This window comes from Narcine bancroftii, unplaced genomic scaffold (genome assembly GCF_036971445.1).
Source record: "Narcine bancroftii isolate sNarBan1 unplaced genomic scaffold, sNarBan1.hap1 Scaffold_559, whole genome shotgun sequence".
NCBI classification, from domain to species: domain Eukaryota; kingdom Metazoa; phylum Chordata; class Chondrichthyes; order Torpediniformes; family Narcinidae; genus Narcine; species Narcine bancroftii.
In genome coordinates, this window is record NW_027212094.1 from 1 (window position 1) to 55,106 (window position 55,106).

General features: G+C 53.4%; 2 protein-coding genes across 3 annotated transcripts; both read right to left on the bottom strand.

Moving 5' to 3' along the window:
* Positions 1-965: 965 nt before the first annotated feature.
* LOC138750991 (histone-lysine N-methyltransferase 2B-like) lies at positions 966-26,889 on the bottom strand (the record flags this gene model as incomplete). The annotated part of the gene is made up of 13 exons (XM_069913084.1): positions 26,520-26,889; positions 15,059-15,137; positions 13,365-14,449; positions 12,686-12,844; positions 11,977-12,133; positions 10,742-11,042; positions 7,359-7,411; positions 6,017-6,325; positions 3,558-3,634; positions 3,194-3,421; positions 2,044-2,246; positions 1,119-1,282; positions 966-1,058 (listed from the first exon to the last, which is right to left on the bottom strand). Coding segments are annotated over exons 1-13 (3,109 nt in total), but the record flags the coding sequence as incomplete, so codon positions are not given.
* Positions 26,890-31,323: 4,434 nt separating this feature from the next.
* LOC138750992 (zinc finger and BTB domain-containing protein 16-like) lies at positions 31,324-49,444 on the bottom strand. Of its 2 annotated transcripts, none has more exons than XM_069913085.1 (6): positions 49,184-49,444; positions 39,898-40,094; positions 39,355-39,449; positions 38,176-38,337; positions 36,943-37,101; positions 31,324-32,070 (listed from the first exon to the last, which is right to left on the bottom strand). In XM_069913085.1, the coding sequence occupies exons 1-6, from the start codon at positions 49,406-49,408 to the stop codon at positions 31,841-31,843; spliced, it is 1,068 nt and encodes a 355-aa protein (XP_069769186.1). In that variant the 5' UTR covers positions 49,409-49,444; the 3' UTR covers positions 31,324-31,840. The 2 variants fall into 2 exon arrangements, with proteins under 2 accessions (XP_069769186.1, XP_069769187.1); XM_069913086.1 differs by lacking the exon at positions 49,184-49,444 and adding an exon at positions 42,733-42,940.
* Between the last annotated feature and the right edge of the window lie 5,662 nt (positions 49,445-55,106).

The window sequence follows — 55,106 nt, forward strand, 5'->3', positions numbered from 1 at the left end:
TGCATTGTCAGACTCCTGAGTGAACCTAACGCTGGGAAGTTCCCCCAACCTTGACTCAAAGCTAAGACCCAGCTCTATTCAAAAGAGGGCAGAGAAGATTTACTGGGATATTGCCCGGACTCCAGGAAACTGAGTTACAGGGAAAGGTTCAACAGGTTCTTGCTTTATTCCCTGGAGCATCGGAGAATGAGGGGAGATTTGATCGAGGTGTACAAAATGATGATGGGTCAGACAGAATAAATGTAGGCTGGTTTCCCACTGAGGGGAGGTACACCAACCAGAGGGCATGGGTTAAGGGTGAAAGGGAGAGATGTAGGGGAAACATTCTGATGGAACATGCAGAGAGTGGTGGGGGGGTGTGGAACAAGCTGATGGGGTGAACGCAGGCTCAAACTTGACATTAAAGAAGAATCTGGATAGGTTCGTGGATGGGGTATGGAGGGAATATAGGTGCAGGTCAGTGGGACGAGGCAGAATAATAGGTTCTACATGGACTAGAAGGGCCTGCTTCTGTGCTGAAGTGAAGTAAGCGAATGCTTTGGAGTGGGTGAAGAGGCAATTTACAAGAATGTTGCCTGGATTGATGAAGGTGAACAGAGTGTAGGGAAGATTTACTAGGGTGCAGGCCCTGGGTTACAGGGAAATGTTAAACAGGTTTGGACTTTATTCCCTGGAGCGTAGAAAATGAGGGGAGATTTGATATTTAAGAGAGACAACGTAGTCGGCTTTTCCCACTGAGGGTCGGTGAGATACAAACTGGAGGTTGTGGGTTAAGGGTGAAAAGTTTGGGGGAACTTCTTCACGCAGAGAGGGGTGGGGATGTGGAGGTGGCTCAATTTTAACATTTCAGAAACATTTGGTCGGGTACGTGGATGGGAGGGGGTGTGGACTAGGTGGTACGAGGTAAATAATAGTACAGTACAGACTACAAGGGCCTGTTCCTGGGCTGTGATGTTCCAACCGACCTCCAAATCCCCCGGCAATGGGTGAGAAGCATTCCCACTTCTCTTGTCCAGCCCCCGTTACAACAGGGACACCAATCCTTCCTTGTTGATCGCCTGGAGATGGGACATCTGTCAACAGGGTCCTGAATGAACCTCACCCACATAAAACAATACTGCCTTTGCTCCATCCTGACGGAGCACTCTGTAACTCTGCGCTGCATCTGACCTGCCGTGCTGTGCACCGGACTAAGGCATTGCTAGGCGATAAACCTGAACCACGCTTGGGCAAAATCACACCAAGATGTGCGCCGTGGGCCCCGAGCTCAGGGGCCGCCGCCCTGGCAGGAGGGAGTGGGACTTACCTCATGGTGCCCCTGACTTGCACAGAGGAGGCAGAGGACACGGGGAAGGGTGGGCACGGAGGATAGGACGCTGAGGCCGCCCATCAGCCAGACGTTCTCAATGCTGCAGTCCTCCCTATGGAAGGTGGGGGGAGGGGTAGGGAAAGTTAGCCTCTCGAGTTGCAAGCGGACAAATGACAACACAACAGTGATGACGGTGGGCATGCATGCAGGATACACAGAAAAAGCCTGTCATGTATAGTGTTGGGATGTTCGGCGACGGAATGGGTCGTGCACGCGAGTAACATCCGAGAATGGGTCTCGCGTACATTTGGAATACAGTGCAATGCAACACAACACAACACAGAAGGGGTCCTATGTATACATGAACACCAACGCAGTGGGGAATAGGTCCTGTGTACACGTCCCTGCGCTCTGTGACTCACATAACACAGCGGGGAATGGGTCCTGTGTATTTTTGAATCTTGCCATGCAGTAGCTAACACGCCCCTGTGTATATTTGAACATTGCAACGCCATGAAGAATGGAACCTGTGTATATTTCAAACCTGTGATGCAGGGGGGAATGGGTCCTGTTTATATTTGAACACGAATGCAATGGAGAATGGGTCCTCTGTGTGCACATATGAACACTAACACAACAGGGAAGAGTCCTGTGTACATTTGAACTGTGTAACACAGTGGGGAATGGGTACTGTGTATATTTGAACACTGACACATCGGGCATGTCCCAAGTACATTTGAAAACAATGTGGCTTGGAATAGAGCCTGTGAACAACTGCAGCCCCTGCCAAGTGCAGGCTGACCTTGAAGTCAACGCGGATCCGGTGCACGCCATCCGGGGGTCCCTTGTGCCTGCTGCCACCGGTACCGTTGATGAAGGGACTCAGCGGGCTCAGAGCCGTCTGCTCCTGCTTGCTCAAAAGGCACGCTGCCGGCTCCTGGGGAGTGGGAGGGAGGGAGGGAGAAAGAGAGAGAGAGAGAGAGAGAGAGAGAGAGAGAGAGAGAGAGAGAGAGAGAGAGAGAGGAGAGAGAGAGAGAGAGAGAGAACGCGTCAGCTCGGATGTATGCAAACATTGTGTGGGGGATGAGATACACCCACTGAGAATGGGGAGGTCGTCAGCGGGGCCTCGGATCCTCACATACACCTTTCATTCCCCACCACTCTGACATCTCCCACTGCCTCAGGGTGATCTGCCAACATATTACAGAACCCGGTCCCTACCCTTTCCTGGTCACTTTCTCAATCCTGTAGGTCAGAAGGGATACCAGCTACAGAACAGCCACCTCCAGGTTCTAATGGCAGCTTCTTTCCTGCTGTTATCAGGCTCTTGAACAGACCCTGTGCTGAGAAAAGATGATGCTGCCATGCTATTAATTGCACCATTTTGTCTCCCTGAACTGCGGCCCGCGGCCAGTGCCGCGCGGCACGCCGCGCCCCACGCCACGCGCGCCCCGCGTCACACCGCGCCCCGCGTCACACCGCGCCCCGCGTCACGCCGCGCCCCCCGCCCGCAACACCGCGCCCCGCGCAACACCGCGCCCCGCGTAACACCGCGCCCCGCGTAACACCGCGCCCCGTGTAACACCGCGCCCCGCGTAACACCGCGCCCCGCGCCCCATGTCGGTCACACCGCGCCACGCGCCCCGTGTCACACCGCGCCCCCGCGCCCTGGTCACACCGCGCCCTGCGCCCCGTGTCCTGGTCACACCGCGCCCTGCGCCCCGTGTCCTGGTCACACCGCGCCCTGCGCCCCGTGTCCTGGTCACACCGCGCCCTGCGCCCCGTGTCCTGGTCACACCGCGCCCTACGCCCCGTGTCCTGGTCACACCGCGCCCTGCGCCCCGTGTCGGTCACACCGCGCCCTGCGCCCCGTGTCGGTCACACCGCGACCCTGCGCCCCGTGTCGGTCACCACCGCGCCCTGCGCCCCGTGTCGGTCACACCACGCCCTGCGCCCCGTGTCGGTCACATCGCGCCCTGTACTCTGTGACTGTAACACAACCCCGTAGACTACCACGAACAGTTCCTGGTCTCTGAATCCCACACCAGGAGCGCCGTGCACTGTTCCGTCTCCATATCCCATACCGGGAGCACCATGCGTGGATCCCAGTATCTGCATCTCACACCAGGAACGCCCGTGCACAGTTCCCAGTCTCCGTATCCCATACCGGGAGCACCTCACTGTGAGCTGCTCCTGCCCTGCATAACGCTGACCACTCGTGAAGCAGTAGTTCCTGCCTCCCACTCACCTTCTCGCGGCATTTCCGGGACTTCAAGTGCAAGGGCTTCAGTCGACCTTGGTCGTCAATGATGGACTGTAGGTCATCTAGCAGGAGGCATAAAGATTGGCAGAGGTCAATTTCCTCTACTCCACCCCACACCCCCTCCAGAACCAACCCCTTGACTCAGGCCTGGAGACCCTGCCCCTCTTCAGACACTGCATTGCCTCCACAACCAGGAGTGAAACATAGGATGAAGCTTGGACACCCCTCCTAATTATTGCCCTTGCCCCCTCCCCACCATAACTTCCTCAGGCACTGTGGACCTGGACCACAAGGTAGATGACTCCCCCTCCACTACCCCAAGGATGGACTCTGCTCTCCCCAATTTCTGAGACCCCCCTCACCAACTCAGACATCGTCTCCCAACCTGACCCTATCCAACGTCCTCTCCCTGTCTTTCCTGACCTCCCCTCCTCTCCACCTTCCTCCTACCCTACACTCCAACCCCTCCCACCACCACACTAACCCGCCTCACCTCCAACTCCCCCCTGCCCACACTCCCATCCCACTTCCCCAGTCCCTTACCATCCCCCACTCCAACCTCCCCACAACCCTCCCCCACCTCCTATCCCCTCCACCACCACCTCCCCTTCCCATCATCTTCTGCAATCTCTCACCACTCTCAAATCCCACCTCCCCCTACCCCACCTACAGTCCCCCTCCCAAAGAACATTACAGCACATTAACAGGCTACCTCAGTCCTCCTAGTCTGTGCTGAACCATTTTTTTTGCCTCGTCCCACTGACCTGCACCCAGTCCATGGGCCTCCATACCCCTCCCATCCATGTACCTGTCCAAATTCTTCTTAAATGCTAAATTTGAGCTCACATTCACCACCTCAGGTCGTTCCACACCCCCACCCCTCTCTGTGTGAAGAAGTTCCCCCTAAACTTTTCCCCTTTCACTCTTAACCCATGTCCTCTGGTTTGTATCTCACCCACCCTCAGTGGAAAAAGCCAAATTACATTTACTCTGTCCCTCCCCCTCATCATTTTAAATATCAAATCTCCCCTCATTCTTCTACGCTCCAGGGAATAAAGTCTGAACCTGTTTAACCTTTCCCTGTAACCCGGTTCCTGACGTCTGGGCAACATCCTAGTAAATCTTCTCTAACCTCGTTCTATCTTATTGAGATCTTTCCTGTAGTTCGGTGACCAAAACTGCACACAATTTTCCAAATTTGGCCTCACCAATGTCTTATACAACTTTACCTAACATCCCAAATCCTGGACTCAATACTTTGATTTATGAAGTCCAATGTACCAAAAGCTCTCTTTACAACCCTGTCTACCTGTGACGCCACTTTCAGGAAATTTTTTATCTATATTCCCAGATCCCTCTGTTCTACTGCACTCCTCAGTGCCCGACCATTTACCGTGTTTGTCCTTTCTTGGTTTATCCAAAATGCAACACCTCGCACTTGTCTGCATTAAATTCCATTTGCCATTTTTCAACCCAATTTACCAGCTGCTCCAAATCCCTCTGCAAGCTTTGAAAACTTTCGCTGCCCGCAACCCCTCCAATCTTAGTGTTGTCTGCAAACTTACTGATCCAATTATCAACCAGATCAATATAGATGACAAACAACAATGGTCCAGGCACCGATCTCTGAGGCACTCCACTTGTCATGGGCTCCAGTGTGAGAAGCCTTGTCCACCACTACTCTCTAGCTCCTCCCATCCAGACATTGTCAAATCCAGTTCACTACTTCACCGTGAATACTGAGCATCTGAACCTTCCTGTCTCACCTCCCATGCAGGATCTTGTCCATGTAGACAACATCCACAGTCTTTCCTTCGTCGTTTCCTGGTAACCTCCTCGAAAAGCTCTATGAAATTGGTTAAACACGACCTATCACATGCTAACTATCCCAAATCAGTCCCTGGCTATCCAAATAATTGTACATCTGACCTTTTAGAACATCTTCCAATAATTTACCTCCTACTGACGTACGGTTCACTGGCCTATAATTTTCAGGGTTACTTTTGTACGATTTCTACACAGGGGACCCTCAAGGTCCGAGGATCTTGTCATTCCCTGGGGATTTATTCACATTTGCTTTAAGACAGCGAACACATCCTCCTCCTCTTTAATCTGTGTTGGTTTCATGACCATCACTGCTCGTTTTCTTCACCTCCCACAACTCTGTGATGAAAAAAAATTTAAGATCTCCCCCGTCTCTTTTGTCTCCACCCAAAGCCGACCACTGATCTTCAAGAGGACCAATTTTTGTCCCTTACTGTCCTTTTGCTCTTAATAAACCTGTAGAAACCCTTAGGATTCCCCTGTGCCAACCCCCTCACCCTAGCTCAACCTTACCCTTCACCCTTCTCACCACCCTCCAATCCCACCTCCCTCTACGCCTCCCACAGATCTCCCCCACCTCAACCCAAATCCCCACCCATCCTCCCTCCACGCCAGCTCACCCTTCAGGCTTCCGGGGTTGTGCTTGGCCTCCTGGTCAGACCCCGACAAGTCGGACTCCTCAAACAGGGCATAGCAGGACCACTGACGGGCTGTACGGCGGATGGACTTGCGCTGAAGCTGGGCCTCGGGGGTGAGGGCGGGGGGAGGGGTCTCTCCATTGCGCGGGGCTCCATCATGGACTGCTGCCCCCAGCACGTACTCGAAGGCAGAGTAGCCCCGGGAATCGGGGAGCCATTCCTCGTCGTCCTTGCCCATGACAGGTCGAGTGTCCAATGTGGGCACCAGGGGGAGGCGGCTCCTCTTCCTCACTGTGGTGGGGAAGAGAGGGAGGGGGCAGTCAGGACTGGCAAAGGAACCCCGTCAACCAACTATCCCCGGCAATAGGACCCCAGCAACCAGCTTATCATCTGGCAACAGGACACCGGCAACCAGCCCGTCACCCGGCAACATATCCCTGGAGACTCACCCATTATCCAGCAACCAACCTGTTACCTGGCCATGGGACCACGTCAACCAGCCCGTCACATGGCAACAGGCCCCTGGCAACCAGCATGTCACATGGCAATGGGTCCTTGGCAACCAGCCCGTCACATGGCAATGGGTCCTTGGCAACCATCCTATCACCCCTGGCAACCAGCCTGTCAACCAGCAATGGGTCCCTGGCAACAGCCTGTCACCCAGAAACGGGTCTCTAGCAACAGCCCGTCACCCGGCAATGGGATCGCACAAATCGGCTTGTCACCCAGCAATGAGACCACGCCAACATGGCAATGGGTGCCCAGCAACCAACAACAAATCCCCAGCAACCCGCTGGTTCCCAGCGACCAGACCCACAGGAACCCAGCCCATCACCCTCCAACAGGACCCTGACAAACCAGGCTGTCACCCAGCAGCCAGACCTCATTTCACTTGACAACATGAACCCCACCAACTGAAATCTGGCAACAGGACCACAAGCAATCGAAACCCCCTATGACTCCCATACGACCACATTAACAGAGCTTCACTCTCTGACTGACCACGGGAGTGTGTAAGGGGATGGTGCGGAGGGCGTTTCACTCTGTGTCTGACCCCGGGTGTGTGCGATGAGATGTTGTGAAGGGAGCTTCACTCTGTGACTGACCCCGGGGGTGTGTGATGAGACGGTGCGGAGGGAGCTTCACTCTGTGTCTGACCCCAGGAGTGTGTGACGAGACAGTGTGGAAGGAGCTTCACTCTGTCTGACCCCAGGCGTGTGAGATGGGATGATGTGGAGGGAGCTTCACTCTGTGTCTGACCCCGGAACTGTGTGATGGCACAGGGCAGATGGAGCTTCACCCAGGTCCCTGATGTAGCTCGTACCATTTGCCAACCGTTCCTGCCTCCGCCGCTCGATCTTGTCACATTTCCGCCACCTGTAACAGCAGAGAAAAGATCACAGCCTCTCAGCCCATCTGGGTCCTGCAGGTTCACCAAACAATCTCCCGACACGCATGATAGATGGCAGACTGCAGCTTCCCTGGGAATATGAACATATTATTCATCCTATTCACCATCCCACCTCACCCCCCCACCCTTTCAGATTCCCCTCCCATTTATAACTCGGAAACAGGGGGTGGGGAGCAAGCTGGGTCCATATTCAAACAGTCACCTGTGTTAGGCACCTGACCACAAGAGGTTTCAGAGTCCAGGGGGTGAACACAGCCCATTGAGGAGAAGCTGCTGGAGACCGGCTCACAGGAACCACATGTGGGAACTGGGATTCAAGAGGTGGCTGAGGGCAAGGGGATCCCGAAGGGGTCTCGAGCACTGAAGGGCTTCCTGATCACGTCTGAGGTTTGGATCTGGGGCTCGGGCAGCAACGGATCGGAGTCCACGCGGCTGCAGAGGCTGCAGGAGGTGAATCCACATACATTCGGTAACTCTGAAGGGGTTTCACTTTCCCTCGTACAGTAAGGGGCACCATGCATAATCTTTCACTGTTCCAGCAAGCAGAAGGTGATTCGGTATAATATTACACTACTATTTTGTCACATGACAATAGCGTCTGCTCTGATCTCAAGGAGACAGGAAGCTCCTTTCTGGTCACGAGAACAACCTGCAGTCCCCCTGGAGGACAACAGGTGTCAGCAGAGATTAATTCAGAGCACCACAGCTTCCAAGCCATCTTCCACTCTCTCTCCCCACAGCCCCATGTCTATCCCCACATTGATCGCACTGCCCCGCTCTCTCCCCACATCCCAGTATCAGTCCCCACACTGATCCAACTGCCTCACTCTCTCCCCAGCCCTGTGTTAATCCCCAAGATAATGCCATTGCCTCTCTCCCCACACCCCTGTATCAGTCCTCAAACTAATCCCCCTTCCCGGTTTCTCCCCACAGCCCTGTATCAGTCCCCACACTGATCCCATTGCCCCACTCTCTCCCCAAATCACCCTGCATCAGTCCCCACACTGATTTCACTGCCCCGCTCTCTCCCCACATCCCCCTGTATCAGTCCCCACACTGATCCTACTGCCTCACTCTCTCCCCAGCCCTGTGTTAATTCCCAAGATAATGCCATTGCCTCTCTCCCCACACCTGCATCAGTCCAACACTGATCCCACTGCCCGCTCACCCCCCACAGCTCTGAGTCCCCAAATAAATCCCACTATCCCTCTCTCCCCACACCTGTATATCAGTCCCCAAATTAATCCCACTGCGCCGCTCTCTCCCGACACCCCTGTATTAATCCCCAAACTAATCCTCCGTCCCGGTTTCTCCCCACAACCCTGTATCATTGCCCACACTGATCCCACTGCGCTTCTTTCTCCCCACATCCCCCTGTATCAGACTTCACACTGATCCCACTGCCCCGCTCTGTCCCCAGAGCCCTGTATCCGTTCCCACACTAATCTCACTGCCCCTCTCCCAACAGCCCTTTATCAGCCCCCACACTGATCCCACTGACTCAATCTCCCTCCACAGCCCTGCATCAGTCCACACACTGATCGCACTGCCCCGCTCTCTCCCTACAGCCATGTATCAGTCCCACACTGATCCCACTGCCCCATTCTCTCCCCACATCCCCCTGTATCAGTCCCCACACTGATCCCATTGCTCCTCAGCCCTGTATCAGTCTCCTCACTGATCCCACTGCCCCGCTCTCTCCCCACACCCTTGTATATGTTACCACACTGATCCCACTGGCCACACTCTCCCCACACCCTTGTATCAGTCCCCACACTGTTTGCACTGCCCTGCTCTCTCCCCACATCCCCGTATCAAACCTCAAACTGATCCCACTGCCCCGCTCTCTCTCCACATCCCCCTGTATCAGTCCCCACACTGATCCCATTGCTCCACAGCCCTGTATCAGTCCCCTCCGTGATCCCACTGCCCCGCTCTCTCCCCAGACTTGTATCTGTCCCCAAAATAATCCTATGGCCCTGCTCCCTCCTCACATGCCCATATCATTCCCCAAACATTTCACAAGAAGCAATATTGACAGAGCTGGACTTTTCTATTAGGAGCGAGAGGATGAGAAAAGAGTTTATAGAGGTGCATAACATTATGAGGGGCTTATATTGGGTGGACACCTCTTCAAAACCTTTTCCCTGTGGCAACAGCAAATAGCAGAGGACATATGATGACGGAAAGTTTAGGGGAGGCATCAGAGAGTGGTGGGTGCCTGGAATTTATTGCCCGGGGTGAGGGGGGGGGGGTGCGGGTGGTGATGGCGGAGGCTGGAACAATAGGGGACAGTCAAAAGACTCTTCGGCAGGCACAAGAGAAATAGAGGGTTATAAGTGTGAGGGATGGACCATGTTTAATTTTTTTCACCTTTGAACTTGGAGATACAGCTCGGTTACAGCCCTCCTTCCAGCACAGGACCATGCGCTGCCCGAATACACCCCGCGGTGGGGGGGGGGAGAACCGGAGCACCCAGAGGAAACCCACGCTGTGGATTTGAACCTGGATCACTGGACCATCGTGTGGACTGCACCACCAGTGGATTTGAAGAACAAGTACAACGGACTTTGTTGCAATTAAAAATAAAATTAAATATACATTAGATTGGCCTTCACAAATCAAAATACTGGGTTCAGGAGCTGGGATGTTCTGGAAAAGTTCTACGAGACATTGGTGAGGCCAAATTTGGAGAATTGTGTGCAGGTTTGGTCACTGAACTGCAGGAAAGATCTCAATAAGATAGAAAGAGTGTAGAGATTTACAGGGATGTTGCCCGGACTTCAGGAACCAAGATACAGGGAAAGGTTAAACAGGTTCGGACTTTATTCCCTGGAGCGTAGAAGAATGAGGGGAGATTTGATATTTAAAATGATGAGGGGAGAGGCAGAGTAAATGTCGGTCGGCTTTTCCCCTCAGAGGGTCGATGAGTTACAAACCAAAGGACATAGGTTATGGGTGAAAGGGGAAAAGTTTAGCAGGAACTTCTTCACACAGAGGGGTGGGGGTGAGCTGTGGTGGTGAATGGAGGTGTTTATGGGGGGGGAGGGGTATGAAGGGCTATGAACTGGGTGCAGGTCAGTGGGACAAGGCAAAAAAAAATGATTCGGCACAGACTAGAAGGGCTGAAGGTCCTGTTTCTAGGCTGTTGCATTCTGAGTAATCCTCATGCAGGGAAGGATTATTGGGAGTAAGGATCACACTGTGGCATGAATGGCTTGCTCTGGGCTGGGTGGGGCTGGGGAGCAACCACTGGGTTGTCAGGTGGGGGGAGAGGGAACGGGGTCTTTACTCACACGCAGCACTGCTTCTTGGTGTTGCGGCCCCCAAATTTGGGCTTGTCCAGGCAGTTGATGCACTGGCCGCAGTCCGACAGGTTGCGGCAGCCCTTGCAGCTGCCACAGCGGTTCCCCCGACGCTTGGGCTGACCTGCCCCAACCCCGCCGACCGCCGGCGGGTTCAACTGCCCCTCCGCCCCCACCCCCTCCTCCTCAGCCGCTAACCCCTCCACTGGTGCAGGGCTCTCCGGCGGCCTTGCAGCGGGAGGGGGAATGGAGGTTGGGGAGGGGCTTGGGGGCTCAGAGGACGAGGAATCGGCTGTGTGGGGGGAAGGGAAGAGAAGGAGAGAGGGGCACATTAGTCACAAGGCTTTAACAACCAATGCAGTAATTCTCAACGCATCCTCTCTCTGAACCCCACATCACCATACAGAGATATGGAGATCAGGAACTGTGTACGGTGCCCACAGTGTGGCATACAGAGACCGGGAACTATGCATGGTGCTCCCGGTGTGGGATACGGAGACCGGTAACTATGCACGGTGCTCCCGGTGTGGGAAACAGAGACCGGGAACTGTGCACGGTGCTCCCGGTGTGGGATACAGAGACCGGGAACTGTGCACGGTGCTCCCGGTGTGGGATACGGAGTCTGGGAAATGTGCACGGTGCTCCCGGTGTGGGAAACAGAGACCGGGAACTGTGCACGGTGCTCCCAGTGTGGGATACAGAGACCGGGAACTGTGCACGGTGCTCCCGGTGTGGGATACGGAGACCGGTAACTGTGCACGGTGCTCCCGGTGTGGTATACGGAGATCGGGAACTGTGCACGGTGCTCCTGGTGTGGGATACGGAGACCAGGAACTGTGCACGGTGCTCCCGGTGTGGGATTATGGAGACCGGGAACTGTGCACGGTGCTTCCGGTGTGGGATTATGGAGACCGGGAACTGTGCACGGTGCTTCCGGTGTGGGATACGGAGACCGGGAACTGTGCACGGTGCTCCCGGTGTGGGATACGGAGACCGGGAACTGTGCACGGTGCTCCCGGTGTGGGATACGGAGACCTGGAACTGTGCACGGTGCTCCCGGTGTGGGATACGGAGACCGGGAACTGTGCACGGTGCTCCCGGTGTGGGATACGGAGACCGGGAACTGTGCACGGTGCTCCCAGTGTGGGATACGGAGACCAGGAACTGTGCACGGCACTCCCAGTGTGGTCTGACCCCGGAAGATGGTTACAAATGCCCCCTCTTACCGTCCATCAGCCCTGTGGCAATGCCTTCCCTCTCATGCAGGGGAAGGGCGCTGAGACGAGGAACATCCGCAGGGACCATGGCTCGAGGCTTTCCCAGCACCACCGCCGCCCTCCTGCACACATGCTTGATCCTTGGCCCCTGGGGAGGCAACGGGGTCTGTTGGGGGGGGGGGGGAGAGAACAAATGGCACACAGCTAAATGAAACCTCTCCGCTGCTTCACCCCACAGTCGCAGTCTCATCAGCCATGCCCGTGGGGTAGTACATCTCCGAGGAAGGGAAATCGAGGGTACTTCCTTTACAGCAGCCATCAGGTTCCTTATGGAACACCCCCACCCACCAGATGAAGCCTATTCTACGGTGACTACACCACTGTATGTGCACGCTGCATTGCTGGGACTGCTCACAGGGCGAGTGCCCTCGCTGGGCATTTGTGACCCACCGTGGGAAACCTCAACAGTACATACTGTTCTCTGAGGATAGGGGGAGCTGGATCAGATGGGGAGGGGGTGCTATGGTGGAGAAGGCAGGGTTGGCGGACCGAGGGGGCAGAGCGGGAGGGTGTCAAGGGCTTAGCTCAAGCACATCCTCCCCCCTCAGGGGCAGTGAGGGGTGGAATGAGGGGAGGGGGTAGGCGGCGTGCCCCGGATGAGGGGGTGGGGCAGACCAATGGGGTCCAGCCTCCCTCCCTTTCCCCCTCCCTCACTCACCTCCGCCTCCACTCTGGCCCTCTTCTCTTCTGGCATTGGAGACTCCAGCTTCCGCTTGGCTGATTCCTCGTCCCCATCACTCTGCACCTCCCTTCCCTGTGGAGAGGGTGAGGGCTCCTTCACCGGAGACTTTGGCTCTACACCTGTCTGACCGGCAAGCTGGGGGTGAGGGGGAGGTGGGAAGAGAGAGGGCGGGAGAGGGGAAAGGGCAGCGAGAGGGGGTGGCGAAAACCAGCGGGAGAGTCCACAGGGTGCGGGGGGGAAGCAGACATGCCATGAATGTCACTGTGATACCTCCTCCCTCCCTCCTCTCTCCACCCCTTCCCTCGCCACCATTCCTTCCCTCTGCCCCACCCCTCTCGAACCCTCCCATCTCAGTTGCATGCCCCGGCCCCACCTCCCCACCTCCAATCCTTCCCTTTCCTCTCTTGCCCCCTTCCTTTCCAATCCCCATGCTCCTGCACCCCCCCAGGTTTCCTCCACCCCCTCCCCCAACTCCACTACCGTTCCCCACATACTCCATCTCCGCCCCAAAGCCCCACTCCAAGGCCAGTTTTGACCCCTCTCTTGCTATCCTCCCAGCCCAACCACACATTTCCCCCCCCCCACCATTCCCACTGCCAGCCCCCCACCTCCTTCGCCCCCTCCCCTCCGCCCCCCCCCCCCACCGCCCCCTCACCTGCTGGGACTTCCAGTACTTCTGTTGGTCGATCTTGATCAACTGCACCTTGGCCGCCTTGAGCAGATTCACCATCCGCTCGTCCATGGCTGACATGCAGAGGGTGGGCCGACACTGAGGCACAGCATCAGGGGTCTCCAGCTTCGCCTCCTCCCCCTCCTCCACCACCTCCCGCTTCACGTCTGCAGCTTCCGTCTGTGTCTGTCTGTCCCTAGACACCGGAAGCGGGGAGGAGGGAGAAAGCTGGGGACTGGTGCAGGGTTCCGGACATTCCGGGTATTCTGCTCCCTCCTCTCCTTTCTCTGCCTTGACAGTGGGACACGGGGGGGTCAGTGGGGAGGGGGGCTCCGGGAGAGGAGGGGAGGGTGGGGGCGACTCCCTCTGTTCTGGTATGTCAGGGGGAGAGGAAGGGGGGGCGGGGAGCGGGGAGGGGCTGTTGGCTTCCGGGGGGGCGGGAGAAGGAGGGAGGGGAGATGGAGGTGTCTGTGGTGGAGGAGAGGGGGGGCGAGGCGGGCGGGTGAGGGGTGGTTGGTCGTCGACGAAGCGGCGAGGGGTCCGGATGAGGCGGGAGGAGCGGGCGCTCACCACAGGCATGATGAACTGGCGGATGTTCTTCAGGAACTTTGCCTTCGGGCCTGGCTCAGGGGTCCGGTCGATGCAGGGGGAGGCTGGGGGGGCAGCAGAGAGGCGAGGCCGACCCCGGAGGGATCGGGGCTGCTCCCCCCGTTTCCCTGGGGGCCTCCCACGACGGACCCCGACCCTGGGAGGGACTGAGACGGCGGGCCTACCCCTGCCCCGGCCGAATGGGGGTCTCCGGGACCCTCGCAGCTGGCGGGCCTTGGCCTTGAGGAGGAGGCCCTTCCTCCTGACGGCGGAGGGTCCCGGAATCAGGCGACGGGAAGGGTGGGGGACGGGCGGTCTGCCGGCCCCTCGGGGCTTGGGAGGGCGGGGGGAAGGGGTGGGTACGGACTTGCGAGGGCCTGGTGGCCGGCCGGGACGAGGGCGGTGAGGGGCAGGGGTCTGGGGCAAGGGGGGCGGAGGTGGGGTCCGATGTGGGAGGTGGGCGCCAGAGTTCAGTGTTCTATCTGTGAAGGGAGAGAGAAGGGAGGGGGGAGGGAGAGAGGGGGAGGTGGGTAGAGGGCGGGAGGGGAGGGAGAGAAGGTGGGAGGGGAAGTTTTAGACTCCAGTTTCAGGCTCCCCGACCCTGAAGGGGTAAAGACCGTGACCGTCTACCTTATCCACTCCCCTTGCGGGTTTATAAACTCTATCAGGCACCCCCCCAACCTCTGACACTCCAGGAAGAAGTCCCAGCCTCTTCCTTTAACCCAAGACCATCCCCCTCAAGTCCCACAATGCCCCAATGAATCTTTTGTACCCCCACTTCCCCCTCAATGACAACCTTCTTACAGCCGGACGACCGGAACAGCCCATGATACTCTGTGCCAGCCGCGACAGCTCAGACTCTGCCAGGTAGAACTGATCGAAGAGCAGGGAAACACGCCCTTCTGCCTGACTCCCCATGCTGTCCCAGTTGTCCCTTTCAGAGCTCTCTTTGCACAGTCCTGATAGGACGCATAGGGCGTAGAAGCCCCAAACCAAGGCACCAGCGCGAGTCGCAGTGGCGGCTTCCCCCACCCTCCCTGTCTTCTCCCACTCACCCCCGCTGCACCAGCCAAGCGAGGGGTCGAACTCACGTTTCTGGGATCGGAGGGCGAGGCGCAGGGGGCTGGTCAGGGCGTCATCGTCCGACGTGAAGCCGGTGAACTCTTCGCTCTGAAGTGCAGAGAGAACGTGTAGTTACAACCTCCTGAACCTTTCTGCTCAGCTTCTACCCTCCCCCCCACCCCCCCGTCTTCAAGGTTCCTCTTCTCCCCAGCCCCTACTTCCTTCTTCCCTCTTCTCCCTGCCCTTCCTTCCTCCTCTTCCCCTTTCTTCTCCCCATTACCCCATCCCTCCTCATTTCCCTTCCCCCTCTCCATTTCCCTTCCCTGCTCCATTTGTAAGCAGAAGTCACGCTGTTTTTTTGGGATATATTAATAATTATTTCATGCTGGAAAAGCCTGTCGTGGTTTTTTGCTGTTGTTTAACCATTAATACAAATATTCTGTTGATACCACTGAACTGTTGAAAGCCATTGTTCTGGTAGCCGAAAAACGTCCAGTCCCCAACTTTTCGGATATGGGGAAAAATGCCCTGTACGACATCAGAAAGTGGGTGGTCGAAAAAATAAACGGGTGGACTATTTTCTGAGTGGGGAGAAAATTGAAAAATTGCAAAGGGAGCTGGGAGCCCTTGTGCAGGATGGCCTGAAGGTGAACTTGCAGGTTGAGACAGGGGTGAAGAAGGCAAATGTGATGCTGGTGTTCGTTGCAAGAGGAATTGAATACAAGAGCAGGGATGTGATGCTGAGGTTTTATGCGGTCCTTGTGGATCTCATGGGGAGAATTGTGAGCAGTTTTGGGCTCCTCATTGAAGAAAGGACGTGCTGACGTTGGAGAGGGTTCAGCGGAGGTTCACAAAGACGATTCCGGGAATGAAAGGGTTATCATATGAGAAGTGTTTAACGGCCCTTGGCCTGAACTCGGTGGAATTTAGGAGAATGGGGAGGGGGGGATCTCATTGAATCATTTTGAATGTTGAAAGGCATGGACAGAGTCGATGTAGAAAGGTTGTTCCCCATGGTGGGAGGCTCCAGGACAAGAGGGTACAACTTCAGGACAGAAGGGCGTCTGCTCAGAACCGAGTCACAGAGGAATTTCTTCAGCCGGAGGGTGGTGAATCTGAGGAATTTGTTGCCACGGGTGGTTCTGGAGGCTGGGTCATTGGGTGTATTTAAGGCAGAGATTGATTGGTTCTTGATTAGCCGGGGCGTCAAGGGTTATGGAGAGACGGCCAGGCTGAGTGGAGAGAATGGATCAGCTCTTGACTGAAAGGTCGGACAATGGGAGAATGGATCAGCTCGAGACTGAAAGGCTGGGCAGTGGGAGAATGGATCACCTCGTGACTGAAAGGCCGGGCTGAGTGGGGAGAATGGATCAGCTCGTGACTGAAAGGCCGGGCTGAGTGGGGAGAATGGATCAGCTCGTGACTGAAAGGCCGGGCTGAGTGGGGAGAATGGATCAGCTCGTGACTGAAAGGCCGGGCTGAGTGGGGAGAATGGATCAGCTCGTGACTGAAAGGCCGGGCTGAGTGGGGAGAATGGATCAGCTCGTGACTGAAACGCCGGGCAGATTGGGGAGAATGGATCAGCTCGTGACTGAAAGACCAGGCAGATTGGGAAGAATGGATCAGCTCGTGACTGAAAGGCTGAGCAGTGGGGAGAATGGATCAGCTCGTGACTGAAAGGCCGGGCAGATTGGGGAGAATGGATCAGCTCATGACTGAAAGGCTGGGCAGTGGGGAGAATGGATCAGCTCATGACTGAAAGGCCGGGCAGATTGGGGAGAATGGATCAGCTCGTGACTGAAAGGGCAGGCCAAAGGTAGGCCAAGGGACTAACTTTGGGAGGTCACCTGCTCAGCAGGGGAGAATTGGGCAAAAGGGCCCCTTTTGTGTGCTATGGAGCTCATTGATTCCAACCTGAGACCACATCCCCCCGCTGACCCAGATGCACGATATCTGCATTAACCTGAACATGAGGGAGAGAGTCCAGCAGAGACTGACACACTCCAGGGTTTATGTACGAGAAGCACTTGATGGCTCTGAGCCTGAACTCGCTGGGATTCAGAGAAAGCTGGGGAGTGGTGGGAAATATCTCATCGAATTTCAGCTGTTCAAATTTGTGGGGAGAATGCAGTGGGAGGACTCTGAGCAGTGAACTGAGCGATGTTTTTGGAAGCCGTAGGGTGTGTTCTCCTTCATTACAGACCCCAAGGGGCGGTAACCAGCGAGGGGCTCAGTGGCCAAGGAACCTGCACGGGCTGCTGTTGAGTGACTCAAGGGAACCAGGGATTCGATAGGGCACCAAGTGCAAGAAGGGGCTCCCAAAGGAGCCTCAAGCGCCGAAGGGCTTCCTGAGCGCATCGGAAATTTGGATCCGGAGCCTGAGTGGCTGACGGGTCGAACAGGGGTCCATGCAAATGCAGAGGCTGTGGGAGGCAAATCCACGGACCCTCAGCATCTCTGAAGGGGCTCTCTCTGTCATACTCTAAGGGGCGCCAGGCAACACTAATGGCAAATCTTTGCCGTATAGCAGGCAGAAGGCAATTTTGTATAATATTAAATGTTCTGTACTATTACGTGACGATAAAGGAAGCTCGAATCGACGGTGGGGTCGTGTTGAAGAGCCATGAGCCAATGTTACGGCCCTCCAAGACCTTGGCTGGGTCTGGTTTGGAATATTGGATTCGGTTCTGGTCGCCTCAATACAGGAAGAATTTAGATATTATAGAGAGTGTCCAGGGAAGATTTACAGGGACGCTGCCCGGGTTGGAGTGCATGTTCACAAGGAAAGGTTGAGTGAACGTGGTCTTTTCTCCTTGGAGCAATGGAGGATGAGGGGAGAGCTGAGAGAGGTGGACAAGATGACGAGAGGCATTTATCGTGTGGATGGCCAGAGGCTCCCCCCCCCCACCCGACCCAGGGCTGAAATGGCCAACGTGAGGGGGCATAGTTTTAAGATGCTTGGGAGTAAGTCTGGGGTGTGGGGGGTGCATGGAATGTACTGCTGGAGGCAGGGACAATAGGGTCTTTAGATTGGTACATAGAACTGAGAGAAATGGAGGATTATGCATACAGGAAATTCTAGGCAGTTGTTAGTGTAAGTTACTGGGTCGGCACAACACTGTGGGCCAAAAGGCCTGAAACTGTGCTGTGGATTTCTATTATAACTTCAATTGGACATACAGTACAGTAACAGGCCCTTTTGGCCCTCAAACCCGTGCCGCCCATTTGTCCTACAATTCCCAGGTCGTTTTGAACGGTGGGAGGAAACCCCATGCAGACAAGGGGAGAACGTGCAAACTCCTGACAGACAGTGTTGCGCCAACTGCTATGTTAACCCTGCTTTCCTCTCTGTTCTCAGCACTGCACTGCTGTAAGAACTGTGCAAAATTCAATGCCCTTTTTATTTCAGCCCACTCCCTCCCACCACAGACTTGTGGAGGGGGGGGGGGGGGGAATTGTTTGATGTCATTAAGTTTACCACCCGTTTTACACAGAGATGCAGAAGGCCATTCAGCCTTTCAAGCCTGCACCACCGTTCTGCACGATCGGGGCTGATTAAAGGACTCTCCTGCTGGTCTACCCGTAAGGAGCCACATGCAATTTCCCTTTTGAATCTTTCAAATAAAACAACCTCAACAACGCTGGCTGGGAGCTCCACAACAAGGGGGAGAGGGAGCGCGCACAAAGAGGGAGATCGGTTCCATTGCGGTGATGGAGCTGTGGCAGAGACGCAAAGTGGATGGGTACTGTAGGGTGGGGAGAAGAGGGAGTTTCCGTGCTTCAACTCCAAAGGAACAGGGAGCAGAGAACACCTCCGCCACCGGCCAAGAGTCTGGAGTCTGCTAGTGTTTGAAGCTGCCTGCTGGAATGGGCCCTGGGATTAGATAACCAGGGAGAGAGAGAGAGAGAGAACAAAGGACAGAGGTTTTACTCACCTGAGGCAGGGTGGGACCAGATTGACGCGCGCACACACCTATTGGAGCGCGGAAACAGGCTGAACCAGTCCGGGCTTTGTGTAGGTCACCTCCCACCTCTCTCTGTCACTCCACTGGCAGGTGTAACACATCATGCCCGACCCACCCACCTTCAACACAACAGTGCTACAGTGCTCGCCAGTGGGAGTCAAGGCCTCCTTCCTCCACAATCACTGCGAGAAGCCTCCACCCAGAACTCACAGCACAGATCCAAAGGCCATTCAGCCCACTGGGCCTGTGCTGGCTGCAAGAATGCACTCATCCCATTTCCCAAGGGTTTGTAGCACAGGAGCAGGCCCTTCAGCCCAACATCCTCCATGCTATCCACAAAAGCTGGAGGCTTTTGCCAGACGAGTTGCATCGGGCCAGCACAGTTAGTGCAGCGGTAAGCACACGCCATTACAGTGCCAACGATCTGGATGGGGTTTGAATCTGACACTGTAAGGAGTTTGTACATTCTCCCCGTGTCTGTGTGGATTTTCCCCAGGGGCTCCCACCATTCGCAATGTATCAGGGGTGTGTGTCAATTGGGTGGCATTGACCTGTTATCGTGCCGTATGTCTAATTTTTTTTTTAAAATCACATCCCTGTTTGATGCAGAGGGGCCAATGCACAGGACAGGAAGGGTTGTAAACTCAGCCAGCGTCATCACAGGCACCAGACCTCAGTCCATCGAGGACATCGACACGAGGCAGTGCCTCAAGACAACAGCCTCTCTCCTCACGAACCCCCACCACCCAGGCCAAGCCCTCTTCACTCTGCAACCATTGGGAAGGAGGTCCTGAAGGCAGACACCCAGCAGTTCAAAACCAGCTTCTTCCCCTCCGCCATCAGATTCCTGAATGGACAACGAACCCCAGACACTTTCTTCTCTTCTTTTACAGGAATTATTTGCAAAACAGCGAATTTACAGAATTAGAAAGGATAGCGATTTTTGCCACTGCAATGCTGCCACAAAACAACACATTTTGAGAAACAGGTCATGACAATAAACCTGATTCTGAATCTCCCTCAAACCCACGGATCTGTTCGAACAGTGCAACTCTCTCCCTTTCCCACCTCCTCGTCCCACAGCCCCACCCACCTCTGTGTGAAGAAATTGCCCCCTTTCAATCTCCTCACTTAAACCCTCCAGCTTTAGACTCACCAACCTCATGGTTTTATAAACCTCTATCAGGTCCCCCCTCAGCCTACTTGTATCCCCACTCTCAGGGAACAATGTCCCTGTACCCCGGGGTCTCTCTGTTCTCCAACACCCTTCACTGCCCCGTCTACCTGTGTCCCCACTCTCAGGGAATGATGTCCCTCTACCTCGGGGTCTCTCTGATCTCCAACACCCTTCCCTGCCCCTTCTCCCTGTGTCCCCACTCTCAGGGAATGATGTCCCTGTACCCCAGGGTCTCTCTGTTCTCCAACACCCTTCATCACCCCGTCTACCTGTGTAAACAGAGGTTTATAAAACCACGAGGAGCATTGAGAATTTGAAGATCGAAGTATGTGCTGTCAGATACTCCATCAAACATCTACAAAAAACAACACTGGCCAGTTCCATCACAGCCTGGTCTGGGAAGTGGGGTGCACGTGAAGGTAGTGAACACTGCTAGGTCCCGACCTCTTATCCATCGCAGACACCAACTGCCTCAATAAGGCTGCCAATGTCATGAAGGAGGCCCATCAGCCCGGTCACAACCTCTTCTCACTGCTACCCTCGGGCATAAAGTCCAGGTTCAAGAACAGCTTCTTTCCAATAGCTCTTCAACCTCCCTTTGTTCCACTAACCAGGGACTGCTCCCACATCACACTTCCTACACGATCTCAGTCACTTTGCTGTCATGGTTGCATTGCAGCTAGCACAGACACGGAAGAGCCCGGAGTGGAGGCACAAAGGTGCTCCGTAGGGTCCGATTGCAGATGGTTCCGTACAGGCTATAAACGGCCTGTTAAAGGAGCTAACTTTTTTTTATAAATCCTGCGCCCACGGAGGTCTGTACTCAAGATGGCGGTGCCTGTTCTGGACAGTGGACCGCAAAGGGTTGCAGACTCCAGGGAGCAGCAGACCAGTGGAGGGCCCCAGTAATGGGGAGAACACCCTCCCACCCCCATTGAAAAGGAGACTCCCCCACAGGGAAAGTGACCATGGTACAGGGCTAGCGAGGGGCTCAGCGACTGAAGGACCCACACAGGCTTCGGGCGACTTGCGGTTGATGGAGCCACATGGGCTGCTGGAGATAGGCTTATGGGAAGTAGGTATTGGAAATGAAATTCGAGAGGGCCTCGCGCGCTGAAGGGCTTCCTGATCTGTGTCGGAGGTTCAGCTCGGGATCTCAGACGTGCGATGGGTCGAACAGAAGTCTGTGCGGCCACAGAGGATGCGGGAGAACTGGAGGCGAATCCACGGACATTCAGAACATAGAAAATTACAGCACACTTTAGGTCCTTCAGCCCTCGATGTTATGCCATCCCACATCACCTCCCTGCTCTTATATCCTATTCCTCTTGAAATAAATGCCAGCATTTTATTCGGCAGCAAAGATGACACTGGCGTTCATTTCAAGAAGAGCAGGGATGTGATGTTGAGGCTTTATTGGCCCCGGTGAGACCTCACCTGGGATATTGTGGACAGTTTTGGGCTCCTCGTTTATGAAAGGATGTTGGAGAGGATGATTCCGGGAATGAAAGGGATATCATACGAGGAGCGTTTGGCGGCTCTTGGCCCGAAGTCATTGGAATTTAGGAGAATCAGAGGGGAAGGGAGAGGGGATCACAGTGAAACATTTTGAATGTTGAAGGTGTGGACAGAGTCGATGCAGAAAGGTTTTTTCCCACGGTGGGAGAGTCCAGGACAAGTGGGCACAACTTCAGGATTGAAGGGCGTCCGCTTAGAACAGGGACGCAGAGGATTTTCTTCAGTCGGAGTGTGGTAAATCTGTGGAATTTGTTGCCATCGGTGGTTGTAGAGGCCGGGTCATTGGATGTATTTAAAGGAGAGATTGAAAGGTTCTTGATTAGCCAGGGTATCAAAGGTTTTGGGGAGAACATCAAGCAGTGGGGCTGAGTAGGAGAATGGATCAGCTCATGATTAAATGGGGGGGCAGACTCGATGGGCTGAATGGTCTATTTCTGCTTCTGCGTCTTGTTGCCTTTTGTAAACAGTGACCCTCCTTTATCTGCGGGGGATGTTCTAAAACCCCCAGCGGATGACCAAACACTATGTTTTTGCCAAAACCCACACAAACACACCTGTGACAAAGTTAAATTTATAAATCAGACACAACAAGAGATTAACAACAATAACTAATAATAGAACAATTATAACAATATACAATATAAAAAGTTATGTGAATGTGGTCTCTCTCTCTCCCTCCATTTAATATTTTTGGACTGTGGGTAACTGAAACCGCGGGTGGGGGTGTGGAACACTCCCCATAAAAAGAAAACTAAACCCTCCCTGGAATGCATTGTTGGGGATGGGGTAGTGGGGGTGACTGGTAGAATTGGAACATTTAAAAGACTCTCAGACAGGCACATGGATGCAAGAAAACTGGAGGGTTATGAGTAGGGAAGGATTCGTTTTTGGTGTAGGTTTACGTAGGTGGGCCAAACGGCCTGCACTGCACTATGGAGTGAAACCCCAAAGTTTGCAGATGCTATGAAAACAGAAATGTTGGGGGTACTCCGTTCTCACAGCATCTGCAGGAGGTAAAGATATATCCACTGACTTTTTGGCCGAATCTTTACCTCCTGCACGACCTGCCATGTTCCTCCAGCATTTTCGCCACATTTATTGTACTGATCTGTCCTGATGTAGATGTCCTCGATGGTGCCTTTAATTCCTGATGTCAACATCTCTGAGGATTTGTCCTGGGGCCTCCATGTTGATGCAATCAGGAAGAAGGCATGCGGAGCTTGAGGAGATTCAGTAGTTCACCGAAGACTCATGCAAATTTCCAGAGGTGGACCGTGGAGAGCGTTCTGGCTGATTGCATCACTGTCTGGTACAGAGGTGCCAATGCACAGAACAGTAAAGTCTCCAGGGGGTTGTGAACTTGGCCTGCAACATTACCGGCACCAGACTTCACTCCACCGAGGACGATGTCTTAAGAAAGTAGCCTCTATCCTCAAGGACCCCCACCACCCAGGCCATGCCCCCTTCGCTCTGCTGCAACCGGGAAGGAGGTCCAGGAGCCTGAAGACAAGCACCCAGCGGCACAAGGATGGTTTCTTCCACCCGCCACCAGATTCCTGAATGATCAATGAACCACAGACGCTGCCTCACTTTTTCCTCTTTTTTTTTTTAAAAAGACGCACAGCACAGTAACAGGCCACAAGCCCAATTTACCTACAACCATGGTATGATTTGAAGAGTGGGAGGAAACGGAGCCCCTTATGGACAGTGCCGGTTTTGAGCCTGGGTCGCTGGCGCTGTAACAGTGTCACGCTAACCGCATCGCCCCTTAAAAGGGGGCAGAACTATTTTTTATTATAATTTTTTTTAAAAAAACACAATGCTGGAGAATCTCAGCAGGTCAAACCGTGTCCTTTCTATAAAGAACACAAACCAGTGCCCCATTCCCCTGGTTATGTATCTTTGAGATATAAAAGACACAGTTTGACCTTTTAAGTTTCTCCAATGATGTGTTTTTGCTTCAACCAGTGACTTAAGACTTGCCTGTTTTACTTCTTATTTATTATAAAAATATTCTGTTGACATAATGAGCTTATAGTAATTTTTGCACCTTGTTCTCCGCCTTACAGCTTCCACAAAAATAATTGTTTCCTGACGCTAACAGAGCGCTCCAGGGATGTGGCTGGATTTCGGCCCGACTCCTCAGTGTTGATCCAGCAGTCAATGGGAGCCTCTCCCATTTACCCAAGTCCACCCCATCTCTCCTCAAACCGATCATGTGCCTCCGAGCCCCCTCCCTCCCTCCGAGCCCCCTCCCTCCCTCCCTCCGAGCCCCCTCCCTCCCTCCCTCCGAGCCCCCTCCCTCCCTCCCTCCGAGCCCCCTCCCTCCCTCCCTCCGAGCCCCCTCCCTCCCTCCGAGCCCCCTCCCTCCCTCCCTCCGAGCCCCCTCCCTCCCTCCCTCCGAGCCCCCTCCCTCCCTCCGAGCCCCCTCCCTCCCTCCCTCCGAGCCCCCTCCCTCCCTCCCTCCGAGCCCCCTCCCTCCCTCCCTCCGAGCCCCCTCCCTCCCTCCCTCCGAGCCCCCTCCCTCCCTCCCTCCGAGCCCCCTCCCTCCCTCCGAGCCCCCTCCCTCCCTCCGAGCCCCCTCCCTCCCTCCGAGCCCCCTCCCTCCCTCCGAGCCCCCTCCCTCCCTCCGAGCCCCCTCCCTCCCTCCGAGCCCCCTCCCTCCCTCCGAGCCCCCTCCCTCCCTCCGAGCCCCCTCCCTCCCTCCGAGCCCCCTCCCTCCCTCCGAGCCCCCTCCCTCCCTCCGAGCCCACTCCCTCCCAACCAATATGATGACAATAAATCTGGGGGGGGGGGGGTCAGCGGGCGGGAACGCCCGCTGACCCCCCCCACAATGTTCCTTGATTTCTTGCGCCTCATTACTCCAGCACCCCTCCATCCCCTCCGAGACCATAGACACTGTGTGGATGGTCAGCCAGAGAGGCCCAGCTCCCCCAACGTCAGCAGAAAATGCCTCGTTTGTAGGAGTGCCCGTACTTTCCGTGACCTCCTCCATCTCTCATCAAGGCAACTTGTGGTGAAACCTTGCTTGACCCATCTCGTGCACAGCACGCAAGGCATTGCTTTGACAAATCCAAGGTAGTCATCTGTAATTGTTTGCCTATTAAATACATTCCAATCTCACCCCTGTTGCATCATTTCCCCCTTAGATTCTCCCCCACACCAACCCAAGTACTGGTCACGGACCTGCAACGTAGCAGGGCTGCATTCGGTGCAGCGCTGAGGCAGGGATGCATTTATTGCGATGAAAAGAGAGCAAGACAGGAGATTACATGGTGCATTTATTGCAATGAAAACAGTGCAGGCAATAAGAGGGTGGATTTAATGTGAAGGTCCAGGGCAATCACATACTTATTGCACAGAAACTGCAGGGCTAATAAAATACTGCATTTAATGCAATGTAAACTGCAGGGCAAGCTGTAAAACGATACACATGCTGCAATAAAAAGTGTGGGATAAACTGGTGCATGTATTGCAATGAAAGTGCAGGTCCACGGTGCATATAATGCAACGAGAACAATGCAGGGTGGGCTATTAAATTGTTCATGTATTGCAGTGACAGTGCAGGGCAGCCATGCATTATATGGAACGAGAACAGTGTAGGATAGGCTATTAAATGGTGCATGTATTGCAACAAGGTGCCAGGCAGCTGTGCATTTAATGCAACAAGAACCATGCAAGATGGGCTATTAAATTGTGCATGTACTGCAGTGAGAGAGCGGGGCAGCCGTGCATTTAATGCCATGAGAAGAGTGCAGAGTGGGCTATGAAATAGTGCATGCATTGCGGTGAGAATGCGGAGCAGGTGTGCATTTAATGCGATGACAAACATGCAGGGTGGGCTATGAAATGGTACATGTAATGCAGTCAGAGTGCAGGGTGGCCGTGCATTTAATGCCATGAGAACCGTGAAGGGTGGGCTATGCAATGCTGCATGTATTGCAGTAAGAATGCGGGGCAGCCGTGCCTTTAATGCCATGAGAACCGTGCAGGGTGGGCTATGCAATGCTGCATATATTGCCATGAGAGTGCGGGGCAGCCTGCATTTAATACAATGAGAACCATGCAGGGTGGGCTGTGCACTGGTGCATGTATTGCCATGAAAGTGCAGAGCAATTGTGAATTTAATGCAATGAAAATCGTGTAGGGTGGGCTCTGAAACCGTGCATTTATTGCAGTGAGAGTGCGGGGACATGCATTTAATGCTATGAGAACCGTGCAGGGTGGGCTATGCAATGGTGTATGTATTACACTGAGAGGGCAGGGGTGGCCGTGCATTTAATGCCATGAGAACCATGCAAGGTGGGCTATGAAATGGTCCATGTATTGCAGTGAGAGTGCGGAGCGGCCGTGCATTTAATGCCATGAGAACCTTGCAGGGTAGGCTCTGAAATTGTGCATGTATTGTAGTGAGTGTGTGGGGCAGGCGTGCATTTAATGCCATGAGAACCGTGCAAGGTGGGCTCTGAAATGGTGCATGTATTGCAGTGAGAGTGCGGAGCGGCCGTGCATTTACTGGACCGGAGCCGTGCAGAGCGGCCCGGTGAGGCCGCGTCGGCCCCCGCTGCAGGCCGCAACTCCAGTGTAGGGCGGACAATGCAGCGCCGCGGCCTCCCCTTCCCCCCCCCCCAACCCCTCCCCCCCAACCCCTCCCCGCCCGGAGCCAGGCCGCCCGCCTGCTCGCCTTCCCCTCTCTCTCTCTCTCTCTCCTCTCTCACTCTCTCGCGCGCGCGCGTCCAGGACAAAGGGCGCGCGCCCCGGGGGGGTCCGCTCGCGCGCGCTCCCCCTCCCGCCCTCCCGCCGGGGCCCAGCGCCGCCGCCGCCGCTCACCTCGCTGCCGCTCCCGCCGAATAATTGGTCGAAGCGGCCGAGGCCGAGCTCCAGGCGCCCGGCCGCCGCCCACGCCGCGTCCTCGGCCTCGGCGCCGGCCTGCCCGGGGCTGCCGGGCCGCCTGCGCCTCCTCCTCGCCGCCCAGCGTCTTCTCTCGCACGGCCTGGCCGGAAAGCGGCACCGGCCCGCAGCCTGCGCCATCTTAAACGCCCGACGAACGAGCCGCTTGAGGTAGATGAGGGGGGGGGGTGGTGGTGGGGAGGCGCCGCTGCCATCTGCGCATGCTCTCGCCGCCTGGCACGACGGGACTTGTAGTTCGGAATTGTGCAGCACGGCGCATGCGTCGGAAGCGCAGCCCGCCCAGGGTGGGCGTCCTCACCGAGAGTCTATGCAGGCTTGCCGGCTGTGGTCGCCCAGGCGAATATCGCCGGCATAGCGCATGCTCAGTGGCTCGCCGGGATCGGAGGGTGTTGACGCCACGGCAAAAATAATCGCGGCATTGCGCATGCCTCCAACCGAGATGCCCGGCCCCCGTGGAGCCGAGGGTTACAAGTGCACATGGCGTGCCCCGCGGGGTCTTTCGGGACTTGTAGTCAAAGTACTGCGTTTAATCGACAAACACGACAATACCCGTCCGACAGCGCAGACGCACCAGTCCGAGCAAACCCCACTACCCTCGCTCTTAGAGAAGCCGAGACCGCAAGGCTCGTCGGGAGTTGAAGATTAATGCCAATGCGTTAAACTCCAAGACCCTTCAGCCACTGCATGCCGGTAGTCGTCCATCTCTCCTTGGCTCCACTGTCAGGGACCAAACAGGACTACAAATCCCAGCATGCAAACGGTGAGCCCGCGGAGGCTTCAGCATCAATGCAATGAGGAGGAAGAGGGGGAGGGAGGATGAGGGGAGGATCAGCAGAATGACCACTTATTGGTCATGTGCACAACATACACATATAAACAAATAAAGAAATGTAAACAAACTGCGAGAGGAAAAATCAATGAAGTGCACAAGTGTCCTTAAATAAGCCCCTAATCAGGATTGTCTTTGAGGAGTCTGATAGAAACATAGAAAATAGGTGTAGGAGTAGGCCATTTGGCCCTTCAGGCCTACACCGCTATTCATTTTGATCATGGCTGATCATCCACTCAGTACCCTGTTCCAGCTCTCCATACCCCCTGATCCCCCTAGTCACAAGTACTAAATCTAACTCTCTCTTAAATATAGCTATGGAACCGGCCTCAATCACTTCCTGTGTCAGAGAATTCCATAAATTCACCACCCTCTGAGTGAAAAAATTCTTCCTCATCTCAGTCCTAAAGGACTTCCCCTTTATCCTTAAACTGTGACCCCTGGTTCTAGACTTGCTCAACATTGGGAACAATCTTCCTGCATCTAGCCTGTCAAATCCCTTAAGAATTTTGAATGTTTCTATTAAATCTCCTCTTGATCGTCTAAACTCCAGCGAGTACAAGCCCAGTCGTTCTAGCCTTTCTTCATATGCAAGTCCCGCCATCCCTGGTATCAATCTGGTAAACCTTTTCTGCACTCTCTCCATGGCAATGATGTCCTTCCTCAGATAAGGAGACCAAAACTGAACACAATACTCCAGGTGAGGTTGCGCCAAGGCCCTATACAACTGCATCAATACCTCTCTGCTCCTGAACTCGAATCCTCTTGAAATGAACGCCAACATACCATTCGCCTTTTTTACTGCTTGCTGCACCTGCCTGCCCACTTTTAATGACTGATGCACAGCGACACCCAGATCTCTTTGCATCTCCCCTTTTCCTAATTGGATACCATTAAGATAGTACTCAGCCCTTCTATTCTTTCATCCAAAGTGGATAACCACACACATCCACATTATAATGCATCTGCCATGCATTTGCCCACTCACCCAACCTGTCCAAGTCACCCTGCACACTCTTAACAGCCTCCACACAGCTTACAATCCCACCCAGCTTCGTGTCGTCTGCAAACTTGGAAATGCTGTTCTCTATTTCCTCATCTAAATCATTAATATATATCATAAATAACTGGGGTCCGAGCACTGAGCCTTGTGGTACCCCACTAGTAACTGACCACCATTCTGAAAAGTACCCGTTTATTCCTACTCTTTGCTTCCTGTCTGTCAACCAATTCTCTATCCACCTCAATACTATATCCCCTATACCGTGTGCCTTAAGTTTGTATAGTAATCTCCTGTGTGGGACTTTATCAAAAGCCTTCTGAAAATCCAGGTAAACCACATCTACTGGTTCTCCCCTATCCACTCTTCTAGTTACATCCTCAAAAAATTCAGTTAAGATTTGTCAGACACGATTTTCCCTTCATAAAACCATGCTGCTCTGACCAATGAATTCACCACTTTCCAGATGTGCCGCAATTACATCTTTAATAACTGACTCTAACATTATCCCCATTACCGATGTCCCTGATTTCTCTTTCCCTCCCATTTTAAAAAGTGGAGTTACATTAGCCACCCTCCAGTCCTCAGGAACTACTCCAGAATCTAAAGAGTTTTGAAAAATTATCAACAATGCATCCACTATTTCATGGGCTACTTCCTTTAGCACTCTGGGATGCAGACCATCTGGCCCTGGGGACTTGTCTGCCTTTAATCCCTTCAATTTATCCAATACAACCTCATAACTTGCACTTATTTTCCCCAGTCCTTCCGTCACATTAGCCCCATGGTCTCCTATTATTTCCTGAAGATTATTCATATTTTCCCTTGTGAAGACTGAACTAAAGTAGTTATTTAATTGGTCTGCCATGTCCTTGTTCCCCATGACCAATTCACCTGTTTCTGACTGCAAGGGACCCACACTAGTCTCTTTCTCTTTACATATCTATAAAAATTTTTGCAGTCATTTTTTATGTTCCCTGCCAACTTTCTCTCATAATCTCTTTTGCCTTTCCTGATTAATCTCTTTGTCTTCCTCTGTAGAACTCTGAATTTCTCCCAATCTTCTGGTATTCTGTCTTTCCTGGCTAGTCTATATGCTTCCTCTTTACACTTGATACTCTCCCTGATTTCCCTTGTTATCCAAGGATGTACTACCCTCCTTGAGTTATTCTTTTTCCAAACCGGGATGAACAAACGCTGCATTTCATCCAGGTGATCCTTAAATGCTTGCCATTGCCTTTCTACAGTTAATCCTTTAAGTAACATTTGCCAATCTAACTTAATCAATTCGCGTCTCATACCCTCAAAGTCACCCTTCTTTAAGTTCAGAACATGAGTTACAGAATTAACCCTGTCACTTTCCATCCTAATGTAAAATTCCGCCATATTGTGGTCACTCTTGCCCAAAGGGCTTCACACAACAAGATTGTTACTAACCCTTCCTCATTACTCAGAACCCAGTCTAGAATGGCCTGTTCCCTCGTTGGTTCTTCAACATACTGGGTTCAAAAATTATCCCGTATACCTTCTAAGAAATCATCTTCATCAGTACCCTTACCAATTTGATTCATCCTGTCTATATGAAGATTAAAGTCACCCATTATAACTGCCTTGCCTTTGTTGCACGCATTTCCAATTTCCTGTATAATGTCATCCCCAACCTCTCTACTACTGTTAGGTGGTCTGTATACAACTCCCCCTAACGTCTTCTGCCCCCTTGCATTTTGCAGCTCTACCCACATTGATTCTACATCATTCAAGCTAAAATCCTTCCTTTCTATTGCTTTTAACTCCTCTCTAACCAACAATGCTACCCCACCTCCTTATGGTAGAGGGGGAACAGCTGTTTCTGAACCTGTTAGGTGAGCTTTGTGGCACCGAGACCTCTTTCCTGATGCCAGCGGCAAGAACAGAGGATGTCATGACCCAGTCCTCATCGAGGGCTCAGTCGTGCAGAGGGTCAAAAACTTCAAATTCCTGGGGGTCAACATCTCCGAGGATCTGTCCTGGAGTCTCCATGTCAATGCAATCACGAAGAAGGCTCGATAGTGGCTAGACTTTGTGAAGACTTTGTGGAATCAGGAGATTCCAAAATCTATTGGAAACTCCTACAGGGGAGCATTCAGGCTGGTTGCATCACTGTCGGGTACGGGTATGCACAGGACAAGAAAAAACTCCAGTTAACTTGACCTGCAACATCACAGGCACCAGACTCCAATCCATTGAGAACATCGACATAAGGTGCTCTCTGAAGAAAGCAGATTCTATCCTCAATTACCACCCATCCAGGCCATGCCCCCTTCACTCTGCTCCAATTGGAAAGGAGGTCCAGGAGCCTGAAGACAAGCTGCCAGCGACACAAGGACAGCTTCTCACCCCCTGCCATCAGATTCCTGAATGGACAATGAACCACGAACTCACTTTTTTCTCATCGTTTGCAGTGATATATTTATTTTTCAAACATATGTTATAGGAATATTTACCCTGTGAAGCTGCTGCAAAAGAACAATTTCATGATACGTTCATGACAATAAATTTGGATTCAGATCAGTCCAGGTTTTCTATATAAACATCAGTGTAATTGCTCCCTGTCACCAGAAGAGAGTGCTCCAGGCATGTGGCTGGGATTCGGCCCGACTCTTCCGTGCTGACCCAGCTGACAGTGGAAGCCATTCCTGTTTGCCTGAACCCACCCCATTTCTCTTCAAACCGACCCTCTGCCTCTCAACCTTCCCCCTCCCTCTCAAACTTCCCCCTCCTCTAAAACCTCCACCCATGGACCCATCCAAATGGACTAACTGCTCCCACCCCCTCATCCCACAGACCCACCCCCTCCCCCTCTGGTGTGGAAATGTTGCCCCCATTAAATCTCTCCCTCCCCCCACCCCCCCCCCACAGCCTCCAACATTCCAGGGAGAAAAGCCTCAGCATCTCTCAATAACCCAAGCACCCCTCCAGTCCTGGGAACATCCCAGTGAATCTTTTCTGCCCCCCTTTACCGAGCTCAATGACGACCGTCCAACAGCCGGGCAACTGGATCTGCCCGCGATTCCCTGAAATTGCCAGTATTTTAGGGATGAGGTGGAGCTAAGGAGGGGGAGAGGGGTGGAAGGTTTCTGTTCGGAAAACTCCCTTTCAACGAACCAGATGCATTCACCACATTCTGTGACTGGCCTTTTGGCCCGGTGACTCCATTCTATCCCAAATGTTTGCAAGTCCCTCTTGGTTAAGCTTTCCCATTCCTGGATGGTTGAACCATTCAGGACCCCCTCCTGCACCGTGTAGATATGATCCCACCGTACAGAGACGCTTGTGGAGAATACAGCAAAAGGGGTCCATTGGAGTGAATCCCAGCCTCCCCCAGCACCCAACCCACCCCAGCTCCTGATACCCCACCATGCCCTCTACACGTCAGGGGTGGCAAGCATAGAGGTACGTGTCTGCAAGCCTCCAGTTCGCTGGCACCTCCTCCGGATCGTGGGCCTCGATGTGCTTCTGCATGTTGGAGAGGCTGGGGGAGAAGTGTTGGCAGATGGTGCAGCGGTAAGGGAGTGCACCTCCATGTGTCCGGAGGTGCTTGGCCATCGCGGAGTAGTCACGGGAACGCTGCCGGCAGAGGAGACACTCGAAGGGCTTCTCACCTGAAATAGGAGAGAGATTCATCCAGATCAGACACTCCCAGGGTCAGACACAGAATGAAACTCCCTCCTCACCCTCCCGGGGTCAGGCACAGAGGGAATCTCCCTCCGCACTGTCCCGTCACACACTCCCGGGGTCAGACACAGAGTTGTCCGTCTTTTTTTAATAAATCCAGTTTGGTCTAGATTTACCATTTTAGGTACATAATCTGCTAATCTGTTTGCTAATAGTTTAGCTATTATCTTATAATCTGTGTTAAGTAATGATATTGGTCTATATGACGCTGGTGCGAGTGGATCTTTCCCTGTCTTAGGTATTACTGTAATTATTGCTGTTTTACATGAATCTGGTAAGCTTTGTGTTTTGTCAATCTGGTTGATTACTTCCAGGAGGGGAGGAATTAATAAATCTTTAAATGTTTTATAGAATTCTATTGGGAATCCATCCTCTCCTGGTGTTTTATTATTTGGTAGTTTTTTTTATTATCTCTTGTATTTCTACTATTTCAAATGGTTCTGTTAATTTATTTTGTTCCTCTATTTGTAATTTTGGTCATTCAATTTTAGTTAAAAATTCATCTATTTTGCCTTCTTTCCCTTCGTTTTCAGTTTGGTATAATTGTTCATAGAATTCTCTAAAGTTTTCATTAATATCCGTTGGATTATATGTGATTTGTTTGTCTTTTTTCCTTGATGCCAATACCATTTCCTTAGCTTGTTCTGTCTTAAGCTGCCATGCTAGAATTTTGTGCATTTTTTCCCCTAGTTCATAATATTTCTGTTTTGTCTTCATTATGTTCTTCTCCACCTTATATGTTTGTAGTTTTTCATATTTTATTTTTTTATCTGCCAATTCTCTTCTTTTAGTTGTGTCTTCCTTCATTGCTAATTCTTTTTCTATATTTACTATTTCCCTTTCCAACTGCTCTGTTTCCTGATTGTAGTCCTTCTTCATCTTGGTTACATAACTTATTATTTGCCCTCTGATGAACGCTTTCATTGCGTCCCATAATATAAACTTATCTTTCACTGATTCCGTATTTATTTCAAAGTACATTTTAATTTGTCTTTTAATGAATTCTCTAAAATCCTGCCTTTTAAGTAGCATGGAGTTTAATCTCCATTTATACATTCTTGGAGGGATGTCCTCTAACTCTATTGTCAATATCAAGGGTGAATGGTCTGATAATATTCTAGCTTTATATTCTGTTTTTCTTACTCTATCTTGCATACGAGCTGATAACAGAAATAGGTCTATTCTTGTGTATGTTTTATGTCTACCCGAATAATATGAATATTCCTTTACCTTTGGGTGTTGTTTCCTCCATATATCCAAAAGTTGCATTTCTTGCATCGATTTAATTATAAATTTGGTTACTTTGTTCTTTCTGTTAATTTTTTTCCCAGTTTTATCCATATTTGAATCCAAATTAAGGTTGAAATCCCCTCCTATTAATATGTTCCCTTGCGTGTCTGCTATCTTCAAAAAAATATCTTACATAAACCTTTGATCTTCTTCGTTAGGTGAATATACATTGAGTAGATTCCAAAACTCCGAATATATCTGACATTTTATCATTACATATCTCCCTGCTGGATCTATTATTTCCTCTTCTATTTTAATTGGTACATTTTTACAGATTAATATAGCTACTCCTCTAGCTTTTGAATTATATGACGCTGCTGTTACATGTCCTACCCAATCTCTCTTTAATTTCTTATGCTCCATTTCAGTTAAATGTGTTTCTTGCACGAATGCTATATCAATTTTTTCTTTTTTCAGTAAATTTAGCAGTTTCTTCCTTTTGATTTGGTTATGTATTCCATTAATATTTAAAGTCATATGGTTCAACGTAGCCATTTCATAATTTTTTTATCTTCCCTTTCCATTTCCTCATCATCACCTTTCCTTCTTATCCATTTCTGCTTTCTTGTTTTGAACACTTTATAAGACAACATTTCTAAAACATCAAACAATTTCCTTATTCTCCTATCTAAAACTTCTTTAACCCTATTCTCCCCTCCCCCTCCTGAGTTGCCATTTATCCCTTGTCGGGCAACCACATCTCCCCTCTCCATTTGGATTTGCGAATTCACTCGCAAGCGTCAACTGATTTTGCAGTGACCGTAACTCCTCCCCAACCAGCCCCCCCCGAAAACTTTTCAATTTTCATATATAACAAAGGTCACTCTTTTAATTCCCTCCTTATTTCCTCTATTCCCTTTCATTCCCTTATTAATTCTTATCTATACTCTATATATTTTCCTCTAAATACGGATACATTCATGTATGCACACTATATATATATATATATATATATATATATACACACATATACCCCTTTACACACATACATATAGTTCGTGGTCATTTTTACTCATTACATGTCTTCATCTCTCTGCTTGTTTTGTAGTTGTTCTGCAAATATTCGTGCTTCCTTCGGATCCGAGAATAGTCTGTTTTGTTGCCCTGGAATAACTATTTTAAGTACCGCTGGGTACTTTAACATAAAATTATATCCTTTTTTCCATAGGATCGTTTTTGCTGTATTGAACTTCCTCTTCTTCAGGAGTTCAAAACTTATGTCTGGATAGAAAAAAATTTTTTGACCTTTGAATTCCAGTGGCTTTTTGTCTTCTCTTATTTTCTTCATTTCTTTCTCCAATATATTTTCTTTTGTTGTATATCTTAAGAATTTTACTAAAATGGATCTTGGTTTTTGCTGCGGTTGTGGTTTCGGGGCTAGTGTTCTATGTGCCCTCTCTATTTCCATTTCTTCCTGTAATTCTGGTCTTCCTAGGACCCTGGGGATCCAATCTTTTATAAATTCTCTCATATTCTTGCCTTCTTCATCTTCCTTAAGGCCCACTATCTTTATATTATTTCTTCTATTATAGTTTTCCATTATATCTATCTTCTGAGCTAACAGCTCATGTGCCTCTTTAACTTTTTTATTAGATTCTTCTAATTTCTCTTTTAAGTCCTCTACTTCCATTTCTACAATTATTTCTCGTTCTTCCACATTATCCACTCTTTTTCCTATCTCTGATATGACCATTTCTATTTTATTCATTTTTTCTTCTGCACTCTTAATTCTTCTTTTTATCTCATTAAATTCTTGTAATTGCCATTCTTTCACTGATTCCATATATTCTTTAAAAAAATATATATCCATTGTCCTGCCTTTCCCTTCTTCTTCCATTTCTCTATGTTCTTCTTCCTCTGGGTTGGCCATCTGTTGTTTCCTTGTTTTCTTTTTACTCTCTTCTTTCTTGTACTCATTGTTTTCTGTGTTTTCTTCCTGTTGCTGTGTTGCAGCTGTCACTCTCAGCTGTGGAGATCGACTCCTCAGCTGTTCCCCCTCCCGTCGGTGTGTTTTTTTCCATGCGCGGTTGCGCACTTTTACTCGGCTACACAAGCCATTTTTGTAGTCCCGAGCTCGGGACTTCCACCAACCTTAGGGAGGGGGCTTCTCTCTCCGCGGCAGGCCTCCTCGGACAGGTAAGGCCTTCACCTTCTTCTTCCGACATTCGTTCTTCTTCTCTTCTTCCCATTGCTTTCGACTTTTCTCTCTTCGCTGCCATTTTCTTCTCACCTTTACTTTTACTTTGTTTTAATTTTTATTCTTGTACCTTTGTGTTTTGTGAGTTTTTTTTTCAACTTTTCCGGAGAGGGCTGGAATTCCCTGACCGGCCACTACTCCATCACGTGACTCCTCTTCGGTCAGACATAGAGTGAAGCTCCATCCGCACCGTCCCATCACACACTCCTGGGGTCAGACACAGTGAAGCTCCCTCCGCACCGTCCCGTCACACACTCCTGGGGTCAGGCACAGAGGGAATCTCCCTCCACACCGTCCCGTCGGACACACGTCCCGTCACACACTCCCGGGGTCAGGCACAGAGTGATGCTCCTTCCTCACCGTCCTATCACACATTCCCGGGGTCAGACACAGAATAAAGCTCCCTCCACACCCTCCTGGATCAGGCACAGAGGGAATCTCCCTCTGCACTGTCCCGTCACACACTCCCGGGGTCAGACACAGAGTGAAACTCCCTCCACACCGTCCCATCACACACTCCCGGGGTCAGACACAGAGTGAAACTCCCTCCACACCGTCCCATCACACACTCCTGGGGTCAGACACAGTGAAGCTCCCTCTGCACCGTCCCATAACACACTCCCAGGGTCAGACACAGAGTAAAGCTCCCTCTGCGCCCTCCCAGGGTCAGGCACAGAAGGAATCTCCCTCTGCACCGTCCCATCACACACTCCTGGGGTCAGACACAGTGAAGCTCCCTCCGCACCGTCCCATCACACACTCCTGGGGTCAGGCACAGAGGGAATCTCCCTCCACACTGTCCCATCACACACTCCCGGGGTCAGACACAGAGTGAAGCTCCCTCCGCACACTCCTGGGGTCAGGCACAGAGGGAATGTACCTCCGCACCGTCCCATCACACACTCCCGGGGTCAGACCCAAAGGGAATCTCCCTCTTCACTGTCCCATCACACACTCCCGGGGTCAGACACAGAGAGAAGCAACCTCCACACCGTCCCATCTCACACTCCCGGGGTCAGACTCAGAGTGAAGTTCCTTCCTCATCATCCCGTCACACACTCCTGGGGTCAGACACAGAGTGAAGCTCCTTCCGCACTGTCCCATCACACACTCCTGGGGTGAGACACAGTGAAGCTCCCTCCGCACCGTCCCGTCACACACTCCCGAGGTCAGGGACGTAGTGAAGCTCCCTCCGCACCATCCCGTCACACTCTCAGGGTCAGGCAGAGAGTGAAGCTACCTCCGCATCATCCCATCACACATTCAGGTAACCCGCCACTCTCGCGGTCCCCACTAGCTGGGCTACTCTCACCTGTGTGGATCCTGTGGTGGGTCCGGAGCTGATGTTTGAGGCTAAACCCCTTGGGGCAGAAGTTGCATCGGAAAGGTCTGTGGGTCTGTGGAGCCTGCACAGGGCAGCAGGTCATGGGGAACCGGTGTGGGCAGCAGTCACACTGTGGCACAGCTCGTCCTAGAAGAGGGGAAGACATCAACACGTTTAAACGACTTACGATAAACAACAGAGGTTTCCTAAGTAAGAAACAATATTATAAACACCTTTTCACTCTTACATGCACAATTTGAAAATAAATGTAATAATGATATTTTTTCACATTTGAGATTTTAAAACTGCGTGTAAAGGTCGAATCTTGTGGACCAATTTTTGGTACAATTTAGATGGTCAACTAAGCTGGAGCTTAGACGGGTAGGCAGCCGAGGAACTGCAGCTTGGACGAATGGTAGGGGTTGGAAGCTCAGATGGGAGGGAGGGGAGGGGGAGGAGAGGAGGGAGGAAGGGGCAGGGGAGAGGAGGGAGGAAGGGGCAGAGGAGAGGAGGGAGAAAGGGGCAGGGGAGAGGAGGGAGGAAGGGGCAGGGGAGGAGTGAGGAAGGGGCAGGGGAGGAGGAGAGGAAGGGGCAGGTGAGGAGGAAGGGGCAGGGGAGGAGGGAGGAAGGGCCAGGGGGATGAGGGAGGAAGGGCCAGGAGGATGAGGGAGGAAGGGCCAGGAGGATGAGGGAGGAAGGGCCAGGAGGATGAGGGAGGAAGGGGCAGGGACAAGGGAGGAAGGGGCAGGGACAAGGGAGGAAGGGGCAGGGGAGGAGGAGAGGAAGGGGCAGGGGCGGAGGAGAGGAAGGGGCAGGTGAGGAGGAAAGGGCAGGGGAAGAGGGAGCAGGGGAGTAGGGAGGAAGGGGCGGGGAGGAGGAGAGGAAGTGGCAAGGGGTAGGCGAGGAGGGAGGAAGGGGCAGGGGAGGAGAGAGGAAGAGGCAGGAGAGGAGGGAGGAAGGGGCGGGGAGGAGGGAGGGAGGGAGGGGCATGGTGAGGAGAGACCAACAGGTAAGAGGTCACAGGTGGATCTGGGTGGGAGGGTAGAAGCTGAGAAGTGATGGGGGGAGGGGGCAACTCTGAATGGAGAGGGAAGGAGACAGATGGACAGGGAGAGAAATAGATTCGGGGGAGAGGTGGTTAACAGAAACAGGAGAACATTCTGGAGATTTTAACGAATGCATGAGAATCGCAGTGTATTTTGAAAAGGGAGTGTATCTTACCAGCGCGTGACTTAGAATGACATTTGCAAATTGACGAGGAGACAGAGAGATTATATTCTCTGCAGGGGGGGTTCCAGGTGTCAGTGTGAGTGCCCCAGTTTTCTCGTGTGACGGCGCGTGACTCAAACCCCTTGTATCGCAGGAGGCACAGGGGGTCACTACCTACAGGAAGGAATGAACATTATCAGACACAGAGTAAAGCTCCCTCCATACTTTCCCATCACACACTCCCGGGGTCAGACACAGAGTGAAGGTCCCTCCGCACCATCCCATCACACATTCCTGGGGTCAGACACAGTGAAGCTCCCTCTGCACCGTCCCATCTCACACTCCCAGGGTCAGACACAGAGGGAAGCTCCCTCCGCACCGTCCCATCACACACTCCCGGGGTCAGACACAGAGGGAAGCCCCCTCCGCACCGTCCCATCACACACTCCCGGGGTCAGACACAGAGTGAAGCTCCCTCCACACCGTCCCATCACACACAGTAAGTTACGAAGGGGAAGTCTCGAAACTGAGGTGTTAGATTGGAGGAGAGAAATCAGGGTTTTGGTGGCTATTCAATTGTGTGTGTGATCAGAAACCTTCAGCACATAATAACTGTTCAGGCCCCTGTCAGACATTTAATCTATGGTATATACACACACCAGACCAATAGTTTGAGGTGTTGGTACACACAGGAACAGAAATCAAATGATGTAGATCACATCAGAAAGATTGTATTGTGATAACCTGAGACTTGATAGAAGTCGAAAAGATTCTGAGAGAGTAAAGAGAGAAGGGGAGGGAGACCGAGGGGAGGGGGGGGGCTCAGAGAGAGACGGAGGGGGAGGGAAAGAGAGTGCGATGTCAGAGGAAGCAGTTTGGAGGGGGTAGGGGAGGGGGAAGGAGGGCGTCAGAGGGAGAGGGTGTGCTGGGGGGAAGAGCATTGCGGAGGGGCACAGGGAGAGAGGGTGAGGGGGAGTCAGTGGGAGGGGGGCGATGGAGAGAAGAGCAGGGGGACAGCCAGAAGGAGGAGGGCAGATGGAGAAGGTGGGAGATTGTGGGAAGGCAAAGACACGACAGCGATGGACTCACACAGACCCGGGCTGACCAGGAATAGTCCCTGCCTCACGCCTTTGACCACCTCAAACTTGGTCACTAACCTAGAAACCTCTCCCCAACGGCCCTGCCCAGTACCTGCTTGTGCCAACAGATGCATTTGTAGGTGACTGCTCTCCACACAGCCCTTCCCACACAGACTGCAGGAGTAGGGTGGAACCAGATCTAACGACCTGCGGAGACACAGGGTCCATGGGAGAGAGTTCAATAAACAGCATTTGTACCCAAAAATCATGTGGGGGGGGGGTTACAGAGACAGGGAGGGGTGTAGGAGACCAGAGGGTGTTACAGGTACAGGGAGGGATGTAGGGGACCATAGGGGTTTACAGGGACAGAGAGGGGTGTAGGGGACCGGAGGTTAAAAATACAGGGTGGGGTGTAGGGACTGGACGAGGTTACAGATACAGGGAGGGGTGTAGGGGTCCAGAGGGGGGTTACAGAGACAGGGAGGGGTGAGGGGACAGGAGGAGGTTACAGTGACAGGGAGGGGTGTAGGGGACTGGAGGGGTTTACAGAGACTGGAGGGATGTAGGGGATCCTCTAGCCCCCTGTGACATCATTCATCAATCATCCCATCCCTGGTCTCATACATCCCGCCCATTGATGACACAGACCCCTCACCTGTGATTTGACACTGGCAGTGCTCCTGTAGCCAATCTGGCAGTGGGTTCCTCTGGCCGCAGCGCCCCGCACCGGCCGACTGTGGTGATGACAGAGCGCCGGGGCTGGAGACCTGGATCGGCCACGTCCAGGGGGTCGGGCAGGCGGATGGGGGGCATGGGGCGGCAAGGAGCGGGGGCACGGGTCCCGGCTGGAGCCTGGGGGTGGGCACCAAGGGGAGGGAGGGGGAGGGATTACAGGGAGGAGGGGGAGGTGAGGGGGAAGGGATGGGAGAGACATGGTGGAGGGAGGGAAGGGGCAGAGAGGAGAGGGAAGGGGAGAGTGAGGGAGGGAGAGGCGTGGGAGAATTGCAGGAGGTGGAGGGAGGAAGGAGGGGGATGGAAGGAGGGAGAAAGAGGCAGAGATTATAACAGGATATAAACCCCCCCATCACTGGGGTATAAAATCATGTCTGAGAAGAAAGTTTTATTTTTAATTAATTTTAAATGTAGACCTACAAGCCCTTGTATCTAATTAACCTACAAACCCTCATGACGTTTCGAGGAAAACAGAGCTCCCCAGGGAAAACCCACACAGGCACGGGGAGAACATGCAAACTCCTCACAGACAGGTTTGTGATGGGTCCAGGGTTACGGAGAGTGGGCCTGAGAGGGAAGATGGACCAGCTTGTGATTAGAATGGTGGGGGCAGACTTGATGGGCCCCTATATTAGAACATTCCAACACAGTACAGGCCCTTCAGCCCTTGATGGTGTGCCAACCCATCTTGCTTAAAAAATATACTAAACTCTCCTTCTGTTTTTATTCCATCCCCGTCCCTGTCTAGGAGTCTTTTAAATGCACCCAATGTTCCAGCCTCCACCACCACCCCTGGTAACACATTCCAGGCCCCCACAACTCTCTGTGTACAAAAACTTATGCCTGACGTCTCCCCTAAACATCCCTCCCCTCACCTTATACACACGTCCTCTGGTGTTACCTACACCCAACAGGTGCTGGCCTTCCAAATGATCTCATTAAGTAGTCGTGACTGGGCCAGCACAACACTATGGGCTGAAGGGCCTGTGCTGTTGATGTCCGTGTTCTGTTGCTCACGCCCACTCGTTTAGATTCGGGGGATTCTGCCGGAGACCTGCGGGTACTGGGGTGGCAGCCCAGTGCGCCGGTCACAGCGTGGAGGAGGAGGGTGGGCGAGGGGCAGAGCAGGGTCAGGGCCCTCGATTGTTAACGCTGAGGCTGGGCGGGAAACCGAGGGCTGTGCTGAAGATTCATGTAACCACGGGCCTCACACCTCCGCATGTCACACAGGCACTCTCGAAAACAAGTGTACTGTGTTCTCACCACCATCCCCCTCCCGGGAATCAGTTATTCTATATACAAACCCCCCTGAACACCTGGATCAGACCCCAGCCTGTAACCCACTCCCGGGGATCTGTTATTCTATATATAAAAACCCCAAACCCCTGGATCAGACCCCAGCCTGTGACCCCCTCCCAGGGGTCTGTTATTCTATATATAAACCCCCTGAACCCCAGATCAGGCTCTCCCGGGTGGGAGAGGAAGGGAGAGAGTAGGGAGGGAGAGAGGGGGAGGAAAAGGAGAGAGGGGAGAAGCAGGGAAGGCAGGGACAGGGAGGGAGAGGGGAAGGAGGGAGAGATGGGGGTTGAGAGGGGTGGGAGATAGAGGGGAGAGAGGGTGGGAGATGGAAGGTTGAGAGTGTGAGCGAGAGAGGGAGGGACAGGGAAGGAGAGGAGCTGAGGGAGGGGGGAGAAGGGAGGGAGAGAGAGGGAGGGACAGGGAAGGAGAGGGGCTGAGGGAGAGGGGAAGAGAGAAGGGAGGGGAGGGAAAGAGCGTGGGAGGGGGAGAGAAAAGGGGAGGGAGGGAGAGAAACGAGGGGGTGAGGGGTGGATGAGGGAGAGGGGTGAGAGGGTGAGGGAGGGAGGGAGAGAGAAGGGAGGGGAGAGAGGGGTGGGAGAGAGCCTCCTCGAAATTACTTCAACATTCACAGTGTGAGCCCGGTGTGTGAGAGAGACCTGTCTAAACTCTTTTCTCACATCCCACCTGCCAGCAATGAATCCGGATCCGATAACGGCCGCGGGGCCTCCCCACGCTGCTCTTCCAACCACGGCTGGGACACTTTGAATGGAACAACTTCTCTCTGCCGTCGCCATCGTCCCCATTTCCCTGTGCCTGAACAGATTCTACGCACATCTCCCCCACCCAAACCCCTTTCTACCTGAGACGTCACTCTCTCACCTTGTAGCTACAACCCAGTACAGACTCCAGAACCTCATTACAGGAAGGATGTTGGAGGCTGCGGAGAGGGGGAGAGGGTATTGACCAGGGTATCGCCTGGATCGGAGAATATGTCTCGTGAGGCAAAAGCTGGGACTTTTCTATCTGGAGTGAAGACAGACGAGAGGGAATTTAATGGAGGTCGACAAGATTCTGTGAGGTTTAGACAGGGTGGACGACCGACGCCTGTTTCCTAGGGCAGGATCAGCAAACACCAGGGGATGTGTGTATAGGGTGAAGGGAGGGGAGTTTAGGGGAGACACAGAGAGTGGTGGGAGCCTGCAATGCGTGGCCAGGGGTGGGGGTGGAGGCTGGTACAATAGGAACATTTAAAAGACTCGGACAGGAACACGGATGGAAGGGAAATAAAGGGTTGTGGGTGTGAGGGAGATGAGGGGGAGATTGGGGAGTAGGTTTATATGGGTCAGCACAACATTGTGGGCCGAAGGACCTGGGCTGTGCTGGGATGTTCTAAACAATGAACTTTGGCTCTTGCAACTTTTTAATCACTTGGTTTGTAAGAAAATGATTTCATACTCACGGACTGGAAACTCCTGAGAATTTTGGAGGAAATTCACGCTCTCTGCATCACTCCTTCTTCAGCGAGATTGTTCTGCTCTCTCCCTCCTCTCTCAAAAACTACCTCTCTCTCCCCCTCTCAAACACTCCCTCTCTCTCCCCCTCTCTCTCTCCCTCTCTTTCACACGCTTGCTCACACTCTCCCTCTCTCACACACTCACTCTCCTCTCCCTCTCTCCCACGCTCACTCTCTCTCACACACACACTCTCCCTCTCCCCCTCTCTCTTGCACGCTCCCTTCCCCCTCTCTCTTGCACACTCACTCTCCTCCCTCTCTCTCGCATGCTCACTCTCTTTCACACACTCACTCTCCTCATCCCCTTCTCTCGCACGTTCTCCCTCTCTCACACACTTGCTCCCTCTCCTCTCTCGACGTATATATATCTGCAAATGTCAATCACAAAACCGCAATTTACTTTAACTACAGGACCTGCCTTTTTTTTTTGAAGTGTGAAACCATGAGACTGGGGCCGCCACGGTTAACATAACAGTTGGCGCAACGCCATTACAGCGCCAGAGACCGGGACCAGGGTTCGAATCCTGCGCTATCTGTGAGGAGTTTGCACATTTGCCCCAAGTCTGCGAGGCATTTTCCCTGGGAGCTTCGGTTTTCTCCCACCCTTTGAAACGTACCCGGGGGTTGTAGGTTAATGGGGTGTAATTGGGTGGCGTGGGCTCGTGGGGCAGAAGGGCCTGTTACTGCGCTGAACATCTACATTTAAAATGTTTTTTGATTCTTTGAGTTACAGAACACAACCCCTGGGGAGTTTTAGTACATATTTAGAAGCATCTGAAATTCTGCTTTGTTCTGAAGGGAGAGACAGAGTAAATATAGGTCGGCTTTTCCCACGGAGGGTGGGTGAGATACAAACCAGAGGACAGAGGTTCAAGGTGAAAGGGTAAAAGTTTAGGGGTAACTTCTTCAGACAGAGAGGGGTGGGGGTGTAAAACGAGCTGAATGTGGGCTCAATTTTAACATTTATGAAGAATTTGGATAGGTCCGTGGATGGGGAGGGGTACAGATGGATACGGACTGGGAGCAGGTCAGTGGGACGAAGCAAAAAAAAAATGGTTTGGCACAGACTAGAAGGGCCGAAGGGGCTTGTTTCTGTGCTGGAGGGATCTGTGAATCCAGTAATTTGTTTAAGTAGTGTTGATGCGGAGATGAGGGGGCACATTAGGTGGAAAGGGTAGGTCGGAGCGAGGGGAGGCAGAAAAGGCCATTCTGAGGAAGGTGACCAAGGGAGAGAGGGGAATCCAGATGGCAGTCAATGTGGAATGTTGGATCCCACACACTGACCCTCACTGGGGGGATGGGTCCCACACACTGATCCTCACTGGGGGATGGGTCCCACACACCGACCCTCACTGGGAGACAGGCCCCACACACACTGACCCTCACTGGGGGAATGGGTCCCACACAATGACCCTCACTGGGGGACAGGCCCCACACACACTGACCCTCAATGGGGGAAGGGTCCCACACACTGACCTTAACTGGGGGAAGGGTCCCACACACTGACCCTAACTGGGGGGATGGTTCCCACACACACTGACCCTCACTGGGGGATGGGTCCCACACACACTGTGGGAAAACAAGGATGGCGAGGGGGTGGAAGGATCACAAGTGGAGAAGGGGAGAGTCCCTACTCAACGTTTCCACCCCAGTTCTGTTTCGGCAGAACAATACTAACTTCACACACGTGTCTCCAGACCCAGTGTCTGAAGGTCTCTGAGACACGGGGACAAGACAGGAGAAACAAAATGGGGAAAGTTCAGCAGTGGGAGGGTCCAGGACAAGAGGGGACAACTTCAGGATTGAAGGGCGTCCGCTTACAACAGAGATGAGGAATTTTTTCAGTCAGAGGGCTGTAAATCTGTGGAATTTGTTGCCACGGGCAATTGTGGAGACTGGATCATAGGATGTATTTAAGACAGAGATTGACAGGTTCAGAGCATCAAGGGTTATGGGGTGTAGGCTGGGCAGAGTGGGAGAATGGATCAGCTCGTGATTGAATGTCAGGGCCGACTCAATGGGCTGTATGGCCTATTTCTGTTCCTGTATGTTTGGTCTTATAAACAATGGCAGCTTTGGCAAACCAACTGCTCGACACTCAAGTCTGCTAACTCACTGATTGATATTGAAAGTGCATTGACTCATTCAGTCTCAACACGAATACACACCCATGTTTGTTTCTGTGGGTCTGCGACGCTGGGACTTGGCCTGAATCTAGTGTATCTCACGGGAAATAAGACCAGCAGGTCATCAAAATTCACCATCCAGCCCCCTACCCAGTCCTGACAATGGGAGCTGCCAATTAGCTCAGTACAGGTCCCACACACACTGACCCTCACTGCGGGACGGGTCCCACACACATTGACCCTCACTGGGGGGCAGGTCACACTCACACTGACCATCACTGGGAGACGGGTGCCACACACACTGTACTTAAGGCATTGGAAGATTCTTGATTAGCCAGGGCATCACGGGTTATGGGGAGAAGGTCAGGCAGTGGGGCTGAGTGGGAAAATTGAACAGCTGATGATTAAATGGTGGGACAGACTTGATGGGCTGAATGGCCTATTTCTACTATGTCATGATCTTTTTGGACATGCAGCATGGAAACAGGCCTTTCAGCCCAACTCTGTTGTTCATTCCAGCCATACACAAACCTTTTACGGATTTGGACCCACTGCTCAACTTTTATGGACCCCCTTCTATCTGTGTCTGATCCCGGGAGTATGTGATGGGATAGTGAGGAGTGTAGAGGACCGGAGGGGGGTGGGGTTACAGAGTCAGGGAGGGGCCGCATTGGGTTATGGAGACAGGGAAGGTTGTAGGGGACCGGAGGGTGTTACAGAGACAGGGAGGGGTTTAGGGGACCGGAGGGGGTTACAGAGAGAGGGAGGGTTGTAGGGAACCAGAGGGTATTACAGAGACTGGGAGGGGTGTAGGGGACCGGAGGGGGTTACAGAAACAGAGGGGGCTGTAGGGGACTGGAGGGGGTTATAGAGACGGGGAGGGGTGTAGGGAACCGGAGGAGGTTACAGAGATGGGGAGGGGTGTAGGGGTCCAGAGGGGGTTACAGAGACAGGGAGAGGTGTAGGGGTCCGGAGGGGGGTTACAGAGACGGGGAGAGGTGTAGGGGATCTGAGGGTGTTACAGAGACAGGGAGGCATGTAGGGGACCAGTGTGGGTTACAGAGACGGGGAGGGGTGTAGGGGTCCGGTGTGGGTTACAGAGACGGGGAGGGGTGTTGGGGTCCGGTGGGGTTACAGAGATGGGGAGAGGTGTTGGGGACCGGAGGAGGTTACAGAGACGGTGAGAGGTGAGGGGACCGGAGGGGGTTACAGAGATGGGGAGGCATGTTGGGGTCCAGAGGGGGTTACAGAGACGGGGAGAGGTATAGGGATCTGGAGGAGGTTACAGAGACTGAGAGAGGTGTAGTGGACTGGAGGGGGTTACAGATATGGAGAGGGGTGTAGGTGACCAGAGGAGGTTACAGAGACGGGGAGGGGTGTAGGGGACCGGAGATTGTTACAGAGACAGGGAGAGGTGTAGGGGACCGGAGGGGGTTACCGCGTCAGGGAGGGCTGTAGGGGTCCGGAGGGGGTTACAGAGACAGGGAGGGGTGTAGGGGACCAGATGGGGTTACAGACACAGTGAGGATGTAGGGATATGGAGGGGGTTACAGAGATGAGGAGAGGAGTAGGAGACCGGAGGGAGTTACAGAGATGGGGAGGGATGTTGGTGACCAGAGGGGGTTTCAGAGATGGAAAGGGGTATAGGGGACCAGAGGGGGTTACAGAGATGCTGAGAGGTGAGGTGATCTGAGGATGTTACAGAGACGGGGAGGGGTGTAGGGGACTGGTGTGGGTTACAGAGACGGGGAGAGGTGTAGGAGGTTACAGAGATGGGGAGAGGTGTAGGGAGCCGGAGGGGGTTACAGAGACGGGGAGGCGTGTAGTGGTCCAGAGGGGGTTACAGAGACAGAGAGAGGTGTAGTGGACCGGAGGGGGTTACAGAGACGGGGAGGGGTATAGGGGATCTGAGGGTATTACAGAGACAGGGAGGGGTGTAGGTGATCTGAGGATGTTACAGAGACAAGGAGGGGTGAAGGGGTCCGGAGGGGTTACAGAGACGGGGAGGTGTGTAGGGGTCTGGAGGAGGTTACAGAGACGGGGAGAGGTGAGGGGACTGGAGGGGGCTACAGAGACGGGGTGGTGTTTAGGGGTCCAGAGGGGGTTACAGAGATGGGGAAAGGTGTAGGGGACCAGAGATTGTTATGAGACAGGGAGGGGTGTAGGGGTCCGGTGGGGGTTCTAGAGATGGGGAGAGGTGTAGAAAACCGGAGGGGGTTACAGAGACAGGGAGGGGTGTAGGGGACCAGATGGAGTTACAGAGACAGGGAGGGTGTAGGGATATGGAGGGTGTTACAGAGACAGGGAGAGGTGTCGGGGACCGGAAGGGGTTACAGAGATTGGAAGAGTTGTAGGGGACCGGAGGGGGTTACAGAGATAGAGAGGGGTGACTGGAGGGGATTACAGAGACAGGGAGGGTTGTAGGGGACCGGAATGAGTTAACAGAGATGGGGAGAGGTGTTGGGGACCGGAGGGGGTTACAGAGACGGGGAGAGGTGTAGGGGACCAGAGGGGGTTACAGAGACGGGGAGTGGTATAGGGGAACGAAGGGGTTACAGAGATGGGGAGGGGTGTACAGGTCCGGAGGGGGTTACAGAGAGGGGGAAGGGTGTAGGGGTCTGGAAGGGGTTACAGAGACGGGGAGGTGTGTAGGGGTCCGGAGGGGTTACAGAGATGAGGAAAGGTGTAGGGGACCGGAGGGGGTTACAGAGACGGGGAGGGATGTTGGTGACCAGAGGGGGTTACAGACAGAGAGTGGTGTTGGGGACTGCAGGAGGTTACAGAGACAGGGAGGGGTGTAGGTGATCTGAGGGTGTTACAGAGACAGGGAGGGGTGTAGGGACCAGTGTGGGTAACAGAGACGGGGAGGCGTGTAGTGGTCCAGAGGGGGTTACAGAGACGGGGAGGGGTGTAGGAGATCTGAGGGTGTTACAGAGACAGGGAGGGGTGTAGGGACCAGTGTGGGTAACAGAGACGGGGAGGGATGTGGTGGACCAGTGGGGTTTACAGAGACAGGGAGGGGTGTAGGGGACCATAGACTGTTACAGAGACAGGGAGGGATCTGGCCGCCCATTGGACTCTTCTTCCAGTTTCTGACCCCCTTCCCAGAGAGGCAGCTGTTTCTTCCCCGCCCCCTCGGACAACATTACAAAAATTCCATATGCTGCGAGATGTTCGGAAGAGGCTTGCTGTTCAATGTGTTGTTGCCCCCATTGTGAATGGTTGTTTTACATGAACCAGCCCCATTCACCTGTGTCAGATACATGTCCCTCGAAACCTTCCCCATATATAGACCATCAATATTTCCTCACTGCAACGTTCACCAATGACAAAGGTACAACTTTAATTATGCGGGACATTGAGGGTGACTGGAGAGTGTGGGCGATTGCTAGTGGGAGAGGGACAGGGCGGGAGATGGGGGACTAGATCCTGGGCTTCCTAAGGGAAAGACCACAGTCTGTCTGGGTCGGCAGCAGAACATTGAGCCCTGTCACGCTGAGCACTGGTGCGCCCCAGGGCTGTGTGCCTGGCCCACTCCTGTTCATGCTATTGACCCTTGACTCCATTGCCAGATTCAGGTCTAACAGGGTCGTCGAGTTTGTAGATGACATGACAGTCGTCTGCCTCATCGGTGACGACGATGAGTTGCACTGGAGGGAAGGGGGGGGGGGGGGGGTGGTGGAATCTAGTGACGTGCTCCGGGTGTAACAACTTGTGTCTCAACATGGACAAGGAGACAATCGTGTTCATCAGGAGGACCAGGAACGACCACCCTCCACTACACATTGACAACTCTGCGTTGGAGAGAGGGGAGACACCAAGTTCCTTGGAGTTCACTGAACTCATGACCGATCGTGGATGCTTGACATCTCCTCGCTTGTCCGGAAGGCGCAACAGACTGAGTCGGGCAAGGCCACCATCACGTCAACCTTCTACAGGAGCCTCTATCAAGAGCATCCTGGCCGGGCTGCATTACAGTGCGGGGACGGTCGCTGCAGGGAAGTGGATCAGGGGTTAATCCACAAGATCATAAGAGAGGCAGAGAGGGTCACTGGGGTCTCCCTCCCCCACCCCTCCCCATCAATATAATTCACTGGGATCGCTGTCTGAAGAGGGTATGCAAAAACATTGAGGACCCCTTCCACCGTGCACACGGCATCTTCCAGCTGCTCCCTGCAGTGAACTGTCTATGATTAGATTAGACGACAGACCTCTCCTCTTGGCACTGTTCCCATCGGTCCCAATATAAACCCGCCTTTCTTCCGACTTACCTGAAGATCATTGTAGATACCGGGCATTAGCTGTAATCCAATAAAAGTGTGTTTCTGCTCCTCTCGAGCCTCTGTTCCATCGATCACGTTACACTCCTGTCGGGGGATGAGATCCAGGAGGATCAGAGCCAGCGCCACCAGGCTGGGGAACAGCTTCTTCCTACAGGCAATGAGAACGCTGAACGACCAAAGGAACCACTCGCACTGACCCTCTGAGACTCTCATATTCACACAACAATATTTATTTGTTTAGATGACATACTTGTCCTGATGTATTGTGTGTCTGTACATATTGTGTCACTGAGTTTTGCACCGAGGACTGGTGAATGATTTCATCGGGTTGTACTTGACAATGAACTTGACTTGACAGGGTGGTGGAGGGAGAGAAGGGGTGGGAGATGGGGAGGAAGAGGAGGAGATGGGTCAGAAATGGAGAGGTTCAGCAAAAGAGAGGGGGGGGGAGTCTGAGAGAGAAACGGGGTGGGAAACCGGGGTCCGGAATGGGAGAGTATAGAGAGGGGGAGATGGCAAGGTGGAATGGGGGGAAAGGTTCACGAGGGTGGGGAGGGGAAGAAGAGGGTGGGAGATGGGAAGGGGGTGACAGATGGAGAGGGGAGGGAAGGTGGGAGATGGGGAGGGGAGGAAGGTGACAGGTGGAGAGAGGAGGAAGGTGAGAGATGGGGAGGGAAGGCGGGAGATGGGGAGGGGAGGGAAGGTGGGAGGGGAAGGGGAGAAAGGTGGGAGATGGGGAGCAGTGGATGGAAGAGGTTCATGGGAGGGAGGGGAACAGAATGGGAGATGGGAACGGAATGGGAGAAGGTGGGAGATGGGGACAGATGGATGTGGGGATGGTGAGAGAGAGAGAGAAAAAGATTTGATGAAAGCATCAAAGGTTGAGGGAAACAGGAGATGGAGGGAGAGGGAGAGAATCTGCTCCTCAGCAAATAATCAGTGAAGGAAGGTGAGGACAGGAGGTGAGGACAGGAGGTGAGGACAGGAGGTGAGGACAGGAGGTGAGGACAGGAGGTGAGGACAGGAGGTGAGGACAGGAGGTGAGGACAGGAGGTGAGGACAGGAGGTGAGGACAGGAGGTGAGGACAGGAGGTGAGGGCACGGGCCATTGATGAGGGAATGAGATGCCTTCAGTTTCATTTTCCTGGCTGATAATCATGGCACGTGTTGACTCTGTTGAAAGCTGAAGGTCTCTGATTCTGCGTGAAACCACATTGTGACTCATCTGTTCCTTGTGGCGCCTTTGAAACCAGCGACAGAGGAAAAGCCCCAGTGAATCTGTGTCAGCACCACAGGGTCCCACACACTGACCCTCACTGGGGGGACGGGTCCCACACACACTGACCCTCACTGGGGAGACGGGTCCCACAAACACAGACCCTCACTGGGGAGACGGGTCCCACAAACACAGACCCTCACTGGGGGGACGGGTCCCACACACACTGACCCTCACTGGGGGGATGGGTCCCACAAACACAGACCCTCACTGCGGGGACGGGTCCCACACACACTGACCCTCACTGGGGGGATGTGTCCCACATACACTGACCCTCACTGGGGGGACGGGTCCCACACACACTCACCCTCACTGGGGGGGACGGGTCCCACACACACACTCACCCTCACTGGGGGGATGGGTCCCACATACACTGACCCTCACTGGGGGGACGGGTCCAACACACACAGACCCTCACTGGCGGGACGGGTCCCACACACACGGACCCTCACTGGGGGGATGGGTCCCACACACACGGACCCTCACTGGGGGGACGGGTCCCACACACACTGACCCTCACTGGGGGGACGGGTCCCACACACATGAACCCTCACTGGGAGGACGGGTCCCACAAACACGGACCCTCACTGGGGGGAAGGGTCCCACACACACTGACCCTCTCTGGGGGTATGGGTCCCACACACACTGACCCTCACTGGGGGGATGGGTCCCACACACACGAACCCTCACTGGGGGGATGGGTCCCACACACACGAACCCTCACTGGGGGGGAACGGGTCCCACACACACTCACCCTCACTGGGGGGATGGGTCCCACATACACTGACCCTCACTGGGGGGATGGGTCCCACATACACTGACCCTCACTGGGGGGACGGGTCCAACACACACGGACCCTCACTGGCGGGACGGGTCCCACACACACGAACCCTCACTGGGGGGGACGGGTCCCACACACACTCACCCTCACTGGGGGGACGGGTCCCACACACACTGACCCTCACTGGGGGGACGGGTCCCACACACACGAACCCTCACTGGGGGGGACGTGTCCCAGACACACGGACCCTCACTGGCGGGACGGGTCCCACACACACGGACCCACACTGGCGGGACAGGTCCCACACACACGGACCCTCACTGGTGGGACGGGTCCCACACACACGGACCCTCACTGGTGGGATGGGTCCCACACACACGAACCCTCACTGGGAGGACGGGTCCCACAAACACGGACCCTCACTGGGGGGAAGGGTCCCACACACACTGACCCTCACTGGGGGTATGGGTCCCACACACACTGACCCTCACTGGGGGGACGGGTCCCACACACACGAACCCTTACTGGGGGGACGGGTCCCACACACACGGACCCTCACTGGCGGGACGGGTCCCACACACACGGACCCTCACTGAGGGGGGGTGTTGAAATATTGGGTCAGATTCTGGTCGCCTCATTACAGGGTTGGGGTACGGGGACTCCAATGTCCCTGAGTGTAAAGCCCTGCAAAAGGTAGTGGACAACAGTCCAGGACATCACGGGCAAAACCCTCCCCACCATCCAGAATGTCTACAGGGGAATGCTGCTGTCAGAGAGCAGCAGCAATCATCAAGGCCCCTTCCCACCCAGCACATGCTCTGTTCTCACTGCTGCCATCAGGAAAGAGGTGCAGGTGCCACAGGGCTCACCCCCATCAGGTTCAGGAATAGCTGCTACCCTTCCACCATCAGGCCCCTCAATGACAAACTCAATCAGGGACTCATTTACGGACTCTGACTTGTTCACTTTGTAGATTTTTCTCTCTGTGATGCACAGACAGTTCACCTTTGTTTACGTGTACATGCTCTGTACAGTATTTCTTACATGACCAATTAGTGGGAATTCTGCCTTGCCCGCAGGATCTCAGGGTTGTCTGTATCTGACAATAAATCTGAATATAAGACGCTATCTTTGTGCTGCTGAGGGATTGGCTTCATGCTCCTGGACCTCCTCCCCCGATGGTAGCAGAGTGAAGGGGGCACGGCCTAGGTGGGTGGTGGGGGGTCCTTGAGGGTAGAAGCTGCTTTCTTCAGACAACGCCTTGTGTTGATGTTCTCGATGGAGTGGAGTCTGGTGCCCATGATGCTGCAGGCTAAGTTAACAGCCCACTAGAGTTTTTTCTTGTCCTGAGCACACCCGTACCCGTCAGTGATGCAACCAGCCTGAATTCTCCCCTGTAGGCATTTCCAAGAGATTTTGGTGATGTGTGGAATCTTCTGAAACACCTCACAGAATCCAGCCACTGGCGAGGCTTGTTAATGACTGCGTCGACATGGAGGCTCCAGGACAGATCCTCGGACTTGTTGACCCCCAGGAATTTGAAGGTCTTGACCATCTCCACGGCTGAGCCCTCAATGAGGACTGGGTCTTGTTCCCCTGACACCCCCTTGAAGCCCACCATCAGCTCCTTGGTTCAGCTGGCGTTGAGCACAAGGTGGTTGTCGCGAGCCGATCGATCTCACTCCTGCACGTTTCCTCGGCCCTTGATCTCTCTATCGAGACTGAAGTAGGGAGGGCAGCCAAGAACATTAGGGAGGAAAGGTCGCCTCATTATAGGAAGGACATGGAGAGGGGGGCAGAGGAGATTCACCAGGGTGTCACCTGGATCAGAGAACGTGTCTCACGAGGCAAGGTTCACAGAGCTGGGATTTTCTCTCTGAAGCAAAGACGGACAAGAGGAGACTTAATGGAGGTCGACAAGATTCTGAGAGGTATAAACAGGGTGGGCGGCCAGTGCCTGTTTCCCAGGGCAGGATCAGCAAACACCAGAGGACATTTGTACAAGGGGAGGGGATGGAAGTTCAGGGGAGACATCAGGGGGAAGATATTTTGAAACAGTGACCTAGTTTTCTGGTCTAGGGGAGATGGAACGTCGGGGGTGGGGTGGGGGGAGAAAGAGGGCATCGTGCAGTGATTGGGGGGCTGATGCAAACCGTGTGAGCCCAGAGAGCAAGGGCTTCAGTTCCAGGAAGCTGGGAGGGTGAGTAAACCTGGACCCTCGACCGGCTCAAAAGGTTAAGGTTTTCCTGTTGCCGAACTTCAGTCACCGACTTCAATGAAACCACTTGTTCCATCGACAGCCAAACTTGTGGCTGCCAGGGGCTGTCTCACCAACTGCTCACAGTTTCCTGCCTGATGTCAGCGGGTCAGGCTGAAGCCTGGAAACTCAACGCAGGACAGAACATGGAGGGGTGGGGGGAAGGGGGGTGGAGAGAGTGGAGGGTGTGAGAGGAGGGGGGCAAGAGAGGGGGAATGGGAGGGGGAGAAGGGACAACAGAGAGGGTGGGAGAGAGCGGAGGGATGAGGGGGGTGAGAGAGGGGGAATGGGAGGGGGAGGGGCAAGAGAGAGGGTGGGAGAAAGGGGAGCAAGAGTGGGGGAATAGGAGTGGGGGGGAAGGGGTGAGAGAGGGTGGGAGGAGGGAGGATGAGAGGGGGCAAGAGAAGGGGAAAAAGGGCAAGAGAGAGGGTGGGAGAGAGTGAGGGGGAGGAGGGATGGGGGCAAGAGAGGAAGAGAGGGGGGATGATAGTGGAGGGATGAGAGAGGGGGGAATGGGAAAGGGGAGAAGGGACAAGAGAGAGGCGGGAGAGGAGGGGGCAAGAGTGGAAGAGGGGGTGAGAGAGAGAGGGTGAGAGTGGGGAGAACAAGAGGGGAAGAGAGAGGGGGTGAGAGAGGGTGGAATGGGAGAGGGGGGTGAGAGGGATAGGAGGGCATGAGAGAAGGGATGTGAGAGAGGGAGGGAGAGAGTGGGGGTGAGAAGGGGGGAATGAAAGGGGGAGAGGGAGGAGAGTGGGAGGGGGGAGAGAGTGGGTGGGGGCAAGAAAAGGGGGATGAGCGAGGGTGGGGAATGAGAAATGAAGGCAGAGGTGGGGGGGAGGCGAGGGAGGGGGAGTGAGAGCACCAGGCACTTCCTGCCGTAGGGCAAAGGTAAATTTTATTTAATATTACACAGCCTTCATTACTTGACAATAAAATAATCTTGAATCTTGAAATCCCCAAACTTGCACCAAATTAGCTCCTCTATCGGACAACACCGAGAGCGTCCGGGCCAGGCTGCATCACAGGGCAGGGACAGTCGCTGCAGAGAAATGGATTGGAGGTCAATCCACAGGACCATAAGTGCGGCAGAGAAGGTCACTGGAGTCTCCCCTTCCCATCAACATGTTGTACCAGGATCATTTCTAAAGAGGGCGCACAAAACATTGAGGACCCCCTTCCTCCTGTCTTTCAGCTGCTCCTGTCGGGGGAAGAGATCCAGGAGGATCAGAGCCAGCACCACCAGGCTGGGGAACAGCTTCTTCCCACGTGCAGTGAGAATGCTGAACGGCCAAAGGAACAATATTTATTTGTTTATGTGAACACTGGTCCTGCTAGGGTTGTGTCTGGTTGTGTGTCTGCATGTTTTGTACCGAGGACTGGAGAACTTAGTTTCGTCGGGTTGGACGTGTACAATTAATGACAATAAACTTGGTGAACATTTTTACCCAGTCCCCCATTTTCCTCCCAATGTCCATTTGCCCCCAAATCTCCCATTTGCCCCAATCCCCCCATTTGCCCCAATCCCCCCATTTGCCCCAATCCCCCCATTTGCCCACAATCCCCCCATTTGCCCACAATTCCCATTTACCTCCAATCA

What these genes read in the sequence shown, in the direction of transcription:
- LOC138750992 (XM_069913085.1), bottom strand. Translation starts at nt 49,408, where the DNA reads ATGAGAGTCTCAGAGGGTCAGTGCGAGTGGTTCCTTTGGTCGTTCAGC. An exon ending in GTATCTACAATGATCTTCAG is followed by an intron (nt 40,095 to 49,183) that starts GTAAGTCGGAAG and finishes GCCCACCCCCAG; the next exon opens with GCTCCAGCCGGGACCCGTGC. An exon ending in CCACCACAGGATCCACACAG is followed by an intron (nt 32,071 to 36,942) that starts GTGAGAGTAGCC and finishes CTCCTATTTCAG; the next exon opens with GTGAGAAGCCCTTCGAGTGT.